This window comes from Hyalella azteca, unplaced genomic scaffold, assembly GCF_000764305.2.
Source record: "Hyalella azteca isolate HAZT.00-mixed unplaced genomic scaffold, Hazt_2.0.2 contig13523, whole genome shotgun sequence".
Taxonomy (NCBI): Eukaryota; Metazoa; Arthropoda; class Malacostraca; order Amphipoda; family Hyalellidae; genus Hyalella; species Hyalella azteca.
The window spans coordinates 1,229-73,317 of NW_025943441.1; the positions used below are offsets into that span (position 1 = coordinate 1,229).

Genomic DNA, 72,089 nt, shown 5'->3' on the forward strand with positions numbered 1-72,089 from the left:
TTTTTATTTATTAACAAATTAAAAGGGTTACTTAATTCTGAAACACCCTGTATTAATGAGCATAAAATGAAAAGAGGATTTGAGGGTATTAGCAAAAACGATAATTTGCATCTCTAAGTGAATCCATTGGAATGTAATTGAAGTAATTATTTAATTGAATTAATTAATTAATTAATTAAATTGAAGTAACTGAAAGCTGCGTGTTTTAATATATGTTTGATTTTACCCCGTAAATTTATTTTTGCACCTATTCACCCTGGCAACAGGCACGGGTGAGTGCGCTCTGTATTGTGCATAAGTTGCCGTGTGCTGGCCGGACCATGACAATTCATATGGCACAATTATTGTTCGACATCACGTTATTTTCTGTCAACTTAAATGCCTTATCAATTTTAAATGTTCATCATTCTGCATAGTCGATTGGATTTATTTGACATTATTACCGAGATAATTTGCTGTTAATGATCGAATTGAAATGCGAAGTTTTAAAGTTAACATGCTGTTTCCTTGTGTTATTTTAATACTAGCTTCTTGAGTGTATAAAGTATGTTCATGGGATAAATAGATTCTCGAAGCGTGTTACCGAAAAAAAAATTCGAAATAGTATCTCTCTTTTGTTTATATCACTCAAAGAATCGTAAGAACCAAAAGTTATTTGCAATAATGTTTATAACGTGTCATTAAAGTAAAAGGCAATAAAATAGGTTTCTATTTATCATCAGACTTCTAGTAAAGTTTTCATATCTTTTGGCTAGTCCAGCCGTGTTAATAAATTCCCCAGAAGTGCCCAAACTTATTGTATTCAGAAGTTTACGACAGAATATGCCCGGCACTTTTTCTATAGGATTCTGAAATTTTCTTTATAAAGAAAACTTTGCGAGCACAAACTACTTTATACCATCGTCGGGATACGGTATCATCATTATTAATATCGGTCTAATCTAATCTGCAGAGGTGGGCAGTAGCGCGCTACATTTTCAGTAGTGGTAGCGGTAGCGGCGCTACATATAAGGCAATGTAGCGGTAGTGGTAGCGCCCGCTACATATTTAAGTAGCGATACGAGATTTTGCCGCTACAGCGCTACCGCTACATTTATACATAAAGCCTTTAGATTTTACTTAATAGTATTAAATATTATTTAAAAACTAGCATTATACATACATAATATAAATTTCGGAATAAAACTGTACGAAAGATTTCGGTGTAATGTTGTCAACCTCAGCCTGTTACTAGGGTCAACATGTTAGTTGTTACTTGTTAAGTTGATACCAGTTACCACTTACAGGTATTTTTTCATGTTTCAGTTTGCTTACAGTTATTTTTACACAGTTATTTTTATGTTTCACCTTTCCTACATGGATGTCTACATTAATCTACCAATCTCAAAAATAATTCACATATATATACAAATAAAAGACTGATTTTTTATACGTATATGTTGATGATTTTTTAGATTGGTAGATTAAAGTACACATCCATGTAGGGAAGGTAAACATAAAAATAACTGTAACTTTTATTTACTCTATCTAACCCGTACAAGGCCGGTTAGGTTAATTGCAATAAAGTTGCATTGATATGTTTTGAAAATGTTTTATTATTATCATCATATGTTTATGAGTAAATCCTAATAGCAGAAAAATAAATATTTAGAGATTTCCAATAATTTTGGCCATTGTAGCGCCTAATGTAGCGGCGCTACATTTTACTGTAGCGGTAGCGGTAGTGCTCGCTGCAATCTAGTGGGTGTAGCGGTAGCGGTAGCGCCCGCTACATTTAGAGCATGTAGCGGTAGCGGTAGTGCTCGCTACAATCTAGTAGGTGTAGCGGTAGCGCCCGCTACATTTAGAGCATGTAGCGGTAGCGGTAGCGCCGCTACATTTCAAAGTAGCGCTGCCCAGCTCTGCTAATCTGATAACATCTTGCACTGTTCATTTATTTACTAACATAAACTTGAGGATATCTAAAATTCATATTTACCAACTGTTTCTTCGAGAACTTTTATGTTAACGTTGGCTTTGCGAAATTTCATATATAGAAAAATATCTCGATTCGCGTCATATTCCTGAACATGTCGTGCGCCCGCGCCCGCGTGCATTGAAACTATTTTCAATGTTTTCGCATTTTGTCTTATGTGAAGAACGGCCTCGTTGGAAAAACGAGAGACAGTTTATTGCCAACAATTTAAAAGCAAAGAAAACCGCCAAAAAATTCACCAACCAACAGTCAAATTAAAAAAATACTCATGGTGACATGCTCTCTGGTCGCCTGAAAGATTTATTTCACAAAATTCCTCGCAGATGCCAGACATATTTTGGTTTATCACGATTTCTTTTCATGAGGTGGAGTTACGTACGTCATTTGTTTAAATGATTGTTACGTCAGTGGTTTACACGATTGTCAACACATACCACTTATGTCATACTATTGGGATCAATCGATAAATTTAAAATTGATTTGTCGGTTTTAGTGGAAAGTCTGTCCTGACTATGAATTAAAGTGGACTGATTTTCCTCTGACGTTTAGTGGCTGATTGTACTTTCATTTTCTACGCCGCGGCGCACCTCCAAGCTTGGAACAGTAAGCGATGATTCTGCAATAAATATATCAATTAGTTGTCTCATTTTTAATCGAATTGGGACACACAATTGAATAATCTAAAGCATAAAAATGTGCATCTTTAAAAGAATGTTGATTTTAGTGGGAAGGAATGTGGTAGTTATTCAGGTTTGATAATTTATTAATTACTCTTGCCAGCCACTATTCCCGAGATTTCAATCGATTCGGTGGGGGTAACCTTCCACTCTTCGTCCAATCGGAATATGAATATTGAGGCTAACTTCAGCTCCTAGCACAGTCTCAAGACAGCCCACTAGTCTCATAATTTACGACTTTCACTTCTGTTTTTAATTCTTCGCCTGCATTTCAGAGTGAAGTATTCGGCGTGCGTGTCGTCTTGGATGGCAGCCTTGAGGTGTGAGATGTTCCGGGGACTATGGCAACAGCTCCTCCACTTACGACGTACTCGTCACGGCGAGAGCTCAGGCCGGAGAGGGCTGGATATTCTGCAGGTTATTTGTCCGTCGCTGAAGCTCAGGGTGTTGCGGCAATTTATAACTCCGGCCAATTTCCAAAGTGGATAACTGTTCCCACGTCACTATAGTCTCTCCCTAAATTTTAAATCCCTTCTTTCTCCAACTGCATTTAAATCCATTGAATTTACAAATTCTTTGTTTATGAGATGACCATATATTTTTTTTAGAATATAGCCGCTTGATGGTCAAATTTGGTTCGTGGAGAGTTTGTTAAAAGTTATACCTTAGAATTCGGCGTGTACTAATTTTTCTGAATTAATTTCAGTAAACATTTATTTCGATTAGTTGTCATTATTTAGCAAAATGAGTGGCACGGAACTTTTCCCAGTGCTACGCATCAGTTTCCCATGCAGTGCTACGTTGCGGAAATGGCTATACGACCATCCGTCTTTTTCTAACTATTTTTTCTTGCACAAATAAATACAGGATTCTAATTATACGAGTTAAACTACGTTTAAAAAAGATTCCAACGCTATACGTACAATATATTTTTTATATATATGACAAGAAATGATGGATATTAAAAAAAACTGTGGAAAGGGTTACAAGACCAAGATAGGTTTACCCGTTTGTGGATCCGTTTTTACACTCGATTACACGGACCTGCTATCGCCTTAATGACCTCAATGCATCTATTTCCCATTCTATTTGCCAAATGATCCAGAGTCTTTTAAGAAATTTTATCCTATGAACGAAGGATAGCCGTGCTCAGGTCACTTACAGATTGGTACTGACGCCCATTTTGATGAACATCCCTCGCCATATGATGCCTCATAGATTTTCAATGGGGTTAGGTCAAGACGGCAATACGGCAAAGGGTAATATTCTGCTCTACGAACCACTTGTTTGCTGAGTTCGAGGAATGAATCGAAGCCTTGTCTTGCTGGAAACCATAAGATCCCTCATTTTTCTCGTCGTCCTCATTTTAAGATGGTGAAATAGCGTGTGCGCGCTTGAATGCCTCGGAATCTCGCCTCCTATATACTTCTATTAAATTGGCCACTGGAGTTGATATCAGATATTGCATGACTCGGTGAAATTGTAATACATGAAGCAGAAAAATGCCTCTAGGCTCAAACGAAATCAGATTATCAACCGATGAAAATTTGCTGAAAAAAATGTGCTAGTTTGTGAGGGATGGGACAAAATTGTCTTCAGTGATGAAAAAAGTTCAATCCTGATGGTCCAGACGGATGGCAATGTTATTGGCACCACATGAACCGTGAGCCTGAATTCTTTTCAAAGCGGCAATCTGGTGGTGGTTCGGTCATAGTTTTTGGGTGCGTTTAGCTGAAAGGGAAACTCAACTCTATATCTATTTTTCGTATAGAGGCAGTTTTAGAAGCCTCTGAAAACAGTCGCCTATAAGATCCCTGTCGGTTAACTTTGGGCTTGGTCCTGGATGCTTTTTTGATCCGTAGCCGTTAAGATTAGCAAGAAATTTTTGTGCAACGGTTTTTGAGCGTTTTATTTCCTTTACGATGTCCCGTTGGGTTCTAGTGCATTTTGCAAAGGCCGAAATCTGCGCCTTTTCGGCCTCTGTGAGTCTTGTCCCCTTTGCCATCTTTTTTACTTTGAAAAATTGAAATCAGGACACTGAACTGCACCAGAGGTATACCAGAGTTACCCTAAATGGCGAAAATCAAGATATTATTCATGTTGCTGTACTTTTTAACGTAAACATACTGCAAAAAGATACTAAAAGGCCAAAAAACACCTCTTGGTCTAAGAACCTTTTCATCTTTTTAGCGCATTTTCTCATTTATGGAAAAAAATGCACTATTGTGCTCGCCATGTCCGTCTGTCTGTCTGTCCGTCCGTCCGTGACCTCAAGTTTTCGTCGACGAGAAAATGCACTCTCTGTCACTCATTGCAGTGAGTACTGAGTTATATTTTTGTTATTTTCATTATTATTTCAATATATTTAAAAAAATGTTTTTGTAGGTCTGGCGTTGGAACCGTTCTTAAACGTAGTTTAACCTCGTTTTATTAGAATCCAGTTTCCTGAGCGCCCCACAGCTGAGCTCGCGGTGTCTGACTGCAGGTCTCAATTGTGGGGTTAAGTTATTATGTACGTGGGATTTCTTACATTAAGTTATTATGTAGGTAGGATTCCTTACATTAAGTTATTATGTAGGTAGGATTTCTTACATTAAGTTATTATGTAGGCAGGATTCCTTACATTTCCCTTCACTATCTCTCTCGTGCGGGCGGCCGACGTCCCGTGTAAGCGACTTTTTGTTCGAGTGTCTTCGTTTCTGTTGCTTTTCACCTGTCCCTCCTTGTCACTTCGTCTCTTTGAGATGCTAACGCTGCTTCTTTCGAGCCAGCTTCAGCGGGCTGGACATCTGAGACCTTCCGCCCCTTGTGGGTGATGGTTAATTTGAAATTTTAAATAACTGAAACCTTCCATCTAGCTGGCGGTTGCATTTTGACCTCCGGTGCGAAATAGCTTGGTAGCTGAAGCGCTAGCAAAGCATATTATACTTCTTACTTACTTAGAATCCCGTATTTCTTTATGCAATAAAAGATAGTTGTAAAAAACATTATGGTCGTATAGAGGTTTCCATAAATGTATACATGTCTGGATTATCTTGGTGAGATAAAGTTCTTGCTCCCATTCAGAAGAGTTCCTCTAGGCCGAAATTCTGGCCTATTCATTTTCTGTCACAAGATTTTATGTGAACAATAGTTTTGAAGACTACAGTTCAGCTTAAATAAAATGAATTTTTGCCAGAAGTTTTCTCCTTATTTATGTTTAGTAAAAATTTAATGTTTTTCTTCCTCTGAAAAGTTAGGCTGCGTTCAGAATTTATTACATCAAGTATGAACGAACAGTTAAACCTTCTGCTCGTCATATTATTGACCAAATTATTTATTAGTTCTATTTGTCCCGGGATGCTTCACAAGCTGCAGATGCAATTCCAACACACATAGGAACATAAAAAATTTCACTAATTGTCTAACGCATCTTTATGCTCACGTACGGGCCCTGAGCCTGCAGGAACCAGCCAGTCTTGCAGTTAGCATGCAGTTTAATTTGACAAATGAAATTATCAATGATGCGCTGTTCTTCCTCAACAACATTCCTGAAACGAGGAGAGCTTAAATTCTCGTAGTGGCAGGCTGGGAAGGATGTCGTTTTCGATAGTCGTTCCGCCAGTCGAAGTGGAATGTAATTTGAATTTGGCATAGGATCGCTGTTAAGACTGGTGAACTGCATGTATGAAATTCCATTCGTAGGTAATTAGAGTATTTTGTACTGGTACATAATATGTAAAAAAAACATTCAGCATATTCACTATGGTGTCTCAGAACTCATTGTGGCTAGCTGTTCTCTATCACTGTTTAATAGTAAATAATAATCTTGTTAATGATTGTTGGTGCACTTTGTCTAGCGTACGAAAAAAAATGTTCACGTTAGTAGCGCCTATACAAGTGTTGTAAACATTCGTACAATAGGAAAATATTTGTTATTTCTTTCAGCTTGCAATTATTTTTTATAATTTCTTTGTCAATATTTTGAAAACTGTAACCGATACTGAATCTTCGGTGAAGGTCTAAGGACAATTAGTGACCTCGCTGGAACCCGGATATACATTTCAATTAATATTTAACAAAAGGTGACAATAGATTACGTTGAAGTATGTTAGTGCATGGTTGAACTAGTATAAGGTTGACCCATGAGAAGCTCATTTTTGCGGATCATGAAGTTTGTTGTTCGCCTGTGACGTCACTGATCGCAGTGACGTCACGGGTATTAACCAATCACCGAAATGCGATCAACAATCCGTCATGGGATTGTTTATGTTTCTCGATCTCAGTGACATAACAAGAAAGCTGAACTAAATGACTAAAATCCTCGTGGATCAACCTCATATAGTCCAACCATGGGTAGTGTACCTACCTACCTTGCACCATAAACAATCATTATCACTGTTGCCCCCATGCATATACATACATAAGCCCAGAAGAGGTGCGATAAAATTCTGAGAATTTTATCAGAAATACTCCTGACTGAAATTAAACCGAAATATGAAATTTATCATGAACATTTAGCTAATTTTCAATAAGAAACTGTTTTTTTTTGTACAATATTCAATTTCTGGGAACTGTCAATTAGAGCAGAATCGTATTAACATTGTGAAGTGTTCAACTTCGGCCAAGTTTCTCACATATGTGGGTGTCATCTTCTCAACTATTCGACCATTGGGCGTGTGCAAATCAGCCCAGGCCGGTACTATTTCGAGTGTAATAACTCGGCGCGCAAAGTTAATATTTTTTCTTCGTATTAATTCTTTTCAAGCCCACTAATAGCAGCACATCTTCGGAGGTATTGTGCTAAATTGGCTGAAAATTTTCTCAATCTGATTCTGAATTCTGACAAACATTTGTTTGATTTTCCCTCAAATGCATTGGATGAGGAGTAATGTGAATGTGGGCTTGAAGGTATTGAATGTTTCAGCAATGTTCAGCCAAAGTTTCAGCCATATAGGAAGATATACAATTTTAATTCTTCAATTTTTGTTTGCTGTTGTATGATTTCCGCGACATTTTTTTGTGAAAGAAAAAATAGAGTTAACGATTTCTCTTGAAATAATTTGTACGTTCTCACCAATGTTTCTCATCAAGCTACCTCTTTATAGTGAGACTTTTATCCGTACTTGAATTATAATATCGACCGCCACCTGTGAAGGTCTTTCGCGTTAAAGATTTGAAGATTTTTCTGGTCTCCAGTAAGTGAATGAACTCTACGTATGATAACCCTAAATTTGTTTACGATTTAACACATTTGGAGTGCGTGTACTTCTAGATAAAAGGAATCATTGAAGCGATAACATGGAGAATAGAAATGAATTTATTTCAGAATATCTCAATATAAACTTCAACACTATTATTTTATGAACAGGAAATTATCACCAATAGTTTGTTTGCTAGCAGATTTTATGTGTATGTGTTCATGTTTTCAACATGAATGCCAGATTTTGTTCCATAACCTCACCACGCCGAATTTAAACCTACACGGTAGTTAGCTCTATTCATTAACACTTCCTACTCATGAATAATCTTAATCATGACAGTTATATTCCTAAAGTTAACACCACAACCTTTTCATGCAAAATAAAAGTTGAGAGATCGTAAGTTCATCAGCCAATCACTGACGGCCTTTCAAGCAAAATTCAGCAATAGAGCGTAGGTTATACTTACGATCCATTTTCTTGTCCTTGATTGGTGGATTTTGCTTGAATGGCCATCAGTGATTGGCTGATGAACTTACGATCTCTTAACTTTTTCTGAAAGTATAAGCTGGACTGTTAGATTCGTCTATAATAACATAGTTCAGGATGACTAGTCATGACCATGCCTTGGTCTGTAGGAGGTCTCACTGTGCAGGGAGTCTGGGGGAGCCCTGAGTCATGAGGCTCCTCAGTCCTGCAGAGGTGGTCGAGAAGGAAGGATGTACAGAGCTTGGTGTCCGTGGAGCATCACTGGAGCCTTGCCGCCTAAGACTGATTGTTCAAACCTTGTTGTTTTTACAGAAAATATTTAATAAAAATCAGCTTATACCATTCTTTGGACGTAATACAGAAACGCAAACCATTTTTAAAGCGGATGCTTCTGCGTATTTTGAAAACAACACAAATTCTACAATTAGTTGTGTTCAACCTACCGAAAAGCAAACTAAGTAATTTCATACAGTAGCTAGCTTGTGATGCTGAATTATAGAAAATCACAACTGTAGTCGCAAGCTAGTGAATTTACAATAAAAATTTCAGAATTGAATAAAACATTTCTTAGGGAGTTCTGAGAAGCCGTTGATCCAATTGACCCAATAAACATTGTAATTTTCTTTGCAGGTTCTAATTAATGCTAAGAAAATAAGTTAAAAGTTTCGAAGAACTATATTTGTGATTAGTGTTTGAAACAGGCGGCGCAGGAAACGCAACGAAACTTGAGCAAGGGAAACACTGATCTCAAATTTACTGAGGTGAGTAAAGCATTCATTCACGTTCAGACATTCCATTTATTCGTTTATGGTCTTATTCTATTAAACTTGTCGCAATTGCGGGATGGCGTTATGAAATAATTACTTTTGTTACGTTCAGGTAGGCATGCCAGACATGTACGGAAGTACTGCATGGTGGTGTATGTAAATAAAAATGTTATGTCACATGTTCAATTATCCATACATCTTCACCAAATATTGTCAAGATTTTTTATTGTATATTATTAGAATGTTCGAAATCTGTATAGTATGTGTCAACGATTTGTAATTTCTAACATGGGACGATTCGAGCGTTTGTATCTTTTACGGTTGTTTGCAACCTCTTCCAGGGTTTCTGCAAAATCATATACTGCATTCCGTGTACTCCATACATCATAGTGATTCCGTGTACTCCATTTCACGCAGTATCCGTAAAAATATTAACAATTTTATTCCTGTTGATGAGGTTTGTGTTAGAATTATAATGGTTTAAATCTTAACATTCATGTGGTTTATACAAATATGTAGCCATTTAAACAAATTGACGCTCTTAAAAATCATCGAGGAAACGAAGGATGGTTGAAGCGAACATCCATGGAACCAAGCGAACATTCTGAAAAATGGAAGAGATCGCTTCAACAAATCCACAAATATCCGTAAAAAGATTAACAATTTTATTCCTGTTGATGAGGTTTGTTAGAAGTAATTCGACTGCGTCTCCAGCTGACGTTGGTCCAATGGGACGATTCCTGGTTTCGTGGCGCAGGCGAGGCACAAGCCATGTCCAGAAGACGCGAAATGAAACAAAAAAATCTGTTGTCTTTCATTTCATGTTAACTGGCCAATTGCTGAGTACATTGCACTGCTTCTTACTTCTTCAGTATTATTCAAACTGTAACGTGACGTTTTTATCGAAAATATGAATATACATTTGATCGTAGGTTCTGTTTGTTTATTGAAGATCGCATTTAGAAAATTCTGGTCTTCAATAATTTTAATAAGTATGTAACCGAAATTTAAAATTTCAATAGATTTAATCTTTTCTAACAATTTGCAATAACTCCTGTAAATTGGGGTACTTCTTTCATACATCATCAAGGAAATAAATCTAATTATTGTGTATATTCAATGCCATATATCATCGTGATCCCGAATTACCATTCATTTAACACGGAATCGCTTCACTGTCAGTTCGCACAGTCGTTCAAATGACTTGCATTAACATTTACCGTACAGCTGCGTCTGACTTGCCTCCCTGCCTTATCAGGAGATCTTGGCGAGTGCTTCAATGCTTACATGTTCTAACGCTAACTTAATTAGCAGTACAGCACCATCTACACGTGTAACTTTTCCTGCCTGAAATATTGTAATAGTTGGACAGCTCTGAAATAATGGCGTTAAGTCTCAATCTGGCTGGTAATTAACGGACGCCGTTACGTGGTGGTGAAGACTTTTATGTTTTTTACTTCCTATATAAAAAAGGTTCTATTTAATGTGACCTCCAGCCCTGAAATTAGTTATTCATTCGTTGCAAAATATCTTTAGGTTTAGCTGGTCGAATTTTTTTTCTGGGCTTAGGAGATAAAAGACTGACGTATGCTGGGTATTTAATCACTAGTGTATTATGTAAATAAATATTGTAATCTCTTACTGCCTCCGTAATGGCTGTGTAAGTTATCGTGTTATGAATGCCGTGAACTTATTAAACCATTAATAATTCAGTTTCTAGTAAAATATGATTAATCTGATTTTTTGATACATTTTTCATCAATGAATAGTGATTGAAAAAATCTTCTGTTTGCACTTTGTCACCTTCGGGTGAGATTGGTGGGCAGTTCTTTAACATAATGCATTCAGCTATTCAAGATTGTTAACTAATTTTTCTGGTCCTGGATAAAAAAAACCGTCAAGTTGTGAGCGTGTTAAAATAAATAAAATATGTTTCCCATCCTCATGATTTTCTTACTATCTCAAATCAAATTCTGTTTTTATTTACTGAAAGCCTTAAATAATTTGCAAATTGTATGCAATTTTTTTCATCAATAAATTCGTGTAGTCTCAGATACAAACTTATAATTTCCGATGTTTCTCAATTTTATTTGAAAAAACTTAAGACGTTGGTTACCTTTCGATACGCAATTTCTCCACTAATTGCTTACTTACGCCCAAGATGTTTGTGGCAATCTTGCATAAAAAACATCGTGTCACCAAATGTAGGATTTATTGCTGTTGCCAGGGCTGCGTAATTTGACTTGTGACAGCGTAAAATGAAGCTTAATATGAACATTAACTCTGCTGTACCTGTGAGTCTTCATTATCTACGCGTGTGCGTTAATAACCGCTGGTAGTATTGACTAAAAAGATTTTTTTTTCGGAATTTTCGCTACGATAATTTGGTTTTAAAGGTCTTAAAACCAAATTATTTATTGTTTGTGTTGTAGTAGATGGAATTTCATACATTTATTAATCGGTCATTTCTGTTCGTAACAAAACTTAATTGAGTGGTTTACAAAAAAATCCAAAATTCATGTTGATTATACACTCTTTCGGTAATCAAACCATTCATTTATGTCCCTTAGAATCAATGCCATCTATCGAAATCCAATACAGAACGGCCTGAAAAAATTTTTTAACACTGGATACGCGCGTATCATGTGTTTTAAATCGAAGATTTCGTTTATCCTATTCAGAGGCATTAATTATTTTGAGTGTTTCTAATTTTCACTTACGAGTTCAGGGAGAAGAGTTGAGAATTCTATTGGAGATGCGCTTATACCTTATGCTAAAGTTACCAAGAATAGGATACAAGTTGAATTTTTAGGCACCAAAAAGGGAGTGCAGAGGGTGACGCTACTCCAGTTCTCAAGAAAATCCATGTTATGAAGCAAGCAGGAAACTGTCCTCAAAACAGCACAGGGAGAAATCTCCTAATGTGTGCCAAATGCATGCTCTGCTACCTTGCGTTTCTATTTATACTACAATGTTATTTCCTAAATTTTGTGAGTTTCTTCACTCGCTGATTTTAGTTAGTGGACGCTAAACATAGCCTGAATGTCATAAAGTTGTTTTGCAGTTAAGATTGAGCAATAAAAACTATTTGGCCCGCTGCATTCGTGACGAATTGGTGAGCAGAGTTAATTTTAACTATTCATTCTAATGAAACAATAGCTTCTGATAATGTAAATGTGACAAATCCAATAATTAATGAACATATTAGTTGTTAAGTATAAAAATTTTGAACGTATTGTTCGCTATGTCAGGGCCCATTCGAACAATTACTCTGCAAACAATTCAATTATTGCAAGAAAAGACGCATTGTCGTGATAAAATAAAAATGACGATTATGAATAAAATTCATATACAAACATAAACCATATGTTCTCTTATCCCCAAATCACTTAATGCACTTGTCTTGACTGGGTTTTGGATTATTACTTTCAAGTTTTATTTCAAACAATAAATTCGGAGTGACACTTCGGATTATAACGTCGAAGCCTTTCTGCAAATATACAAATAAATACAAATGTAGGACTAGTAACAATCTGACGCTAATAAATCAAGATATAACTAAAAAACAAAACACTGACAAATAATAGATAGATATAACCTTCACGAGCACATATAATAATAAATAATAACATACACGATCACCAAGAGAAGCCGCCGCTGAATCGAAGATAATAAAAAAAAATAAACAGAGCAAATACCAACGTACATCTGTCATGGATCACAAGATGATGACAGCGTACATGGCGTGTTTAAATTAGGTAACCTATAAGAGTTGACTCATAACCTAAACCAGAAATACACGTAACTAACATTAAATAATATATCTATTGCATCGCGATCCATTACTATGACCGCTGCACGGTATTTTCTCGCAATAGAATTGTTCCATTTGCTGACCATCGAATAAGTGTATTAATCATCTTTCTTTTGGTTTAATATTGTTTCTACTTTCCCAGTTCATTTTGCTGCTAAGCAATTTTTGGTCGCCTAAAATGCTCCCTCGTAACCACCGCCATCGCACCTCATCTCCCAGCAGCATCAGCGATACCAGCCATTGCCTCTATATAGTACGGCTGCGTGGCCGAGAACCAATCTACCGCATGCAAATAAACTCTCAGCTAAACTTATTCGATCTTACAACCCTATGTGTAGTGAAGCGTACGTGTGGAAAAACATTTAGTTTGCAGGCGTGTTTTCTCGAAGCATCCTTGCTATATGCGAACGACTATATTATACTATATAATATGCAAGTTTATTGTGACTAAATTCGTAAAACAACGATTTTCGCTTTTCACGACGCATGTTTTCATACATTGCTCAGATCATAGACCCTTTGCTGTGTCTATAGCTAGCTACGTTTAGACTCTAGAATGTGTTTGACGTGTAACATCAACTTCTCTGATCTGCTGCTCTACATATATTATTCATCTTACTGGCTTCAATATGTCATTTGGCAGAGTTACGCAGCATCAACCACAATGTGGTTGTTTTGTTTGATGAATTCAATAAGGCTGATTCTATGTATGGTAACGGCTTAATTTAAGAATCTCGTAATGCGCTGGAATGAGGATAAGTGGTCTGACTGCATTTCGGAACTTGCTGAAGACTCTTTAGCACTTAAATAAGCTGATTTTAAGAGATCATCTATGTAGTCTCTTCGGCCTGCCGTTAGCTGTGCCTAATTTCTTCAGAGGAGTCTGAGTATAATTTTTATCGTTATGAATGTCTGCATGTTCGCAGTGGCAACGAATTAAAATATACAGTGGGAATATAATATGAAATTGATTCAACCATTAATCGAACCGAGCACAAGGTGGCGTAAATTTTCTGGTGGTCTTTCTTTTTTAAAGAAAAGTACATATTTTCTTCAGATGAAACTTTCCTACGCATTTTAATGATTTCATCACATTATGNGCAATGTTCAAAAAATATATTTCTAGAAAGTTATTAATCCTGATTTTGAATAGAACTCTTGTATGCATACATAAATACGTACATATACTCGTAAACTGTTTACGATCAAGTGCCATTTTAAAGTCTAAATTTGTTGCTGGAAAACATTGACCTAAAACTCAGTAATGCTGCCAGTGTTCACAGTTGCTAGAACGATCCTGTTGCTCTGCTAGCGGCAGAAATTATTGTTTGCATCTGGAGCGCGGCTGAACGAAGAAGTGTTCCATGCAGCATGTAGCCGCGCAACCTGAGTAAAAACTACAGGACGGCTTCCTTTCCAATGTGACTGCCGCAGCTTCCAAATGAAATACTTTTACTTGCACCAATGTAAGACCTGTGCTGACGAATAATGTTATTATTGCAGAACAATTCAAGGTTATTTTAATATTGCTTTATTTATATCTCTACTGAATTCTACTGGCATAAGGAAAACAACCGAATTCTTACTATACGCTTCGTTGTCCGAAAAATTTCCAAATCTCAAAAATTTTGAACTTTTAATATTTTTAATTTCTTCGGGTGGAATGTCCCATTTAATCTCATGTGCAAAATCGGAGTGCGAATTTCTTTTTACAATTTTCAAATGAATTTAATTAAAAATCTAAAGTCTTCATCCATGCTTTGCTATTATTGTCAAATGAATTTAATAAAAATCTATAGTATTCATCGAAGCTATGACCTGAATTTCACTCTTATTCACTGATTGAAGATAAAATAAGCATTTTTCAAGTTTTTATAAGAATATCATGTGTATCCTTGGCTGAAAGAGTGAAGGTTTGAGCCCTTCACCCAGTGCATCTCCTCGACTTGGGCCCGTCACGAGGGTAATTAAAGGTGTCAGCTAGGAGGCAGTTTAGTCCAATTAGCTCAACTGATGCTATCCATGCCACTTGAACTTGTGCCCCTTCAGTGCAACGGTTGTTCTCGTCAGAGTTATTGCACCCACTTCTGGGACGACGTGTGACATGTAATTTTCATAAGGAAATAATAAATGACATACAAAATCATACCCTGATATATCGTTCGTCAGTTTCTTTCCGACCGAATCAAAAGTTAGCTTATACAGCATAGATAGTCTACAGCGTGAATTATTAAGTAAATTGCAGCATTCTAAATTTGTGAACTGTTGAATGAATCATTTCCGAATGATGTTATACTGTACAGTGTATATGAATATCCATGCGCATTTCCATGAAGGAAGTCCCTAATGAAACATCACTTCCCACTCAATAAAAGTTACTTCTAGTTCATTTGATTAATTTTCATGCACGATGCCTGTACATTTAGTAACGCCAAATCTAACATTGTGGTAGGATTTAATTTTCTGAATGATCGCTACATTATTCTTCTATTTAATTTCAGTTTTGCCGGAAATTAAAACAGAATTAAATAAAGAATTACATTGAAAGTATTCTGATCCGACGCTCTTATAAACTTAATCACCAAAATTACGTGGTTAAAATAGTGATTTTTTTATTCACTGACATTTGAACGGGTGGTTCAATTCAGTTAGCTGGTAATAGACAATTGTAGTCAGTCCGTACGTGACTCCGACGCCTCAGCAAACCGTCGCACTTTAACACGTATTCTATGTTATTCGGGGATCTCTGCATGCCGTTCTAATTTATCACTAATTAGTTCAACTTGAGGGGCTCAAGCAAGCTTTATCTCTGAAATCTCAATCTCTAACTTGGCTCAGGGTCAAGATCTGCTCTCAAGACCTTGCTGCTTCTCTCTGCTGCCACGTGCCACGAAATAGACGAAATTCTGATCATTCTTGCTCACGACTTTTCGTGCTATCGATGGCTGACGTTGAAAGAAAGGCAGCGAAAGTTTTAAGTGCTGCATATTTTGATGAATTTCCAGCGCTAAAAGGTTTTGGCACTTTATTCATCTCTTATTCCTCAAATTTACAGTTTATTCTAGCGAGATTCTCGATGGGAATTGTTCAACTGCAAGACAAATTAAACCTTTGGCGAGGTTAGAAGAAATTTCGATGGAAACAATTTATTTCTTCTATCCGTTGACCGATAAGCAAAAGATATTTACCTGTCGCATTTTCACTTATCGTAAAAATATTTGCGAGTTAAAAAAATGCATATTTTGTTTCTCAATTTCAGGAGCAACATACTCGGCCGATGAAACGTTACTATATAATTAATGGAGTTAAATGTTTCGATCCAAATAATTTCCTATTAACTGATCTTTCCCAAAGTATTGAAAAATTAACTTTAAATAATATAAATTTTTCATGCTAAAAAATCTCGTAGTGTCAGTTGAAATTATTTTTTTTCCTATTCTAATTTTCGGAAATAACGATAATGTTGACTGTTCATCTTTATTGTCATACATATGAAAATTTTCCATTATGAAATTTATGGAATGAACTAAATATTCTCATTTAATGCGATTCATTGAGCATATAAGCTTGTCTGATTCGTTCAATTAGTGGTTACTAGGGCGGAAATGTTTCACCCTTTAGAGTTTTAACGTCTAGTTTCTTGTCGCCCAGACTCAGATTTGTTGCCCATGAAATCCGAAGCTCTAATTAAATGCTCACCATTAATCGGAAATAAGAGACTTGAGGCAGATTGCCTGGTCCCATCGACAGGTCCCAGAATTTATGCTGCCAGGCTACAAATTGAACGTTAGGGATTTGTGAATTAATTTCGAATTGTCCACGCAAAATGCCTAGCATTTCTCTTCAAGATATAATAGAAAACGAAAAGACAATTTATATATAATAATTATACTTTGCATAGTGAATTAGGTTAAATATGATATTTTTCCGTTTCGAACAATTCGAAATGGCACCATCTAACTTTTATTTTAATGATACAATTTCCGTTAAAAATCTTGAACTACACTCATTTTCAACAAAACTCTACTCTTGAATTGGAAATTTCAAATATTTTCATCACTCATATTCTGTGCAACGAAAAATAAGGTAAACGCGCATCATACTATTGCATCGTATTCTGTACATATCTGCTAATTGAAGAGGATTTTGGGACCAAGTCTACACGACGATATTCCGTGCAGCAAGGATCGTGTTTTTTAGAACTTCGCAATAACAGGCGCCCGTCTACGCAATTTAAGCGTAATGCTATGCAGACCCCGCGCGATGTCTTCTTTATGGCGCGGCAAATCTCGCGTAGGTGCCACAAACTTGGATGTAATTGCCTTACAGCCGTGACACACTTAAGGAAAGATATTAAAACTTACTATATTCTGCATTATATATTTTTCGTGTCTCAAGCTCTAAACTTTGCCGAGTTATACATACAGGTAGCATACAATGAGTTCTGTACATGTTGCCCGTTCGATTGTTTCACTAGCGTTCGTTAGTTTTAAATTAGTTTTAATTTTTGCCTTTAGAGTGTCACTAATATTTCTGTTCATCGAGCTTGTTCATTGTTCTTGTTGTATTCCCAAATTAAATTATTTTATTTGTGATAGAAGTACTGTGCGTAATTCTGGCACAGGCCTATATTTTTAAGTTGCTGTTGAAGGATATTTAATTTTTCACTGCTATATTTCTTAGTACGGATTATTATCTGAATTTTAAGCTAAATCAGCTGACGATTACCTTCTGGGAATTCAAAATAGTAATTTTTGCAAAACTTGTGTTCTGCTAAATCTAACATTTTTCAATTTTTTCAAAGAATTGTATTTCTATTACTAAAATATCTTAATGAAGTTATTCTAATTCACTATGATTTCGGTGCCAGTCTTTCATTAAAAATTTCACGCATAAAACAAATACATTTCAAATGGCTCCGAGAATCCGCCAATTGGCTATTTTTATTCACATTTAAAGTGTAAAGCAGTGCACGAAGCAAGCGGTTGCCCCAGCACCGGCGCATATGCCGCGGCCGTCTCGATCAGAGCGCTTGTCATCAGACCAGCGAATTAACACGCGTTCCTCAAGCACGGTAATTGAATATCACTCCTATCTGGCACCGGCAGGCCCTTATTCTTCTTCTCTTTGTCTCATTCATAGATGCCTTTCAAAATTTTCTTTGCAAAGCTCATTTTTTATAAGCTCGACATCATTACGTTAATGTTAAGAGCCGCCTACAAAGTAATTTAACTGTTCTTTGACTGCAAATTGCTTAATCGAATACGTATTTTTTATTTAACTTATAAGTTCCCAAGCTGTTAAGCGACGCACCAAACTCGTCAATAACAATTTGTGGAGAACAGCAGCAGGACGGCCGCATAAGAAATATAATAGTCCAAAAAAGAAATGCCATCATTCTTTGGGAAAATTTTCCAACCAATTTTCGTGAAAGATGACTTTTATATGAAGCAATGCTAGCTCGTCTACATAAAACCGAGCCGTAACTATCGTCAGACATTAATTGAACTCTTGTATATACACTATCCAGCATTCGCTGAAATTCGTAACTGTCGCCTATACGTTCCAGTGCTACACTTATTTTTGCGCCATAGTTACCATATTATTTTTACGTATGTAACTTCGGTATTATTATTTCTTATGCGCAACCATTACTATATTAACCTGTATCTTTGGGTGCTTGCGTTTTTCACCTTCTTTTTGATGGCTTTGGCTCGCCCTCCAAACTTGAAAGTTAGTTTCCCGTAATGGATCACAAATTTAGGTATATTCTCTTAGAGAAGATAAATTTCAAAAAGCGCCTCATGCATAAACTGCATATTAATCACTGATATAATATCATTTGTAAACATATTCCGGTTGGCGAGTCACGCTTTAACCTTTAACTTTAGCTCCTTCCCTTAAGTTGATCGCCAAAGCGCTCAGCCTGTAACCAAGGTGCCAGTTACATTCCGGACTTGTAGCGACATTTAAATCCAACATCTATCACGGTTCTCAAATGATTGAAGCACGGCCGCAATGAAATAATGTGCTTATAAGGCCCTTCACTGAGGATGAGAGCTTATTTTGCGTTAACTATAATGTGAGCTGCATTTTCGAGCTTACTTTGTGAAATTGAAAGTATTTAATACTTGATTAGTCTGCTTGTCGCTGCTTTAATTACAGAAATTATTTCTCACACAGTATCCCTCCATCTAATCTCCAATCACATTGCGGAATTGTAGGGACATTTAAATTCATGATCTATCACGGTTCTCAAATGATTGATGCGTGGTCGCAATGAAATAATGTGCTTATAAAGCGCTTCACTGAGGATGTGAGCTTATTTTACGGTAACTATAATGTGATCTGCATTCTCGAGCTTACTTTGTAAAATTTAATGTATTTAATACTTGATTATTTTGCTCGTCGCTGCTTTATTTACAGAAACTATTTCCCACACAGTATCCCTCCATCTAATCTCCAATCTGCCTCCATCATACCGCCTTCGTGCTTGAACCTTTATTCGTTCTACATTTGGATTAAACTTCGGTGAAACCTGTGACCAGCAAGGTTAAATGACTCCATGTAACAATGAAATCTGATTAAATTACTTAAATCATCCACATATTGTTTTGATCCTTTCGAACGATTATTATTTGTTAATTTCTTAAAGAGGTTTATCTCCAGCGTTGGGAATAATTCTCCTACACATTTCCCTCAGTGAAAAATATATTTTCTTGTATTAACCTTGAACTCTTATCTTGGAAATTTATTCGTGATTATCTGAGCAAAAATTAAGCTAAATTCGAGTGAATTAAGAATAAATGCTCTTCGTTACAGAAAATTAACTCTTCCAATGTTTAATTGATTTAACATACGACATAAAATTTTTATAAAGTGATAGTGCTAAATTGTGATTGAAAATTACACTGACTAAAATGTTAAATTTCAATCACTAAAAGAGTATTTATGTATCATTTGTCACGATAATGCTGCCTACTCACGAGACTCACTCAGGGTTTCTATACCCTCTCTCACTCGCGTTCATCAGCCTGTACAAACAAGAGGGCTGACACTCTGGTTTTGGCAGCAAATAAAGACCTGCTAATGGAACATGTTCCCTAGAACTCCATAATCCCGTCCTTACTTTCTCACTCATTGCACGCGATTATTTCAAATGCGAGAACAAGCGATACTTTCACTCTGATGGTGCCGAGAACAAGCATTGCATTTCCACTAGAGGTGTAGCTAGGAAGGTGAGAAGAAAATACGTCATTTATATGGCCGGTCTTTTCTTTATATGCGTGCTTCTGAATGAGTTCAGTTATTAAACCGTTCGGAACCCTATTTATGTTGTATAAACCTACTTCTGATGTTGTTCAGAAGGATGTGCCTGATTTCAGGAATGTGAAATGATTATGTATGTAGAATAATTCAATTTCCTTTTCAAAATAACATCAAGGAATGAAACTGGCACCGACAGACTATAATTGAATTTGACCAGAGGCAGTTGAGATCAACTCTGTAACCAGGTTATTACATGCTATTTTTCAAGATGTTATTTAACCTTGACTGAGTGCAGTAATAAATTTTCGCCAAAAGAACAATCGGCTATCGTGCTTACAGCGCTGCTTACATTTTATTTGAACACCTGAGGAGTGTTGTGAGCAGTGATCAGAGTCTCATAAAATAGCTGAAATGCATGTTCTTTCCAAATGCGCAATGCTTGCAAATGGCACAATGTTAGATATATATTCGTTTTTTTTAAATTTGCATTGTATTGGATTGCCTGTCTATGTTTTAAATATTTTCTTCAAGATATCAGCGGAGGAGCTATCTAGTAATGGTAATATATCCATGAAGGCGACCATATAAATGATCTATTTTAGAAAAATTTGATTCTAAATTTCGTGCAGTGCTTCTACACATTTGTTTCTAACGGGTTCTAAATCGTTGTGAAGCAAGCGAAATACATTCCGGCCGGCTACAGAAGCGAAGACTGTGTTTCTAGATGGTTGGATGTCTACTTTTTTCAGAATATCAGAGCAGACAAGGCAACTGTGACCAATAATCAAAAAACTCTACAGACGACAAACTTTTTCTTCATAGCCTAACTAGGCTTAATCAGCTCGAACGTTTTTTCTATTATTTTTACATCGATTAGCAACTCGCTTCTCAATTTACCAAAAAAAATATAATCTATACTTTTTCTAAATTGTAGTTAACACGTATCGAATGCGTACATATAATTGCATTCATATTTGAATTTGAGAATGCCGGATGAGATTTAGAGATGGTTCGGATTCTAGAATTGAGACAGCAAAGAATTTTGCGTGTGAGGGTGCGTGATGCCAAAAAATTCAAACATGAATTACACTGTTATTACTATTCACTGCACCTGTCCCACGACAGAGATATATAAGGGAATGAACATTCCGCCATCCTGTATGGTCGCAGATGAATGCGGCTAGCCAATTGCTGTCCAGTTATTCAAATATGTCACTGAATATACTTCTATGTAAGCATTAAAGTCAGGCCATTGAACATCGTGAACTTCTGTTACATGCTTTTTTTGACGCCTCAGTTATAAGTTAATAACATAATTAATTAACATAATTATTTAATTAACATAATAACAGCTAGACTCCGAAACGTTTTCTCTTATAAGAAATGGTGAACTTTTTGACCATTTTCTTCACTTTTAAATTCCTGATAAATTTGCGATTTAGTCAACCAAAGAATCTTAATGCTAATAAGATAATTATGTTATGGTGCTTTCCAAATAACCTCTTAAATTCCTCTACACTGCACGACTTGGTAGGTGAGTTTGTCAACAAGCTCATTGCTGAATATTAATTAGTGAACGCAATTAGTTCAAGAAAAGAACAATAATAATAATAAAATTTATTGCACTAATGCCAGGAATTCCAAGAAAATTTTCTCCAAATGATCTCAAAAATGTGCCCATGTATCATTTAATATCCTTGAAGGTTGCAGAATTTTTTTTACGTATTTCAGACAAAAATCGCAAACCCGCAAGCTTTAAACTTGGATGTTTTTCTCGTCGGCACTTCAATTCAGTGAACGTTAACATTTCTACGTTCAATTAATCGGATGGTTACACGCACTATATATACATATATATAGGTCGCTAATTCCAACTATGCCTCATCGTATTTCTACATAAGTAAACTTTGCCGGGACTTTATTTGAAGTAATTGCTGAGTATGTAGATGAACTTGATAGCTATACACTTATCTTTTTTTATTGTCATGTTAATATTTTATGGGATTTTTCTTCTGATTGATCGCTCTCGGATACGTGCGACCATTATTGTCGTATATATAGCTATAGGCATCTTTGCATCAATTTTTCCCATATAAATCAGTAAATCTATTTAAAATATTTTTTTGGAGTCTGAACTTCTTTCATTGCAATTCAACTCACAAAAATACACGAACAATAACAAATTTATTGCACAGGAGTGGCCCCTCATTTCCAACTGAGTTATGAGAAGTTAAGCAGCGCGACGAACTGCGGTCGGAAGTTGCTCTGTTCCGTTGACGCCATTGCGATGAAAGCAATTTCCGAGTATCACTCGCTTCGTCGCTTATGATCGATGATTGCTGTTCCATCAATTTGTGCTATGAACAAAATGTCGCTTGTTGATTTTTTTCTTTGTGATCAGTCATAAATGATTATTAAATGATGGGGTATGGACAACGATGTATGTTTTATAGATTCACTTTTTAAGCGAAAGATCTCATATAATTAACTAGTTGTATCATTGAATGTTATCTTATATAACTTTATCACCTAAAGTGTAAGCACATCAGTTCAATGCAACCACAACTCAAATAATGCACCCAGCAATTAATCCAAAATTTATTCTAAACCTACGTTTCTTTCTTTTAATTAAGTGATCTCTAGTAGTAAATGCAAAATATTTCAGCTATCAGTTTTATGATCCATATGACCAAAAATAAGCTTTGCATTTGGTTGGCTCCAAAAGTAGCGTCAGTCTTTTGATAAACTTTCCATTGCCTTTTTTGACGAATTATTTTCATTACCTGCACTGTGCCGGTAGAAATAGCATTACGAAAGAGCTGACGAATTTTTTTCTCATTAGCATTAAATGGCCATCGATCCCTCGAAGAGTTGAGGCGATGGCTTATGGTTCTCCATATTTGAAGGTTCGAGTGTCGCCGCAGCGGAAGAAAAACTTCCTAAAACTGCTTCTTGCTTCATGGGTTTCAGCTTCAGCGAATACCCATGAAGAAACTCATCAAAGGTGCCTATTCGTCTCATCATGAGTCATGGTAGAATCATGGATGTTCGATCGTCTGACGTTGAAAGGCCGCTTATGGAGCGCATATGATTTTCGGTAGGGGCACAACACCTTTAAAGACAAATTGACGATATTTCAAGCTGATCGAATATTAAATAAGGCAGCGGATTGGCTATAAAGAGAAAATTCGATGAAAAATCGTTTCAGAGAATTAATATATTGAATATAATATAAGGAAGTAGCGAGAGAGCAGCAGAGATATGAAGCACATCGGTTATTCAGCTAATATATATGCGCTGACTTAATAAATTCCCTTCACAAATTTGATATTTTGGTAAAAAATTTATTTCTCTCCAAGATATAATTACTATTTTTGCAAAAATGGACCGTTTGCTTTAGCTCAGAATATTTATTTTAAAACAACTTCATCAAAACGCACCTTCAACTATTTTACTAGATCAGGGAAATTTTCAAAATAACCTGTCTAAAATATGACTTCATTAGGAGCAAAATATTATAAAGACATCCAAAATTTTGTGTATACGAGTTCTGCCAAAACTTATCTCCATAAACATAGCGTTGGAATCCCGCGTAATGGCGCACCATTGCAGAACCTCCCAGTTCTTCCAGAAAGCCTGGGCATAGCAGTCCCGTGTTGTACAGAAGCCAATGCATCGAAATTAAGCGGGGCTTTTAATTCCTCGCATCAAGTAGGGGAATCAACATTGCGATATTTGTCTTCGAAAATAATGAAAAATTACCAAGAATATTATTTGTTTACACTTTTAATGTATACGTCGCGTTTTGGGAAATGATGACGACAATTTCTTGCATGCAATGTATGCTGTAATACAATGTAATGGATTGCTTAAATGAACAGTGTTTCTCCCAATTACTGATACAAGTTTTACTACACACCTCTTCCTGTACTTCACAGATTCATACATTAATAATATCGATATGACATTCGGCAGAATTTTTCGAAAATGTTGGTGTTTCAGAAAATCCTTGCCACGATTATCCTCGGAAGAATTGAATCACTTTCTTAGTGCGGGAGACATTTCACTAGAGCAAAGTTTTTGCAGATTATCAAAATACAAACATGATGTGAAACATCTTTGTTCAAAGAAATTCTGTTTAAATGAACTACATGAAGCTCCAGTCTATTTGAACTCGACAATGAACTATTCTAATGAACTCAACATGTCATATATAAGTCACTTTCTTTGTGACATGCAGATTCATACTATATTCACTCCAAATTAGAATTATTTTCAAGTAATTGCCTAAAATATGCATATTCAACATTCGTTTTCCGAAATATAATTAATAATTAAAACGTTCAAATGATTTTAAATGAGTCTATACAGTTAAAAGTATCAGTCCAGACTGAAACATGTGCAATGGACACTTCATACACTGTTAGAAAAAAAGGTGAAAAAACGGTCACACTGGCGTTCTAGTGGCCGGTCGCCCCGTGAAAATAAACTGTTTCACCGTTTTTATCAGATGTTTTACGGATTTCTAGTGTTAAATTAGAGTAAAAACGGCGAAACGGTGTTTTTTCACGTGCCGACCGGCCACTGAAACGCCGGTATAATACCGTTAACGGTAATTTTTCTAACAGTGTAGCAGCCTTTTCATGCTGAGAGAATTCGGCATTATCATAAGCGATTACTTTATCAAAATTGCTATCATAGAATACATTTAATAAATATTTTATTAACTATTTCCTCACCCGAAAAACACAGCTGCTCGAGGGATAGTTTAGTGAGTAACGCCCTCGAAGAGAAGCATGTGTGCTTTGTTGGCTTTCATATTAAAGCAAATGTTCCATTTGCAGTTCATTTCAGCAGAACACGTTTCTCTCATCTGTCTGGCCTATCTTTTCAATTATCTTGGGCATTGTTTAATTACCGCAGTCGTGTCAGCGGTGCGTACAATCAACCCTCATTGCAAGACTTTCCAGGCTGACTGTACTTGGGCAATAGTTTGGTGTGCATTTATCGCACTATAAATACTAGGAAAATCATATATAAAGTGTGTTACGTTCATAGACTTTGTAAACATAAAGCACATTTAATATCCACTGAGGTCACCTAATACTCGCCAATGCCACCGAATTTTTATGTCTAAAAAAGAAACCTCATAATAATGTAAACTAAACCGTAATTGATCATGCCCGTAAACACGCACAGAAAGGACAAGGGATTAAAATGTATATGCGGTGCCGTGAGACAGTGAAATTCATTTCATTTCCCGATGCAATTCATTTCACTCCAGCGATATTTGGCTGGCAATCAAAGTATAAATTACTTTGTTTAATTTAACTGAGTTTGACATATCTATTATTTTATAGGGAAAACAACATGAAGTCTACTTGCAATTATAGAAATAAACCTTTCCAAGCAAAATTCAAGTAACTTTCATTATTGGTAAATTACATGAAATATCTGACCCTGTGATACCAGGATATAAAATTAATTTAAATTAGATACTAAAATAGTAAAAATTCCACTGCCGGAATCAAAAATTAATAGTGTCTTTTCTACAGTGCTTATGTGAAAAATTAAAATGAAAACACTTTTCTCATTGGGCTTAGTATCGGTTTAAATTATCATTTAATAACTTATATTATAATTATATTTATATCGTCATCTCTGAAATAATATGATTCAGAAATGAGTATAATAAAATAAATGAGTATAAAAATAACTAGTCATTTTTGAATTAGTTAAATGAGTTTTATGTGGCTCTGCTTATCGATGGCAAGAAAAAAATCTATAAATATCGACCGTTATCAAATCTCTTGAAATTCTCCCCTTAAGCTAAATAATTATCAACGTCAATCATAAAACTTTTTCAGTTTCCACTGATGGTATTTCATACCATTTACGTTCCTAAAATTATTCTAAGTATTGGTCACTTTTGAAGCCTCAAAAGTTCACATGCTTAAAAAAAACGCCTTGGCAAGAGAAGCGAGACTTTTTCTCCAATTTTTTACTCTTTAATGCTTCAAACTTTTGTTGGCAGAGCACGAACCTGTTCTAAATTTTGTGATGCCCTGCAGCATGACAACAATTTCAAGGAATATTCAAGAGAAAACAACATTTATTTGTATGAAGAATTATTGGTTAAATCTGTCTCGATTTTCATTCATTGACAAACCTTCTGGTAATGAACCTAAACTTTGAAATAAGTCCAAAAATTACATTCTAAATTCGTTTTTATTCGTCATACTTAATGTTCTGAACCTCTGTTATTGATTCAAGGAACATTTTTACTTGTTTAATTTCATATTTTGCTAATATTCAAAATTTTCTGAATCAAGTTCACAGTTTTCATTTAAACGTCGAATGCAAGAACTATAAAGAAGGCGATCCGTCTCAGGAATAACAGACAATCTTAGCAGTCAGCGCCTCTAGCGCGACTTAACTTTCTATTCAAACTACACGCCTGCACACACTCGTCAAAACTTCACGACTCAAATTGTAGCTCCTGCACTCAAATTTTAGTTTTGAATGATGTTCCGTGAAACTTTCAGTGCAAAATGATGTTTTTTTCCGCGAGAGAAGTGTTTCGGATTGCTAAATATGTTCTAAAAATTTTACTAAGGAAATAAAAATATTATTTCTTAAATGAACAATAAATGTTGTTTTTCATTCTTTCTTTCTTGATTTGTTTTATGGACTAAATGACTTTTTCTGAGAATGAACTTTTTCTCCTGTTTAAGAAGATTTTATAATTATTTACGGAAATGTAATCCTCCATTAGAAATCGACAGCAGCGAAAATATCTTCTAAAGATTTTTTCGCATTAGTAGAGGAGAAATATGAAATGGTGACTTCAATAATCATCATAGTTTTTTAAAATTTCGTACAATATTGTGAGTTATTCATAAAAAATGACAAAGGCTGGTAATTTCAAGTAAAAAATTTCTGCCTGTGTAATTTAAAACGTGTAATTTATAACTAAATGTAATTTAAATTTAATTTAAATTTATTTATAAATTTAATTTTTAATTTACTACCAGTTTAATTTGAAACTAAATTTGTTTTTGACGCGTCATTCTTCAACATATCTAATGTTATCTTAATATTGCGATAAACAATTCATTTTCCCCTTTCTGAGATTTTTATTCATTCCAAATTTTACATTTATACCTATTCTGCAATTTTTTCGAGCTGCTGATGCAGGTCTCGAATTCATGAATCTTTTATTAAATTCAATCACGAATTTGCGGAACCGCACTTAAATGAGTTATGCATGTCTTGCGAGAGTAAAACAGGTTCGCTAGTCTCCTCTCAATCTCTTCATTCATCAGCAATCCATATCAAGTTAGTGTCGGTCACGATCATGAAAAAGTTTTAAGTTATTCCATTTTGTTTCTGCTTGCCGCTTTCACTTTGTTATGCCGCTTTAGAATTGTGAATTTCGCTTCAATGGTTTTTAATTTAAAAAAAAAATTTATATCAAAATCTTTTAAATTATTTTTTCGTACGTAGCAGAAGTTAGTTTCCTGCATGCGAAAAATGTTGGTTGGTAAGCTCAAATTCCAGTCAAAGTTGCCTCCAGCCTATAATAAATTCATCGCATATTTGTGTAAATCTGCGTTTACAAGCGAATCTCTAGCTATAAAATAGTTTCGAATTTGAAATTGTTTCACTATAATCGTCAATATCTGAAGGCATGACTACATTTTAGCGGGACATGAAATCGGGATCTATTAGATATATTTTAATTTATTGCGCCTATTATACCCAATTGAAAGAAATTTGACATTTTATTTAGCTAAAAACGATTGGCTAGCAAATGCCAAATCAATAATTGTTTTGTCATTAAAAATAATGACTACAAGTCAAAATTTGACAGTGAGCAGAAAACTTCCTCGGTCATTTGTAAGAATCTTTTATTTCAGCAGTGCTCAGTTATCACGAATAATTCCTACCTAAAATGGAATACAAAAGTAGGGCAGGATGTAACAGTAAGACAGGATATAACAGTAAGACAGGATGTAACAGTAAGACAGGATATAACAGTAAGACAGGATAATGTAACAGTAAGACAAGATGTAACAGTAAGACAGAATGTAACAGGAATACAGGATGTAACAGTAAGACGGGATTTAACAGTAAAACAGGATGTAACAGTAAGACAGGATGTAACAGTAAGACAAGATGTAACAGTAAGACAGGATGTAACAGTAAGACAGGATGTAACAGTAAGACAGAATGTAACAGGAATACAGGATGTAACAGTAAGACGGGATTTAACAGGATGACAGGATGTAACAGTAAGACAGGATGTAACATTATCCTCTTATTATTTGAACAACAGCAAACGAGGACACTATAATGCAGGGTCATAAAGTTTGTCAACCTTCTGGCTGATTCTTTTTGTCGTAGGCTGAATTCATTCTGTGTATTAAAAATTTTCTTACTGTGCATATCTTGAACGGCTTAAACACAAATGTTCGGTCATCATGTCAATATACGCAACATTTCATTTCCCTGCAATATTTCATTTCATTTCACATCTGTTTCCACATGCGTCATATAATGTGGGATTTTCCATCTTCAAGATGAAGGCAGCGCAATATCAACTTGCCACCAACAATGCGCTTTTTGCATAACGAGAGGTCTGATGTCCATGATTTCAATGACAGTATTTTCGGCAAATTGGTCCAAGGCTATTGCGAGGCACTGGTATTGCACCCTCCACTTGCGCAAACCTCCAATTTTAAGACAGCAGATCATTACTATTCTTAAATAAGCAATGTTTTGCTGGTAACGAATGATGCTGATGGTAGTTTGATAGCGCCAGCAATGCACGTGGTGGTCTTAAAAGTCAACGTCTGAGGGGCATTAGCATTCAAGCAAATTGTTTTCTAAAATGCGAGGAGAAATAATGGAGTTAATTTGTATTTTCAAATGCAACTGATTAATAGTACTAAATTTCAGTGAAATGCCCTCCGGATTGATGTACGTTGCTCGTAGAACGCTAGGTTCGAATGGTACTCGTGATAAACTATGAAATATGTAGGTTGGCTGTGAAAAACCACGATATTAATTTGTTCGTAATAAATTCGGATTATTTGGGCCAATAGAGAATGAAAATGGTGTACTTTTTTCTTTGAGGGGAAGAACGCTAATTTTAACATTTTCATTCGGAATACGAGTCTGAGTGGAGGCCAAATAATAAAGGTATTAATAACAATAAATAAAGAATTCGCGTGTTAGTTTCGTACACCAGAAATCCCGTCTCGAAAAAAGGTCTATATATATAGTGCAACCGGTGAATAGCTTTGCTGCTAATTTAGAGAAAATTACTCTAATACTAATTTTACTAGTCTAATCTTTACTAATCTTTTGCTAATCTAATTACTCCAATACTCTAAAATTACTAACTAATTACGAATTATGTTTATTCTAATATATGTAGGTGCCACTGGTTGTTCTATTGCAGGCTGTTACTTCAAACCTGCTTCGGAATGGTTCGACATAAAAATCACTGTCATCATTTGATGTAGAAATATCTACCATAATTTTTTATTAACTTCAATTAATTTGAAAATAGGCCAATTATTTACTGCGAATGAATTTCATCAATTTTTCTTCAACATATTTATTCAATTTTTAAATGTCTTTTGGTTATTTGATGATTATTATTTATTAACTAACTGAATCAAATTTTTACTAACAAATGTGAATTATTTCTCATGAATACATTCATTTTTTCGTTTAGTTTAGTTTCGAAAAAATCATGTTATTTTTCCGCAAAGCCCTTGACTTGCATGACCCACGCTTTTCCTTCAACTCAGAAAATTCAGCGAAGTGTGGTCGGGAATTTACTGCACGGCAGATATTTACTGCAGCAGATACTATCAGCGCTGACATCACCTACGCAAGGCGTTGGCAGTCTTCACACTTTTCTGGCAATTACAAAACGAACGAAGTGCATACAAATCGGATAAGAGTGGAGTGGTACGCGAAATGTGTGGTCAGTTCTTGAAGGTTAAAGTCATTTGAGAGAAGGAATTTTCGTTTGCTTTACCAAGTTTATTCTTTGAAGCTGTTTGCACGAGCTGTTGGTTGGTGTCAGGCGTGGTTGATGTCGAACCTTCAATTTCACCGATCTTGTCGTACGTTTTCGTTGGCTTCGTACACTCGAGACACCTCAAGAGTCTCAATAAAAACGCACGGGAATTGTGTATTCGTCCGTGCTGGATTCAATGGACAAATTCGTTTGGTGGCTCCAGACTTCAATTACCGGACACCGCTTGCCGATCCATCAATCTCTTGTCCGCGCCGGTGCGAAGCGCCGCCTAATTTTAATGTTGCACGAATTACAGACATCGGTCAGGGAAGCGACATAGAGTTTCGAGATCTTATAAATAATCTCATCCTTATTAAATTACTGCGTTCAAACAATTCGAATGCTACGATATGAAATTTTTTGGGGTAAAAATAACTGCTTATCATTACGTCTGAATTTAAAATGTTTTTTTTTTTCAATGTTTTTTATTTTGGGCAAATTTCACTGATTTTTCTCGCAATTTTCTTAAGTAAATTATGTTCTTTTTCTTCTTTCAATTTATTTGCAGTTTTAATGCATCTTTTCATTGTTAATTGTAATTTAACAACCTCAAATCTTTCCTAAGCTTCTGTCAGTTGAGCCTAGTCTTAATAGAAACGTAATTTGCAAACATTGTAATCCCTATCATTCTAGTTTGACATGACTGACAATTAAGGCTAAATTGTTATGTTTTATAGAATAATTACTGGCCACGTAATGAATACGCGATGATCGAAGGCCAGAAATCCGTGGTTAACCCATGAATTTTATTAAAATGCCAATCATTTTAATGACTTTCATCAATCACCAATGACTACGGGCAGTTTATAGAGTAATCATTTTTACATAATTGCTCAAAATAAGTCAGGGCATGTAGCTCCAGTTCCTGCAGTTCACTAACCATTAATTGATCAATTGATCAACGATTATCCATTCAAGCCTATACTGAGTTATATTAATAAAGCCAAGTTTTAGTTCCAATTACTCAATTCTTGCATATTCTTACTAAACCTCGTATAATGTAAGACTTTCGTGAGACTCCGTAAGGAAAGTTTTATATGAAAGTTTTATATGAAATTTATTGAAGAAAGCCTTTTTGTTAGTTAGTTCTTTTGATGAGACGTGGCAGTTAATGAAGTGTAAGAAGACTTTTAGATAATAATTACAGTGGAAAGTGGTATAATAATAAATAATGAATATTTTATGAAAATTATTGCCAAGGATGTGTGGATGACGACAAGGGAGATGACGTTATACAAACAAGGCTTTATCACGAGGCTCCACAGTCTGCCGCCCTCACCGCAGCCCGATGAATGGCTTCATGGGTTAGTTTGTACAAGAGCAGCGGAGCCTGACTTAATTACCGGCCACGAGCCTTGCCTTCATTTGTCCTGAAATTTGCTCGCGCCGGCGCCCGGTGATCGCGCGCTTTTTTCGGGCTCATGCAAATGAAGCGATCTATCCTGATGGTGGCGGGCGATAGTTGGCCTGCTTTGATTATCCCGTCGAGCTGAGCCAAACCAAGACTACCTCTCGTAATTATTATTATGGCTTGCGGAAGACTATGACTTTCCTGGCTCTCTCGTGCCTGCCCATGTGTTGAAGCATCGCCATTAATATTGAAGCGCATAGGAAACGATTGTTGGGCCTGCACAAAGAGCAATATTGATCTTCTGATAGTCTCATAGCTTCAATGTTCATAGCAATAATCAGTTTACGAATAGTTACATCAAAGTAAGTCTGTTCCGAAGTGTTTAACTTGCAAAATAAATTCAAATGTTTTATTTAGTGACACAAGGTTTTACTGGACTTTAACATTAAATCTGTTTTCTTTTATACTCACAAACGTTGAAATCCGATTTCACATTTATTCTATTATAGCTTCCTATTCACGATAACGGCACGCAATATATGGTTCGTAAAGACATATTATTTCTTAAATATTTTTACCACATTTATCTCATTAACTTTCTGCAATATTAGGCACACCAAGAAATTTTCTTACACGAAATCTATGTTGATTCTCTGAATTATAAAAGCCATTCTCATCTTTCACAAATTTATTGATGTTTCGTCAGTATTTTAATATTGTTCTCGGACGTTCTAAGCAGTAACGTGCATAGTTCTCCGAGAACAGGCACATAAATCCAGCATTTCCGTTCCTCTTTCTCATGTACACTGGAGCCTGGCCGTGAGAATAATCGTGCATTCTTCACATTATCCACACAAGGCTCGGTCTTGACCACCGAGCCCTTATACTTACATGATTTATCATGCAGTGTCTCGGACGATCCAGCCAAATATGATGCCGAGGCCCGCCGAGAAACAAGATCAGCGTCGATCCTAGCACGATATTGATTGCACATAACTGCGTTCGATAGTCTACGACTCAGCTTTCTTTTACCTAAGAAGGTTCTCTAATAGAAAACATTTAAAAAGTTAGCGGGAGATAGCGATACATGAGCTTAAATGCAAAATGGGTGACCAGCTATTAACGAGAAAAGAGTACAAACAATGAACAAATTAGAATAAATAATGTCGATGATATCTAAGCTCGATGATGTAATTCCCATTCTTTGCATATTATATCCAAAAATTTCAAGAGCTTTGAATTATAGCTCGATATACTGTAATTAAAATTCGTGTGAAATTTTAATTTTTATCTGCAGTGGCGCATGAATGGAAAAAGATAGTTGCAGAATACTCTCGAAAGATCGAATATATATAAATTTTGATTTTTCTCAAAGGTCATACAGCATTGCCACTTTATCAAAGTGCGTAACCAAATATTTAATTGTGTGGGTAAAACCTGCATGACAGCGTTCCCCCCTTACAACTCTGCGAAAGCGACTCAGGAAAATAATTTGAATTCAAAGTTCGGGAACTCGAGGGAGTTGTAAAACATTAAGTGTCTTGACAAACCTTCGTGACGCTAAAGTCAAAATATCATCATTTGGATGAAGTTTTGAACCCTTGTCAACATTATAAATGATTGTTGTTACTTTCCTCAACTATTTATGATGGTTTCCCGAGAATGTTAACATCACGAGGTTTTGTTTCGCTAAAAATAGATTATGGGCCACGTGGAATTGAAAATTCTGCATAGGTTATATCAGCTTAGAAATAGGAGTGAGTCATGTCTGGTGAAGTGGTATTGACCATTTGCTGCTGACAGTGTTACTTGTACCAGACCAGATGAAGTATCGTTTTATGGTATTGTCCTGGTGGCCATAATACAAATATTAATTATTTATTAAGTGTGAGTAGTTTATTAAACTTGTTTGCTCTGAATTTCTTTTGCTTCCATCTGTAGAATACGGATGCCAGTACCTATATTTTATGGCTTCGAATACTTCCCACGTTACTTCTTCTCCGCAGCGATGCCTTACAGAGGTAATATTTGCCCCACAATAATTGCTCTATAACGGTAAACGCTTCTGTGTTACGGAAAGTACTAAATTTCTATTCTATTAGTAAGCTTAGCCGTGTTTTATCGAGGAAGAGAAGAAAGGCGTTAATCGGACAGCACTGCAGCTGTCTCTTATACACATCTAGATGTGTATAAGAGACAGAGTTAGTGTCGGTCACGATCATGAAAAAGTTTCAAGTTATTCCATTTTGTTTCTGCTNGAGGGAGGTTGTCTGTCAGGAGGAGGGGAGGGAGGGTGTCTGTCAGGAGGAGGGGAGGGAGGGTGTCTGTCAGGAGGAGGCGAGGGAGGGGTGTAGGGTGACTGTGAACTTCATCTGGCGCCCAGCGTGTGGTCCGCGCCTGCTCTGCCTGGCAGCGTGACCGCAGCTTGTGAGTTCTTTGCTCGGACTGCTGTCGTTGTGCTACTTCCAGCACATTATTATGCTGTTTACATTAAGCTACAATCATACTGCTTACATTGTACTACTATCATTTTACTGCTTACATTGTACTACTCATATCGCCCTGCTTATATAGTGCGACTAATATCATCCTGTTTACACTGTCCTACTAACATCATACAGCTTACATTGTGCTACTATCATCATGCTTAAATTGTACAACAATCATCAATGCAATGCAATGCGGAAGCAATGCCACTGGCAATTCTTTATAGTTATTCCCGATTAAAACCACTTAACAATTTTTTAAAACTTCAGCAATTTTGGAGGGCTCAAGAGGTTATTTTCACTAATGCATTTGCCTTTTATTTTGTCACGTCCGACCAAGCAATCTTGGCCTCCTGAACTTGCGATGCCACTTTTTATGGCAACGTGCCCGCTACTTATTAGAATTATTTATTTCAAGATCAAAGTCCTCATATATACAGCAGCAATTTCCTATAAAGCTGAACCAGCACCGTGTAAGTATTTTTTCGTAATAAATTCAAATTTAATTCTGAAAATTATTTTCATCAGATTCATTCCGGAAAAATATTTTTTCAAATTTTTATATTCATCGCCGTTCTAGAAATATTTGTTTGTATTAATTAAGGATTGGGTAATTTTCACTATATGCCAGTTGCTGGCGCAATAACTCCCTTCTCCCAGTGATATTAATCTATTGCCGCTCATAGTATATAATGTATAATTATATAAAATATTTATAATATTGTATAATGTTGGATAACACTTTCCATTTTCGTACATTTATCGTCAGTTCAATACAACTTTCGCCTACAGTTTGGTGCTTACGTTGATTGCCGTTTAATTGTAAAACACTTAATTTCACAGCTATACTATACGGCAAGACTTCTGTGCATACGGAGCGTATTACGCAAGTGAAACAGAATGAGTTATTTTCACTAATGCATTTGCCTTTTATTTTGTCACGTTCGACCTAGCCATCTTATATAGCCTCCTGAACTTGCGGTGCCAGTTTTTTATGGCGACGTGCCCGCTACTTATTAAAATTATTTATTTCAAGATCAAAGTCCTCTCATATATTCAGCAGCAATTTCCTATAAAGCTGAACCAGCACCGTGTAAGTATTTTTTCGAAATAAATTCAAATTTAATTTTGAAAATTAATTTCATCGGATTCATCTTCCGAAGAAAATTTTTTCAAATTTATATATTCATCACCGTTTTAAAATAATTTTTTAATATTAATTAATGACTTGGCAAGTTTCATAATATGTTAGTTACTGGCGCAATAACTCTCTTCTCCCAGTCATATAGTATCATTTATAATTATATAAAATTCCTTCATTTTCGCTTTGTACCAGCATCGGCGTTAGGTGTTGTTTGAAAATCAATTCATGATTCTAATCTAGAAACGAATTAAATTAATCCAGGACATAAAAATTAAGACATAAATTTGCTATTCTTTTTCAACTACTGTATTCAGCTTAAGCAATATTCTATTATTTTCATTCAACATCGACAGTCCGTGATAATATAACAAAAAATTTACTTCAATTTAAGAAACTCGGTGAATACAAGTCTGTTTTAACCAAGTTCCACATTATCTCCGTGCCAAGCTTCACCGATATTCTCTTCAATAGATGATAATCCTTTACGCTTAATAGTCATTATTGGCTTAACGTGTGATCTTTATCTGTATATCCATCAGTCGTACAGATCAATATCTCACTAATAGTATCATGACAAATTAGATCAAAAAGATCTAATCAAGATCAAGATCAGTAAGTTATTCGAATAAATAGAGGCAGTATTATACGATCTAAGACTTATTACAATGCCGAAAATATGTATAGTTGCCTATATTGACTAAATTTTACTAATACCAGATGAAACCGATGTCTGAATGTGACTATAAGCACATAAATATCAATTAACTTTGTGGAAAACTGACGACATCATGCCAACTAATTACAACCGCAAGCAATTTGAATCAATACTGGGTAAAATAAAATCACGAAGTTCGATTTTGAACGTGAGTTTAGAATGATTGATTGACTGGAACATTGCCGTTGATTATTAATTGTATCTTTAAACTATTGCGAGTTATGAATTTTAATGGCAAAGTTTATATGTCCTAGTGTTTCCAGTTTGAATGAGTTTCGGAGTATAACATTCCAACCTGAATTTCGCGTATATACATCAGAAAATTCCGACATAGAAGTGTCATCTGACACCGGAACGCTTTGTGTGGTTCTATCCTCGATAAAACCCTCTATGATTTCCTCTTCTGCAGAATGTCTCGAAACAATGTCTGTGCTCTTCACCATTGTTTATTAGCGAAAAACGCATCAATAACCATTTTAGACTGACTTTCATTCTATACACATTTCATTTACACATTTTTATACTCATTTTTACTCTCTCCATATGATATGTAAAATGCATCCTATCGGTACATCTTTCACACATAATTGCTACGTATTTAATTGTTTGGAAAATTAACCGCGGTTTGCATTAAGCGCTACTGACAATATTTAGTTCGCCGCACGTGCGCACGATATCTTCCCCCACGCATGAACAATACCGCGCGTCTCTGATGTCAAAAATCGATACCACTTTATGGTTCGTCAAGCGCGAGGGTATATGGAGCTACATATATCGATGACTCCATGGCGTGGTCATAAATAGGGAGTCAAGAATAACAAAATGATGCGTGTTTTTGGGTCTATAAATAAGCCTGATTTCATCCGCTTAATAGCAAGATATTCGGATGTTTATTGGACTCCTGAAAATATTTTTCTGGTTGTTAACCCTCCCAACGAGTCTCTCGACCAGCGGAATATTCTTGGTATTAGTGCGAGAATTAAACTGCGATCGCAATGACTTTGTTGAAGTTTATTCGAGCCTTGTTTATATTAGAGTGTTGTGCGAATTGTTTGCGTGTTACACACATCGCTAAATTTTCCCGGAATAATAAAACATATTGAATTCGCTTGTCTGTTACTGATATTGTAAGGTTAGACCTATTCATCTATTCTATATTGACAGTATTTTTATGTTAATTTGTTCTTATATTGAGGCTGATTACAAAATTACAGTAAATTAAGACATCACAGTAGTTGTATTGGATCCACTTTATTGTACGATTTCCTCCTGTGACTCTTGCATCTGTTATGCAACGACATTCAGACTGGAATTGCGAATTTAACTCGGGGTATCAAGGGTAGTCGAGCACCAACTCCCCTTTGATCGTTCCGCAAAAAAAGTTGTAATACCAAACTGAAAGCAGGTAAAATGTTACACAACTGCGTCGCGACCGACGTACGTAGTTGCATGTTTTTTTTTGCCGTTTAATGCGACAAACGCTGGCAGCGAGACATTAATGCAAACACGGACATGTTCGTTGCAACAGCATCGCTTCAAAGGATAAAATATCCATGTCGGACTTTGACAGATGTCCTTGCGTGCCTTTGATCTCGCCCGAACTTCCCCCAATGCAGCGAGAAAAGAAAGCGTGTTCTCTATTTGCTTTGCATCAGTCAATTAACGATTCATTTGTGCGCTTCACTGAGCCACTGCTGGCAGGGGAAGTTTTTTATGCTTGAGCAATACAAACCGCAATGGAAGCCGTGAGAACGTCGCGTAAAGGGATTAATTTGTGTTGTGTTACACTATTTGGTCTGATAAACATTTTTATATTCGTCAGCCACTTGTCTGTCCTAGGGTAACTATGCTTTTTCAGGTGACATTGGAAGTTTTAAGACAGGCTTAGGATAACTATGCTTTTTAGGTGGAAGTTTAAAGTTTTTTAAAGTTTTAGGTGGAAGTTGGAAGTCTTATGACAGGCTAAAGATGTTGAGTATTCATATTCGAGTCTTATTTATTGTGCAGCCATACATTGAACAATGCTACAATTATGCCCTCAAAGCAAGTGAAAAATGTTTACAATCGAAATGAACTAACTTTGATTAGATCATATGTAGCTAACTGGTCAACTCCTTATACTGAACTAATTTTTACTTTTATTTCAACTAACTCTGAAATGACTTTAGTGAACACAATTAAATTCTTACAAGTTTCTTATATGTCTCACAAAATCACGATTGGCCATTTATCATCAAAAATTGAACAAACCAATTTCCACATGTAAACATTATTTACATGTAAACATTGGTCAATAGAGAATTGACCAACAATCGTCGTGTGAACTTTTAATAGCTACAGGTAATTACAAATATTTTTATTTTTGCTTGATCGGGCGGGTTCAGTCAGTCAATTTATGGTCGAGTTATCGTTGATTGGCCGCGGCCATCGATATGACGACAAAGATTTTCCTAAGCAATGTTACCATAAAGGCTCACTGCGGCTGACGCTGATGGCCAAAGCCGTAAGTTGGCCGCCACTTTTTATGCCGCATAAAATACCAAGAAATTCTGAGAAACTGTCGATTAATAATGAATCTTTTCGACGGTCTTCACCTGGACGGACATTTGTTTTCGTTAAACGTTATCCGTTTTCTAAGTTTTGGGTTTTGGAAAAAACGTTCACTTGCGTAAATTTGCAATATGGAAGTGACAAAGGCGAATTTTAAGAGCGCGAAAACGTTCACTTGCGTAAATTTGCAATGGAGGTGACGAAGGCGAATTTTAAGAGCGCGGTGTTTCGAATAGCCGAATAATTAACATTGGAGATTAATATATCAGAAAAGGTCATTTCCATGTTGAATTTCAGATAATGTTTTTTGTTAATTACTGTTACATGTTACTCAGTTTTTTTATACCTTATAGTCATGTTGCACTTTTTTCGAGCCCCCATACTATGATTTCGTTTCCATTATTTTCAAACTTACCGAAGGATATCATAAAAATTAAAGAATCTTTAAATATTGTTTTATAGAGAAAAAACATTATTATGTCAAAAATATTTTACTAACCGTGTTAAAATAATTCATAAGGAAGCAAAAGTTTTTTTAATAGATATATACCCTCATTATTATTTAGCCATCCCAAAGATGGTTTGCCTATTCTTTTTCATGATAGTTGGCACCCTAATTGAGAAGCATGAGGATAACAGGAAAATATAGGAGAGCATAAGAATGCATCATACATGTACAAAATTTTCATATTTTGCACTGAGCTTCGAACTGAATTTCTCATAAGTTCACACGGAGCGCTCGTGCGCGCCATATTGTCTCGATGAGGCAATTCAGAAAAATCTTTGTGTCGGTGTCATGGCGGCAGCCCGACGCCATCCATCACGGGCTGTCGTGGTTTCTTCTCTAAGCTTTTATTGACCGGACCTGAGAACCCAATTCCGTTCCTGTAAAAACTCCATCAAAATCCAGTCTCTGCAACCCGACGAAATCGGCCGTCCAGAAGATATGCAGGCCGTACGCTTATTTTCATTATAAATAATAAGTGTGACAAATCTGTTCAATTATGGCCCACTTATCTCACACGCAGAATTTGGATCTCTTATGATATGGTATGTCCAAGTATTAACAAGCACAATTTTATTATTATCTCAAAATTAAAATTCAACACTGACAGTTAAATTCAATGTTAAGTTTTTTACGATGATAGATGGGAGATTGAATCATAAATTGGCCTGCACATCAATCAAACACAGTTCGTGTGTGGCCCTGTGCTCGCGTCACACAACTCGAATGCGTCGCCTATGAATGGCATCGTTTTTATGACACTTCAAGTTGTGTTTTTCTGTGAGTTTTAAAGTATGTTTTCCGAAGTAGCCTCACCCCAAGTAAGTGCTTATTGCAGCCTACACACGCACCTGCTCAGGGGCGTCTAGCGACCAACCCCATCTCAGTGCGACACTCGTAAGCAGTTAACCACACCCCGCCATTACGATCCTTGTCGTAGGGGATCCAACTCTATTGTTATACACACATAAAACACTGTGATGCCTGCCCTCGAGCCTGCAAGGAGCTTCATCTTGCGGTTATTGGCTCTAGGTTTATGACATAGAAATAACGCAATAACCGAATAAATAACTACCGAGGTAATCGGCAAAGCTCTTTCAATCTGCAACTATTCAATCAATATAAAGTAGGTTATGCTATTAAAAATCCTAAAAGTTCATCTGTTGATTCAGTCTGTATCTTTGAATTTGTGTCAGTACAGTGCATGCGATATCAACTTACGTAAGTCAAAAATACGAATGGTTTCATCGTATAGTAAAAAATTTTAAAGTCATGAAATTTCGCAAAATTCAAGCAAGTGTTGCTACCATGAAAGCAATTTCTCGTTTTTTTCGTCGGTGTAATCGTGAAATATAAGAACAGGATTCTCTATTTGAATCAAGCTGAAAAGTTCTAACTTGTTCTAGCAATCAAATAACTATAATTTCTACTAGCTTCTTAGTGTACTTGGGTTATTCACTTTTCAATTGAATCAACTCAACTCAATTTAAACGTGAGTTGGTTTACGTGCGGTTTTACAATCGGACTGACTACTTGAGATTTCACTCCGTGTATTGAAATATTTAGCCGTTACTTTTCTAAAATGTACTTCAGCTTTCCACTTACTTCTTTTTCAGTCATTTTAATATGCTCAATAATTTTTACGAAACGCTTTCGTCATAATTATCACTCAGCTAAGAACTTTATGATTCGTGTGAACACTTGTTCGCGACTAAACATCTTGTTTTTAGGCGCGACGTGTTACCACGTTGTGAGTAAATTGTACTAGCATTTTTTGCGTTTTAGAAGGTATTTGCTTGGAAGTTTGTTTTCATTTCTACCCCACAAAACGGTATTACTTTTTCATCAGTTTCCACTTTATATATGAGTTTACTGTCTTTTTAATTGTATCGTGTAATTCTTAGATCAAATTTACTCAGTGGGTTGTTTTAGAATTCCGATAAATTCCATAATTACTCAAGCATTCTTCCCAGTCTTTTAACTGCAAATATATTTCTTTACGCGTTTTAATTCCAAATGATTTTACTTTTTCGAACGTAATACTTTCAAAATAATACATTAGTTTTTATATATTGCTGTGTGGCACCGTGTGATCATCCAGTCAACTTTGGGTCTCACTATACTAGTGGATCTTGTACTCGACAAGAGTCTTCGTAGTTGTAATTAAATTCCGACTGAACATTTTAATAAATTTCGGATCGCTACGCATAAAAATTTGATCATTCTGATTCATATTGAATTAATGCACACGTGACTGTAAACCTTCCCATTCATTTTTAATCTATATGCACAAGACTACAAGCATTCTTAATCATAGATTACCTGCGTGCAAGACTGTAGACATCCTGATCCATCTTGAGTCACATCATCCCTGCGTGCAAGACTGTAGACATCCNTCTCTTATACACATCTAGATGTGTATAAGAGACAGGTGCAAGACTGTAGACATCCTGATCCATCTTAAGTCACATCATCCCTGCGTGCAAGACTGGCTCAGCTGTCGCCGGTTTTCTTGCTCATCATCAGCGCCGCTACGAACGCTCAAGCCGTGCCATCTTGAGGCATCATTTAATTTTAATTGCCATGGGAAGCGCTGGTATTTTTTGTTAATACCCTGGCACTATAAGCGCACCACCAGAGCCGATGTGCCACGCTGTCAGTTATAATTTTTATGTTTCATTTCTTCTTGGTTGTGCAAGAAAAGCTTGGCGTTGAGGCGCGTGTCTGACAAGCCTTGGGGTTCGCTTCTCTGGTTTTGTCGAGACTCGAATGACGGTGGAGTCGACGTACTGCGCTTCATAGAATTTGTGCAAATTGACCAATTCTTTGGTTTTATAATAATGTTCATAATAGTTTTTGAAGGGTATCTTAAAGTGAAATTATCAGTTATTCAGACTTCTTAGAAAAGTTTAAAAATTTCCTACAACCTGTATTTATTGGTGTTATTCCCTGGCTGGTTGGGGAACGATTAATTAATTAAATGTGTTTTGGTTTCGAGTACATTAGGTGTCCGTCCAAAGAATTTTAAATTTTTACGAATCTTTTATAAGTTTAAACTTCACAATTTTAAGTTAAAAGGAAATATTGATTTGAAATAACATACAATTAATATTACTATGCTGAAACATGGCAATGAATTCCAAATCGACAACATATCGCCTGTCTTCATCTCCATATGCCATGACGATGTCCACATGTTTCCGGAAATCGACCTGCCGGTTTAGTCGTCAAAATTATTGGTTTATGAAATATCCATGTAATTAATTAGTGTTTTACCATGAACTCCATTGGTATAACCACATGTTCAAATAAGATCCAGTATAACATAGTTGACAATGGGTTGTGGATTAGGCGGAGATTTGTTGAGGAGAAATCAAAAGCAAGCCATGCAGTTCACAGTTCCACCAGCGAGAGGAAGAGTCCAGCCCAGCCTTGTACTATTCCTTGGAATGTCATTCACAATTGGGCGTCTGTTCAGAGAGTTGAAAGCCTTTTATGAAACCTCGCAATGATGCAGGACCTAAATCATCTCTCTGGAGTATCATGTCGATCAGAAAATCCTTAACAAACTCGCATCACTGAATGCAACTAAAGTGCCACGTGCTCTGCCTTCTTACATGCCACCTACTGACAGTTTTTTCTGTTGACTATCTTCATCACACTTCTTTTATGTAACGCCCAATTTCCTTGTGTCATTCACCAATTTTCATGAACTTTACACGATTTTACATCTTAGTCTGTTACGAACTTATTCCGGGTAGTGTCTAGCCTTATTGTTTCAAATTCTCTGCTTCACTTCCCCAAGTGTTATTCATCTCGGCATTCCCGCCTTATATTCCTCACTCTGGCCATCATAAGGAAAGGTCGGCGAGTGTCCGCCTGCATTCCTGCATCATTCCTCACAGTAGCCATCACAAGAAAGGGCCCGCAAGTGTCCGCCTGCACTCCTGCCTCATTCCTCACAGTGGCCATCATGAGGAACGATCGGCAAGTGTCCGCCTGCACTCCTGCCTCATTCCTCACAGTGGCCATCACAAGGAAGGGCCCGCAAGTGTCCGCCTGCACTCCTGCCTCATTCCTCACAGTGGCCATCACAAGGAAGGGCCCGCAAGTGTCCGCCTCAAGAAGATCTTTTCAGCGCCGCGTTTGTGCTGTAGGGCCCTCGCCTGCGCACACACAATGGCCAAGTCCTCGCCGGCCGTTACGCAAAGACTTTGTTCATTTCAGTGAGCATCTCGTTTGTTTAGGGACGCTGACCTCTTCTGAAAAGCGGAGTAAGTTCATAGGTCAGCTTGGGTTTTTAATTTATGGAGGCATTCTTCACTTCTATGATATACTGGGAAGATTATTATATTTTTGGGAGGATTAGCACTTTTTTTCGCGTGGATTATTAATTTTTAGAATATGGCCGTCATTGTGACATTATTCTCTATTCTCAAATATAATAAAAAATTAAAATTTCTGATCTGTGCAATAAGAATTTGCATTGAATTTTTTTATCATAAGCGAATTTCGATCATCATACGACATTTTTTACTACTCATATTTTCGGTCACCTCGCGCAAAAAGTTGAGTCGTCGCGAATTGCAGCGTAGGAAATTTAAATTTATCCTATGTATAGAGAATTTATGCATTCTTTTCTATCAATATGTCATGATTTTTAATTTGCCCAATAGTTTAGCGGGTCTTGGGTTTCGAGGTTTAAAATTAGAAGCGCATATAAGGAATCGCTATGTATAGATTCAATTACATTCTTTATTACTTTAATACTTATTTATGGACTAACAGAAACGTGCACTTAACGAAAAATGTCATGACTACTAAACTATTTAATGGCTCCTCGACTGTTTGTGATCCTTTAAGAATTTTTATTTCGTATAAAAGGCATAAATGGCTCAAGGTCCTGCGATGCCTCGTAAATTTTTGTTCCATTCAGTGCAGCGACCTGCGCAATTTGTGGGAAGCCATGGCAGGATTGTTCCCGCATGATTTAATGCAATGTGAACTGAATATTTCAATGACGTCATCTTACATAAAATTTGGCTATCCTTCAACTTTTTTATTATTTTTATGCGTTATTTCATTTCAGTTTCTTGTATGAAGGCTTTTCCTGAAACTAATTTCAAATTCTAAATCAGCATTTGAATCCACTAATAAAATGAAGATTGAGCTTTCTGCAAACTTGAGCCTCATAATATTTGGTTCTCGCCATATATAACGTACTCGAGGAAGACGAACGTATTTCTCGCGTCCAATTTAAGAACAGAGTCTGCTTTTGATTTTTCTGCCAAGGAATTGGTGTTAGCAAAATCTCCATATGTTTCGCAATTTGCACAGCCTCTATTGGTTATAACAACTATTCAAAATCACTGGCGATACTTCAACGGCCGACTCTTGTCCTATCTGCGGCCACTTCAAACCAAAAATATTCAATAGTGAAGAAAATAACATTTCTGGTTTTAATGGCTGATGCACGTAAAGTTGGGTGAAGTATAAGACCCTAGCGCGCCGTCGCTGGGAAGGTTGTTGTGGCAAGACGAGCACTTGAATGTATTGTGCATGTCAGACACGCATGCCAAGAACTGCTGTGTGAATGACACGTCTGTCTCAGTCGAGCTCGTACTCGGGTCCTTCAATAGGACCGTTTTGGAACAGCTAACTGGCTATACAAATGCATTCCAGGCACTTACATTGAGGTTCAATTGTCGTTCTAATACGGTGGAATTTAGGTGCAATAAATTCACGACGTTCTAGTTGTCTAAAATCAATGTTTTAAATTCGCTTATAAACACATTTGTCTGTATGCTGTTTACCTAATCTAAGCATCGCATCTTAACTTCAATAGTCCAGAAAACTTAATCAGAATTTTTTCAAATCTGAACCGTATTTGCACAATCCCAATTGAAATCATAGTGATGCCGGGGACAGTGCACGATAAGTCATTGAATTATTTATTATTTCCAATAGCTGCTGGGTGTTGTGATGGCTCGCGGGGGCAGAGGCTTGGGTGTCAAAGTGACCCATTTTTTATACGCGATACACTGTGCGATTAACTCCATATCTCAGGTAGGAATAGCATTACGGATGAGAAGACGAATTTGTCTGTTGGAGCAGCAGTGAGGCAGACCTCCTGCCGGGCCTGCCTATCATAACGGGACATCTGAAACTCGGCTGGCCCTTCCAATCTCAGGTCAGGCCTAAGCATTTCTTGGTCAAGGCTGTCTGACCGGAGCGGCATGCAACAATGAAGTACATTTTTTCCAACTAGATGCTCTAGTATTCAAGAGCAAATATATTTTTGCACACAAGTTTACATTTCTCCTCGCGATTCTGTCATTGATTGCATTTCTTAAATTCTGGAAAAATTTTTCTCGTCATAATAACCGTGCCTTTGCCTGGAGTAGCGCCCGGATTTTCATTGAACCCTTTTCTTTTATATCGACATTTCACCGTACAAATTTCAGTGTAGTTTTGTAGTATCATGTAGTATCAATTTGTAGTATCATAGCATTCAATAAATGAATGATATATGATACTACGTTGTGGCTTCAACCATTTCCTTCGTGAACAGTTTATTCAGTCGATCAATCAAAACAATTTACTTGCAATCATTTATGCGGGATTTTTATTTCATTTTAGTAATACCTTTCGCACTATATTACGAGTTATTAAATTTTGTAACCTTTTAAAAAAATTAATTATGACGTTAAAACTTTAATAAAATTTCACTCATGCAAACAAAGTTGCTTGCTCCATGATTATTGATATATGCGAGAAAAACTTCAATATTTTAGCCGAATGTGTCGCGGTGAGAACTTCTCATCTTCGTTCCCATGGCAAGTGCTGGTCCGTTGATGTTATCTTGATCACCGGCTGTACACGGACGTCTAAACGAGCTCTCTTGGGCCGTTCACCTGTCCTGAAGACGATTTTATATTTGCGCTCTAATGTTATTCCTACCATATACCAGATATATCTTTTAATCGGCCGGTGAAAACTTAATGACCGAGAACAGAGCACCGGAATCCTGTATGCCACATCCTTATCAGTCCACAGATTTTGGCCGACATAACGGTCGGCTGTGTAATGAAAGTTGGTAGACCGAAGATAATTTATTTATTTATTTATTGGTAGGCCGAAGACAATAAATTTTTTTCATTTATTTATATTTACATTTATTTTGTCCCTTCGTCTCCAGCAAATCATCGTTTGCTTGTTAATCTTAATTGCACGGTATTCGGTTGGCAGGCGACGATTTAATGGATTGCGACTCTAATTAGAAATTTAGTCTCGAAATTTAGTAAGGTATACAAATTGTTGTACGAGTTACATTGAATAGATTCGCTTGTGTAAACTAGTTACAGTAAATGCATTTGCACAACATGATCACTAACGTGTACCAGCCATCTTGCTCAGACATAATTACTAACACTAATATAATTGGCGTAAATACATAGTCGAATGTACGCGCTTCCATCTCATCGCTCCTTCAAATACGTTCATCTCGCACCCTCGACAACTCGGTTCACAGTTCCGGTACGAATAGCATTATGGGCAGAACTGAACTCGGCCGCTCGGGCACTAAAGGATTAAAGCTTATCGCTGCAGATCAAATGATTGATCTTTTAGCCCAGATCTCTTAAGATCTCTGTCATAATCTCTTGGAAGGATCTCATTTGACGCGATGCGGTCGCTACATTTTGATGACTCTTCTTCATATATGGCTTTACATAAGTGATTTCCTCTCAGAATTTCGTTACATATCCTGAAATTTCCCGGCTGTTGGCGACACAGAAATGCCGGTTCGTAGCGCCATGTTTCGACTGAGCATTTATTTATCAATTACTGTAATTGTTATCGACCGTTGAATTTGGCATTCAATTTATTATTCAGCAGATACATTCATTTACAGTGCACTTTGAATATACCTTGAATTTGATAAGTCAGCTCATTAATAGATATATATAAATCAATATAATTTCTAATTTCTTATCTGCACTTATTCAGTATACTGAATCCTTAATTCTAATTAAGATGTCCATCTTCTTTTAGAATTAATTTTAACCTTGTTGCTGATCTAATGACCTAACTTTAAGTTGATTTACACAATTAAATAAGATCAGTTCTCCCATAAAAGGTTGATTTAAAGGCTGATCTGATAATTTTACGCGGAATATCTGCGGTCTGTAATGGCCGGCGTCCGTCCTTCCATGCTCAGCCTCTATTCCTTCCTCGTCGGCAGCAATTGACTCTTCGCAGCGCAGGAATTAAGGCGTCACGACGTCGTTCCGTTGGTGCAGGTGCCGACAGTAATGGCCTTCATTAGTACCAGTTTAGTATCAATAAAAAAGATTGTTTTTCTACGCTCTTGCATTGATAAGTGCCGGGCTTGTGTAGAATACTTCTCTATGAGGCTCCCTTTAATGCTGACAAGTGTATGTATGTAAATTGATTAATCCACGGCTTAATATTCATATGAATAGACTGTAAAAATTTTTTTTTGTGGCTGTAAATAACACAGATTGTCTGAACAAAGATCGCTTTTTTCGACTGCATGACATTCAACAGCGACAGTTATTGTAATTCACGCCGGGCTAATAAAAAATTAGTTGTGGCCCTTTACCTGGACGTAGAACACACATGTTAATTCTCATTAAATTTTATTTAATTATCTTGTTGAAAGGCTGAGTCACTTCAGGCATTCTTCCTCTCGTTAATTGTTACTCTTCACGAGATGAACGCGCCACTGCAGTCACGATTTCGCGTTCCTGCTCTGCTGCCGGGCCATTTTTTTTAATTATACGGAGAATGAACTTCAATTTGAGTTTAATACATTTAAATTCATACAAAATTATAATTCAATACTTTCAAAATTTCCGTGTGATTTGCGTGCTTACATTACAAGCAATGAAATTGGAGCGTATCTCGTCCTTGTATATAACTCTCAACTCTTTTCAAGTTTATTCTACTGAATAAAAGCTTTGTGCACCAAATAAAGGCCTGCCTACAGAACTCGCCTAATGTCATACAACAACAATGAAATTCTGCAATCAATATGTGATGAAGTTAAAAAAATTTTAAACTAAAGCATAGACAAAATTAGCTAGCGTTTGAACGAAAACTATCTGAAAGAGAGAATTCATCAACAACTATACACGGCATTTTATTCAGGGGGCGCCTCTTTATACATTTGCTATCAAATTTTATTTGATAGAGTTAGAATATCTTGGAAACAGTATTGCTACAGTAATATGATTTGTCCAAATAGTATTTCTTTTCCCGTACGATAATTGGAGCATGCATGTCCTTGAAATTTTTTGAAAAATCGTGGGAAGAATATGAACTTTTAATGAGTTTTATGCCTGCGGTGACAAACTCGTTATCGTGTAAAATAATTGTTTTAAAGGACACTCATTTAATCTACCGTTTAGTTCAGCCTCGCCTACGCTCAATACTGGATTGAAACGCAGAAAAACGACGCGTATATGGAAAATTGCTCGTTGGGTTGCTCAGCATCAAGGTTTCCTTTCATACCATCGCCATGCAGTAAATGGCAGGCTTCCAAGCCCTAAACCCTGGGTGTGCAGACAGTCCGTCCGTCTTGTCGGCGACACTTTAGCGTAATGAAGTCGAAAAGTCCACATACGGGGGATACATTTAAAAAGAACATATACCAAAAGATAAGGGAAGTCTAATGATTTGCCATCAATGGTTCTCATGAAGTAAATCATGGGCCAAATTTAAAAAATATATATCCATGTCAACTTAGGCTCAGCATTAAACTTCTGACGCCAAAGTTGCTGACGCATCGGATCTTCCTCGGATGATTTCTGATATATTTACGTATTATTCGTGATTTACCGAGAAATGTGATTAGGATTGAAATAAGTTGAACAGTCATGCAAGAATTACTCAACATTCAGAAAACACTGCAAGAGCGTTTTGAGTTCACGAGGGTTTCGGGAATTTGCCAGTGGTTCTTTTGATTCATAAGCATCCATGAACTGATTGAAATTTTTAGCCATACTGGAACTTATAGCAATTTAATAAAAACAAATAAAAACAAGGGCCGCATTACGAACTAAATTCAGAGCATCATGCAATTTATGGAAGTGTGCTAGCCTGATTTACTGAACGCATATTATCCCATGAAAATCATCGTCCACGTTTGCCGGATAATCGACGGCGGATGGTCGATGACGGCGAATCCTTATAGCAAGTGCAAATTATATGTTTCTGGGACTTTACACAGTAGAGATTAATAGGATTTACGTCAGATTCGCAATGAAAATAAGCACACAGAACGTTGTTCCCAATTTTAGCGCATTTTCTCATTTATGGAAAAAAGGCGCTATTAATTGTGCTCGCCATGTCTGTCAGTCCGTCTGTCCGTCTGTCTGTCTGTCCGCCCGTGACTTCACGTTTTCGTCGACCAGAAAATGCGCTCTCTGTCACTCACTGCAGTGAGTACTGAGTTATATTTTTAAGACTTATTTGCACATAAATGTTCCTGCTTATACCCGAGTGTCATACCTCTCCGATGTTTATATTTATGATTCATTCGTAAGAAATGTTGCTCTTCTCTAACACGCATTTAAATTTTTCCTCTTCTGCACGAAGTTGCTACAGAAACATGTAGGATGTGTTGAACATCCGCGCTCACATTTCGCTCATTGCCGCGGCACCGAATCTGAAGTCAGTCACGGCAATAGGTACAAATTGAGCCTGATTTACTGCTCCGATGTTTTAGAGCCTCTCTGAGGATGTCCATCCATCGTTTGCCACCCAAGAGGACGAATTCGCCAGCCAGTAGTAACGTTATTCCTTCAATTGGTAGGGCTGTGAAAGGGTTCAATAATACGATGAATGAGCTCTGCTACTTCAGGCGGCTTGGGCAATTACATTTACGATGTCTCAACCGACCTTCGTGCTATTCGTGCCTATGTATTTTAATCAATCGCCTCGGGGATATTCACACTGCTACAGTCTGTGAGTGTGATGCTGGAAATGATGCTCCGAAAAAGTGGTATCATTGTAGTTTTACTTATCGAAAGTCATTTTTTCCTATAAATTATGATCTCGTTTTAAAGCAATAAATTTATTATTATATTTATCTCATATTTATATATGTGCATCTGCAGGCCTGCTTTACTCAAGCTGCAATGATTTTGATGGATTTTTCTGCGCTTGCTGAAATTATTCAAACTTTTGAGCATAAGCATATGTATATTAATAAATATACTTTAAATGTTTTAAGTAAGAGGCTTTCCACATTTTTTCGTATGAATCATTTATCCTCTCATTACTTGAGGGATGGCAGTCTTTCCATTGTTGCGAAGCTTCTTCATGGTTTTGAAAATTCGAACATTAAATCATTGTCTTATACTATTATTCATCTTAAACAAAATTTATCGAAACAAATTTTTCTATAAATTGCATCAATGATTTCGATTAATTTCTACTTTGCATTTAAGTTCAATCTCACCAGTTAAGCGTTGCCAGTCAATGATACATATTTTTGAATAGCCTGTCAAATCTATGCTTAACACGCCATAAGCAGAAATCTTCGGATAAATATAACAATTGTCAATTGTCACTATAATTTTTTTGTGAAATCTGTTCAATCAATTTCAGCCATTTTTCTAAACAACAATCTAATGAAACAGGATCCGTTTCAAATAGTTCTTCGACAGAAGTAGGCCAACGTCGTCACTGTTTTAGCGTCACAAGCCACTCACTTGGATAGTGTCCAAGTGTATTTAAGGTATCCGGAGTTTTGGTCGAACGGCTTCTTCTTGACTGGACCCTTTAACGCTTTTGTGTCGGACTCGAAAGTCGGGCCTTTGTCTCGGGTGCGCTCAAGTGCCTCCAAGTCCCAAAAATATGGCGGAAAAGAACCGACGAGGTCCGCTTGATTGACGATTTTTTAACCCCACCAAGATAAAATTGCATTATAACTCCAATAAATTAAGTTCAATCTTCATTGGGCCCATTTACGTTAGATAGAAGATTCAATTTTTTAGATAATTTGAATGATAAGTAGATAAGAAATACATAATTGTTTGATTGAAAATACTTTTCCCCTTATACGTTGAAATTATGAAATAAGAAGAATCACCAATGAGACTTACTATCCCTCATCATGGGCATTTAGTATTCCCGCTGTTACATGACTTCTAATTAGCTGAGCTATCGATCATTGCCTTATTGTGATACTCTTTCATCTTTCCTTGTTTGTAAAATACGTTCGCGCCTTTTGACGAAAGCTATTCCGTATCAACGCGCAAACATGTACTTTTAATGTTGCTCTACAGAATATTTGCTCCGATAAAAAATTACGAGTCGATGGTTTCGAAATGATGCAATACGGTTTTCGATTGTTAAAACTATCCTACCAATTATTTTCACTCACCAACCAGTCTCGCGCATCCACCGACCATTTTCGCGCATCCATACTGTGCAATGCATCCATATACAAACTTTTCTTACACAAAAAGAAACCAATCTTGTTCATACTCCAATCGCAATTATGTATCCACCAATCGTTCTCTTACAACCACCACCAAATCCGTCCAACCACCAACCATACTCGTGCATCCAACGATCCTTTTCGTACGTCCCCATGTGCACCTACCGATCTACTCCAAGTTTCAGAGTTCTCACTCTAATCTCGAACGCCCCAGTTTATTATACAGTCTTGTTATTCGTAGATTTATGATCATGTTCGGCCATCGTAATCATGTTGAGTATACGTAGCTCGCTGGGGCGCACTTTATTGCTTATCTCTGATCTCTGCAGCATTTGTTATAATGCGGCCGCTTAGATAATTGCAGTCCATCAATGCAAATGGGGCGCGTGATGGAAGAATTTCTCATATTAAACGGGTATATATTTATTATTGTTGCCTCATTTGCGAGGTTCCTTATTAATTGTAATCACTAAAAGAAGGAATTGTCAACAGCAGATGAGTAAAGCACACATACTTACGGCGCATCAAATGGAGTCGTAACATCAGTAATCATTTAAGGTTCAGTTTAGTTATGAAGTCATTTTCTACTATTAATTGCGCCTAACATCAGGGTAACTTCGGAACCGTTTTGTCCGCGCGCAACCGCAAGACTTGCTGATGCCCAAATACGGATGCGGCTGCATGCATATTATGCCATTCACTCGGTGTGAATTTACGACCGAAGTTCGTGGCCAAGTTCATGATTGAGGTCGGGACGGCGCGGTAGCCTTCGCGTGCCGCATCGCCTACAAGCGACCGCGGAAATGTCGGGCGGCAGGGACGAGGGTTCAGTATTTTATTTGTTATCATGTGTGAAAAATCATGAATAAGTGGAAGAATAAGATGGTATTTTAGACTTGGATTGAGAACAATTGATATTTTCTGAAGATATTCTCGAAATTTTGATACATATTTATCAAAATTGAAGATTGATTTTGTACAGCTTTAAAAAATATTGTTGAAGAAAATAAATTCATAAATAATCGTAAATCTTGGTTATAAATTTTACTTAATCTATGTATCGTTCTTTTTGTCAAAGATTTAATTTCCACCTCATCTGACGAATGATTCGACGACGAAGTGAAACAATACGTTCTGTCTGCTGCCTCCTGTGCTATGATGGACTATTTTTTAATAAAGCAATTTCTTAATGATACCAAAATTACAGCATTATTCTCCCACTCCTGCGCAACTTAGTTTTTCGTAATCCCATACCTTTTACAGGGATGCATTTTATTAACATAGGATTTGCGTATTAATGCTTCAATCGTCGGAGAATAAGTGAATGTACATGTATGGGAAAGTAATTCTTTCGTTTCCAACGCTAGGTAAATCGTTTCTTCTTTTATCCACACTGCGCTATCACTATAAAAGTACACATCTTAAATGTTTCAACTTGTACAGCTCGCGCTTAAAGGTGATATGCTATTCACGAAACAATCAAGCGCAATCTGTTCGTCAAGCCTGAGACTTAGCTTATAGCTTGACTTGGCCTAACCATTGAACTATACTGTTATCGAAAATTTCATGTTACGACATGAATTTTGATTGTATTTATCCACTGATAAGATCACTTCATTAGAACCCATCAACAGATGGCGTCCCAAGCTTCCTGTTACCATATTCTAAATTTTTGGTGTGCACAGCATGTATCTTTTCTTTATTTGTTAAACTTTCTTTAAATATTTTTATGTAGCTCACTCGTGGTTAGGACAATTATTTTGATCGTGAGGCTGATGGTCAAATTTTGCACGTGAATAATTCTGCTGTTAACTGGATTCATTCTTATAACGAATTTCTTGGCTTTCACCATTTACATTGCTTGAACATATTATATATAGCATGCTCCACTTAAAATTCAAATGACACGCACAAATGTGCGTGTGCCCATTACGGCCAGCGTGTTGCTGGCGGTTCCCTTGGCACCGCTAGTCGTTTATTTGAAAGGTCGACAAAGGCGACACGTCGGCCAGTTATTGAATGATTTTCGAGCTGTTTGGTCGATTTGGGACAAAAGAAGAATCCTTTTGTGGGCATTCGGCGCGCAGAAAAAGCTTCCGGCTTTCCTTTAGGCCCACTTTTGTTTGCGATGTTCCGGATTAGGCTGCAGTTCGCATTGAGCTCGAAACGGGACGGATTCGTTCGTTAATGATACATTTCAGCTTTTCATTCATGTGCTTTTCATGTATTGCAGCTGTATTTAGGAAAATTGTCTTCACAATTTTCTGACTGATATGAAAGGCGGTTAGAGAAATAAAAGCCACTTCTTTTAGTTTGTTACTTCTTCGAAAACTTGAAACGGACAAATTTATTAGGTTGTCATCTTCGTTTAACATATGTTGCAATTTGCAGCAGAATTAATCTCTCAGTTAAATTTTTGAATATTTGTATTAATTATAATTCACAGATTACCCTTAAATCTCGATTTGCAAGTCAATAAACTTCGTTATTACAGTGATGGGCAGACGGATGCTTTCATACCTATAATTTTCACAAGTTCACTATAGCAGTGACGACTCGGTCCTTTTAATATTATACAAAACTAATAGATTCCATATTTTCTCTGTGCAGATGGTGCAGAAGAGGACGACTGAAGCGACACTGTGCGGGGTGATGCTGTTGTTGCTGCTGGTCGCCTCCCCCGTGCACGGCTACGGCAGTTGCCCGACACTTTGCTCCTGTGCTCTGGACTCCCGAGGACGTCGGGAAGTCACTTGCGATACAGGAGGCCTAAAAGACCCCTTACCTGTCATGGAGATGCCCTTGGACACGGAGGTTCTCATCGTTGATGCCCCCGACGGCATGCACAATTCACTGACCCTTGGACCAATTTTCAAAGGATTAAAGAAGCTCGAGATTGTGACTGTCGCCAAGTCCCGAGTTCCCGCTATTGGGGAGCACTCGTTTTGGGGTCTGCGATATTTGCACACACTTAATATCTCAAGGAATGAGATAACCTCGTTGGTAGCAGCAAACTTCCGTGGACCCGAGGAACTGAAACATCTGGATTTAAGCCGCAACAAAATCGAGTCGATGCCATCAGCAGTTTTTCGTTACGCCAGGCAACTGAGAAGCTTGAATCTTGCACACAACAGACTGCCAGAGCTTGTGCCTCGAGTTTTTTTCGGGTTATCCACACTTACTTCGTTGGATTTAAGTCACAATCCTCTTGGAGTGCTACCAGGCATGGTGTTTACTGATGTTTTAAACCTGAAGGAACTTAAATGTTTGTCATGCAATCTCATGGTTGTAGAAGACGATCTGCTCGACAATCTACTCTTTTTGGAGCATCTTGACTTCAGTGATAATCGATTAACATCAATCCCTGCTGTCTCAAAATGCAAAAATTTGAAAACGCTGATCCTGTCGGGAAATTTGCTGTCGCACGTACCAGCCGATGCCTTATCTGGCTTACCTCTTTTCGGCTTATCTCTTGCCTTTAATCGAATAAAATCTATTCATCCTCAAGCCTTTTCTAATAACACATTGCTCACGCATGTGGACATATCATACAACAGACTCGGTCTTATGCAAGTGGGAAACGTTTCGCCTGTCAAGTCTCAAGCTTTGTTGAACTCCGACGCTGAAGTGCTGAACTCCATATCTCAGACTGAATTCGAAATTGTGAACACACACTCTAGTGCTCTGCAAGCCTTAATTCCTGTGGCCGCAAATTTGAAAAGGTTAATTATATCTGGAAATTTCCTGCAACTCCTTGATATTTTCCCAGTCATGAGACAAATCCGCCAATTACGATTCCTTGGCCTCGGTGATCTTGGACTCTCTAAGTTACCCCAAGATTTCTTACAACACTCCCGGCATCTCAAGGTCCTGAACGTATCAGGGAACGCGTTGTCAGAATTCCAACACCATCTGTTGTACTCTGTACCTCATCTACATAGCTTGTATTTAGACCACAACAACTTACGCGGTTTGTCTGAAGATCTAGTGACCGCTTTCATCGCCATGCGATCGTTGCTCACTATCAGGCTAGAAGGGAATCCTTGGCACTGCGACACTTGTCAGGTTTCGGCCATGATTGCATGGCTCGAGACTGCGTCCCATCAGCCCCATAGCACGGCTCAATGTCGCAGTCCTGAAGGCACTCATCTCTGTCTCAAATGTACTAGTCCGTCGCCCATGGCTGGGCTTGAGCTTGTCTTGCTACGTCAAGAAGAGCTGCTCGAGTGCGGCTCAACAGAACCTTCCTCATGGCCAGCATGGCTTGGTCATGATTCTCGTTCGCATTCACAACATCCACGAGTTATGGGGGTTGGCAGCGACAGCCAGCTGTCCAAGAAGGATTTGCGCAAATCACAAAACTCGGTTGTGGCTTTCTTTAAGGACCATCTTGCGTTGCTGGTTGGCGTTGGATGCGGGTTGGTCTTGGCTCTTCTTGTTGTTGTCGTCGCCTCTGTGATAATTGTGCGAAGACAATCGGCCCTGTATTACACTACAGAAGAAGAAATTGAACGGCAAGAGAAGTTAGTTGGGCGCAACAATAATGACAGTCCAGTGTCTCGCACCACCCAAACTACGCCGTCCCCAACCCCTACTAAAGTCCCATCATCCTCCTACCAACCCATGGCCATCAGTCGAGTTCATGCAAGGGTCCCTATCACAAACACAAGAACCCCTCCCATCACCAGCACCAGCACCTTCAGGGCCCCTCCTAGGAAAATTTCATCTAATATTGCAACCATTGACGAGGTTGCTGCTTTGGATTCCAGCAACACGATCGCCGCGTAACAAACTTCCTACCAGTAAAAATTTCGCCGTATGTTGTCAATATTGATCTCATCATAGTTTTCATACATGACGCTCACTCTGTTGCCGAAAGTTGTGTGATAAATTAAAAATTTAAATATATTAAATTCCTGGACAACATGCTGCTTGTAGTTCTGCAGCTGTTCGTAAATTTAATTTCGTTTCCACAACAATTAGGTGAAGGAAAAAAATCAATTCTATGATATTCTGAGAATAGAGAGGATGCGAACCGAGAATCAAAGCGAATCTATTGATTAAGGTGTGATAGTGTTTGAATTTACTGTACATTAATGAATTGTTTGTATATTTTGAAATAAGAATAAGCTAAGCTTATAATGAAGATCTTAATTTTAACATTATCTTTAAGATAATTCTAAATTGATTGCCGACATGAATCAATTGACAGCCAAATATATCATTAAAACGTGCGAAAACATAAGAATTCTATTATAACTAAATTACCTAGATGACCAATAGAGTGTAAAAAATATATGATTAAAATATCTTCATCAAAATTTATGTATCTAGTAAAAGCTTTAAAGGGACAATTTATTCAATCTTTGACTGCGCTCGGAGCAGAGTTTACCTCCTGAGGGATAGAGCGCGTGGTGTACAAATTAAATACTAACAAATAGTTTAAAATCAAAATAAATGCGCTGAAAATTGTCCCAACTTGCTAAGAAAAGCAAAGGGTTGTAAATATAAAATTGATCTGGCATCTCGGGAAAAAATTTGTGTGCAAATTTTAATGAACAAGGCAAGGCCGGTGCACTGTTCCCAACAAACTCACCGTTTTCTGAGGAATTGTTTCACTTGATTAACAGGCATTTGGGTGACTTATATTCCGTTCTCTAGGCCCTTTTCTATCTTCAACGTTTATTCTTCGTCAGAAAATTTTTCAAGATAAAAATGGATACCTTGTTGTCACTGTTGACGCGCATGCAGACTGCACAACACAAAGCGTCACTTAAATTCCTATTTAAAAAAATTCAGATCCAATAGTTGACAAATTCTGTAGAAATTTTGTAAAAAGTCTCTGTTATGGTCAAATCCAGAGTTTAACTCTTCGCAGGTCATGAGAATAATATTCATTCAATGATTATATAATTAATCCATTATTTTCTCATCTATATTGTTATGAAATATTTTTATTTGAAAATCCAATGTGAAAATCTATTTATTCCAGAGAAATTCGTCGTAAATTTCAATGAATGCAACGCAAAAAATTAACTAAGCAAAACGCCCGCTAAAACCGCAATCAAAATACGCGTATTGCTAAATCATTATCAGATAATTTACGGCTTAAAATTCAAAGCCGCACGTCGGTGTGGCTTATTAGAATAGATGAAAACTTACGAAAATGTTTTCTATTGCGTGGGAGAATTTGTACTATACTTATTGTTGAACAAGTTGAATAATGATTAGTTTATACTATTAATCGGAATTGCCGTGTCAAATAAACGTTTATTTAAGTGACCTATAGTTAAGCAACTAACAAGATATTATTGAACCTTTGAGTACATGTAAGTTGGCAGCTATACATCACTGCCGTGTTTATTATGAAAAGCCATCTTGTGTAAAAACGTTGTCAGTAAAATATCATCATATGAGTACATGTAAGTTGGCAGCTATACGTCACTGCCGTGTATATTATGAAAAGCCATCTTGTGTAAAAACGTTGTCAGTAAAATATCATCATAATGAGTATTTTCATTCCTCTTTATAATATGACGATCCGTACTATGCAGAGCTTTCAGGAGCCACCGTGTATAAAAATTGAAAATGAATTGCACGGCGCACTACTCCATATCAGCTAACGAATGAATGATATATACTAATTAACTGCAGCGTTTAATGCCTACGTATTGAGTGGTCGGCCACCTGTGAATTTATTCACTAAGTAAAGTAAATCATTTCTAGATAATATTATCTGCATTATTTTTTCAAACAAATTTATGGTTAATATATTTTGAAGAATTTCCGACAAATGTTCCGCGTAAGCACTTTTGGATTGAGCTCTTTCGGGCAGGCAACGAAGTTTGGGCAAAGGAAACCAAGAAATTCATTTCCTTACTTGCAACTTGTAAACTGAAAGAACAACAAAGACGTACTTGATACATATACAGGCACAAAATTACACGTCTAACACGTCCAAGGATCCAAGTATAAATTTCACGCCAAGATTATTTTAGGTTTACAATGGACGACATCTTAGCCTCCTATATCTTTACTTACAAGGTTCTAATAGCGGTCGATGGAATGGAGTATTATGGACTTCATGTGCAATGCTAACTTTCTGCCGACACAATAAACTAATCCGTTCACGCGTCTCAAGAAAACTTTCCTCAGTGCGTTCTAAGTCTCCATATGGCGGAGACAATAGTTCGGGACTATGGAACCCGCCAAAACATATGTTTCGTAACATAACTAATTAATACTTCTTATTGTTATAGTTAAATGAAGAAAGTTACTAGGAATATTTTAAATATGACGTTGTTTTCTCCTCAAAATATTTTTATATGCTAATCACTTTCACAAATTTGTAAAACTATCGATAAAAATTGTATTCGATTTGGTATGTTTCATGTCTTTGATAACTATCTCTATCATGGGAAAATTCATTCCAATAAAACTTAAATTGCCGGAACTCCCTCTCAAAGAAGAAAAGGAGGGCACTTTAGGATCAATTAGGTTATGCTAATAGTGTGGTTAAATTGATGAAGAATATAGAACTAGAAAAATTTGGTCTCAGTCAAGGGAACGTTGCGTCAATTTCATAAGATGTCAAGAGGCACGTAATAATTGCTAAATTTAATGAGTAAGTTGTTTGAGTAGAGAAAACAATTATCCAATTTAATTAATATTATCAAGTAAAATAACTCATAGTTGACTATTACTCTCACCCGTTCTCTTCCGAGCTGCAAACTTGCTTGTTTGGCTGGTGTCACAAATCCGTAAACATAACGACGAGGATAAATATTGCGAGAATCTAACGGACTAAGAAAGCTTTAGCAGCTCAAAAGCTGACCAAATTCCGCGCCAAGTGTTAACTTCCTTACAAACAAAGAGTTCAGTAATCGTAAAGTCGCCATCCTCTTTTGAGCGCATCCGGGCCGGCAACCGTAACGGCTTCGAAAATTTACGGCCATGCCTTGCTTTTTTGCTGTAGCTTGTTAAGCTCATGAAGGTTGCTGCAAATTACTGTATTTCGAACAGATACAGACACATTTAGTGGCGCTGGTAATGCTGTTTAATGTTAACTTGGTAAAACTAATATCTCCTTTAGCTGTATGCGTATAATATTCGACGGAGGATTTTGTCGAAATGAGGATATAATCCATGAGAAAAGTTATTGTGGAACTTCAGAATATGTACGTGTTGTACATCATTGTTCTGCAAACTAAGATTGCAAGACTTGTTCGAGACGAATAAAATGGCAACTTTAACGATAATTTACGTAGTAGAATTCAGATACCTTTTCATTTCCGGATTCTTCACACAGCAAATAACTTACAAAGTGTCTTTGAGGTTTATATTCAGTGTCTTATTTTTTTTATTTCAGTGTCTATAGCTATATTTTTGTTATTCGGTGTTATTTTTCAGTGTCGTTGAGGTTTATATCGTCACCGACAGTCCTTGTATTCTGTACATAAATCAAAAGCATAATAAATGTAGGCCTCTGAACCCAACATTATCGTTATAGATGTACAGGCAGCCGAGCAACACTTGTGTTCGAACCTTTATGTCGCAAGCCGCCGCTCCCAGCAGTAGTGGTAATAGAGCCATAAAAATGATCTCTGAAAAAGAGGATGTGGTCGTTCAGCTCCATTGTAACAAATGGTTGCGTCACCGAGCTTTGCATTTCACGACCCTCTAACGCCATGAACTTTTAAACGAAAGAATCAGTGACGATACGGGATGCGTCGAGCTACACATGGTCCAATGGGGGCTGGGGATTTAGGTCTAGATTTTTTATTTGTTGTTGCCATGGGCATTGGGCACTCGTGATGACGTGTGGCATTGATGATCAGAATTTTAAAGGAAATCTCGATCGGAATTTCGCTTAGGTTTCTAAAACAAACCTTGCCCATCGATAATATGGAACTTTGTTTTACAAGCGTGTAAGAATATTGACGAACAATTTTCTGCATTATATAATTTAGCATCCTGAGTCAGAAATAAGAGAACTGCGTGCCAAGATCAGCGTTCAAGTCCTGATTATACATGTTTACCCTTAATAACTCCCGTAACAAAAATTATGCCGCGATTGCAAAATGGTTAATGGATTTTCCGTAATTTTCTTTAGGCCGCTTAACTGGGGGATCATCAACCACTAATTAATAAATTGAATGATTAAAATAAAACAATCATGTGTGTCTGATCTTATGTTCCTGTGGAGACTCATATTACCGCAAAATTAGAGTAGCGAGTCGTGAAAACCTTTGACTTCAGTGAGTCTATTTTATGCAGCACCCAAGAATAATGCTTGCTACACTTTCATCGAACAAGTTACATTAGTTTTGCTTTCATGCAGTTTATGAAACGCAAATGATCATTAACGCTCATGTCTCCAGCTCTTCTTAGCAATAATATTATTTATATTCATCGAAATTATTAGTCCAAGTATTGGTAATAATATAAGGGAATAATAATTTGGTTGGTGATCCAAAAAGAATGGGTTCAATTGGAAAAATTCCTGAGTTGTAAATAATTGAATCGTTGAAGAACATCGGTTCACCATTAATTTATGCTATTATAGATTTGAGAGTAAATTTTGGAAGATAACGCATTTTGGCCAAGATGTCATTGTATAAATTTTGTCAATATTATTTACGCAAATATATTATTTCATGCTGAATTATCTTTTTTCTACAAAATTAGCATGAAATTATTCGCTTACGTTTTGAGCGTACATGGCTTTCATTTCATTATTTCTCTACATGCAATTGCTGTATTCATAGAATCAGCCTCATGCATTACGATTCATTGGAGCTGTTTCATTTATTACGATTAATTTAGCCTGCTTCATTGATCACCATTGATGAATGCAGCTTCACTGTAATAATTCTTTGGATCTGCTTCGATTATTACGATTCATTTAGAAAGCTCCACGTGTCTTCATTCAAGGAAGCTGCTTCATTATTAAGATTCATTGAAGCTGCAGCATTAATCATGTGTGTTTTGAATTGAAGCTGTTTTCTTCATGACGGTTTATACGGTTGCTTCATTAATTACGATTCGATATAGCTGTTTTATTTATACTTTGAGCAGATTTCTTCATCACGATTCATTGTGTCTTCTTCATTAAGTTTCTTTTTAATAATTCTTTGGAGCTGCTTCATTTATTACGATTCATTAGGAAAGCATCACTTTTTTCATTAATGGAAGCAGTTTCATTATTACGATTCATTGAAGCTGCATCATTAATTAGTGTTCATTGAAGCCGTTTTCTTCATGACGGTTTTTTATGGTTGCTTCATTTATTACGATTCAATATAGCTGCTTCATTTATACTTGGAACAGGTTTCTTCATCACGATTCATTGTGTCTTCTTCATTTATTAGGATTCATTGAAGCTGCTTTATTTATTACGATTCAAAATAGCTGCTTCATTTATACTTGGAGAGTCAAGTCGCAAGTCTGCTTGTTGCAGGTGAGCGGTTAGTGATCTTTTTCTTCCCCGGACAAAAATTCGTTGTTGCTATTAATTGATATAATCATGTTTCATGATCATTTCTTGGTAGTAAGCGAGAGAGCGGCTCATTTTAGTCGTGATTTACCGTGCAAGAGTCGCTCCTTGTCGCGGTCTTTGTAGGAACTTCCTTCGTCATTTGGTTGCATGCAATGAGAAAAAAATCGAGTTCTTTGTTACACTGAGGTTAGGCGAAATATTTCATGATTTTTTTGGGCAGTTCCTGTCAAGTTGCATTATGAAGAGAAACTAGGAATGTTTTAATCTCTCATCCTATTATTTCACTTTTAATTACAGAAAAAATAATCATTGAAAAATAACATAGAATTGGTCACGCCCCAAATTCACTATAACTGCAGAAGTAACTCCTGCACAAACGGCATAAAAGAATAGATCCCTTGTTTGTATTGTATCATTTATTTCGAATCAATTTTTTATTCTCTGACAATGCATGAGGGAGATGTATGTAAACTTTACTTCGAAAATTCATTCTAACTTATTTCCTCTACGGGTTATTACTCCAAATTAGTTTTACAAGTTTAATACATGTCACGGTTGCTGATACTCATCGATTTGGTGTCGGGCTCTTAATTCCTTAATGCACAAATCAACATCAAGACCAACTCTTCGTAAACAATAACAGAATCAAATTATAAATGCAGAGAATAATTGTTGAATTTTGCGGATTTTAAAATTAGAATATCCATGCCCCAATAAATTCTACCTGCATTTCGTAAAAAGCATAATATAAATCTACATTTTAATTCTTTTCACCACTGAACAAAATATTTTATAGAAATGCAAGTCGAAATTTATCTACATATTTAATCACGGATAATTTTATATAATAATGTATTAATAAATTCCCTGGAACTTTCAAATGATTAATTTTATATCTGGCAGAATTTTCCAAGCAACACGGCAGAATTTTCCAAGCAATCACAACATAATTCGCGTCAAAATTGGCAAGCACGGCGGAGTGCGCAACACGGCAGCCAGGCACGGTAGAGTGCGCAACACGGCAGCCAGGCACGGTGCAGTGCGCAACACGACAGCCAGGCACGGTGGAGCGCGCAACACGACAGCCAGGCACGGTGGAGCGCGCAACACGACAGCCAGGCACGGTGGAGCGCGCAACACGACAGCCAGGCACGGTGGAGTGCGCAACCTTATGACCTTACCTTACCTTACCGCAACACGGCAGTCAGGCACGGTGCGCGCAACACAGCAGCCAGGCACGGTGGAGCGCGCAACACGACAGTCAGGCACGGTGGAGCGCGCAACACGACAGCCAGGCACGGTGGAGTGCGCAATACGGCAGTCAGGCACGGTGGAGTGCGCAACACGGCAGTCAGGCACGGTGCGCGCAACACGGCAGCCAGGCACGGTGGAGTGCGCAACACGGCAGCCAGGCACGGTGCGCGCAACACGGCAGCCAGGCACGGTGCGCGCAACACGACAGCGCAGGCACAGTGGAGCGCGCAACACGGAAGCCAGGCACGGTGCGCGCAACACGGCAGCCAGGCACGGTGCGCGCAACACGGCAGCCAGGCACGGTGCGCGCAACACGGCAGCCAGGCACGGTGCGCGTAACACGGCAGCCAGGCACGGTGCGCGCAACACGGCATGACGTTGCATGCCACAATGTTATGATCGGCGAGATGTGCGCTGCGCAGGAAGGCGGGTCCGTGTTAAGGAGACCTTCACAATGCCGTGGCATTCCCAGGTGACATGACGGGATAATCAGTCACCTAATGATATTCCTGCACCACACGCTTCCAGTTCGCAAACTTTGGTCCCATAACCCCAGACTTAGGTAATAACTTTAAACGAATTTAATGTTTCATAGGAAAAAGTGAATTGTCGATACACATTTGTCGATTTCAAGAATTTGATTGGCAAGCAACGCCGATTAAGTAGAATATTATTGCTTTTTAAGCATCAATTTAACCTAACAATGGAGTGAAGATTTGAGATAAAAATTTTTCTTTAATTCTAGCATGTGTCTCGGGCCTGTGAACAAATAATGCGCGATTATGGGTAAAAGGTAGAACACATTCAATAGAATTTATTCCTTTGGTGTTCGGAGAACTAATTCTACCTATTGTACATTAATTAATTGCAGAGATGATCTCTCAATGTTCAGATAAAGTTTATCGAAGTTTGATGCATAAATGCTGGGTAACTTGTACAACACGATTGGTGGTCTTGCGATATGTATAACATGCATAAATAAAAGCGTAATGCATTAAATGAAAGTTTCTTGGCACCAAAGCATCTCTGGTTTCACAAAGAGAGAGTGACGAGGCAGAACCTGAGAGCGACAAGCAAGAGACAATCGTCTTACAATCGTGGACGATCGTCGACGATCCGTCATCGAAAAGACAGACTTCGCAGTGATCTACCTCGATCGTGTGCAGGATCGATCTTTGTGATCGCGGTAACGTGCATGGCAGTGATGGCGATCCATCTTGGTCGCGAGGGTAACGCATTTATTTTTAGGAAATGCGATCAAAGATGGGCTGAGAATTCAACACAGACTCCAAATTGAGAAGCTGGGAGAGTATAAACTTGTGAGCTGGGAACGGAACACTAATAAACGCTTTAAAAAATATAATTCGGTACTCACTGCGGTGAGTGACAGAGAGCGCATTTTCTCGTCGACAAAAACCTGAAGCCACGGACTGACAGACAGACAGACAGACGGACGGACAGACGGACATGGCGAGCACAATAGTGCATTTTTCAATAAATGTGAAAATGCGCTGAAAATCTGCTACAGTATTTTGAGACGATCAATCATATTTTAACCAAATTAATTAATATACTTGATATAAACTCGTCTAAAAATGTTCACGTATCTACAAAATGCGCTGATACGGACAAAAGCTAGTTGCATTTGAATTTAATCTGACTCTTTGGATCGAGAGCAACGCAACGAAGAATTTACTCCCGCTCACTGACAGTAGAACATTTCCTCAAAACGTTAAGCAGCTCGTCACGTCTTCTGATGATAATTTCATTAACAAGTTTCCTTCATTCATCTCGTTTTTCGCAGAAGACAAGGACCGTGGAAACCACAATGCTGATTTTTTTCCTTCTCCACAAACAATTGTATCAATCGTGATCAAGAAAGCTTTTTTGCATCACCCCTACCCTATTCGGGTTCATCGATAATTGTTCTGGTGTGATGCATTTGAGAGTAAATTATTATCTTGCTTTTAACATCGTTTAATGCTTTGCAACAAAACCCATGCAACCAAATATAAGGCAGATGAGACGTCAGCTGCTCAAGTGAAAGTATTTCTAAGTCAGAATTCGCAAAGCGTTCAATTAAATTGGTTGCATCATACGCCAAAGGAAACCACAATGATGATTTTCCTTACTCTCTCCACGAACAATTGTATCAATCGTGATCAAGAAGGCTCTTTTTTCATTACCCCTACCTTCTTCGGGTCCATCGATAATTGTTCTGGCGTGATGCATTTGTGAGTAAATTATTATCTTGTTTTTAACATCGTTTAATGCTCAGCAACAAAACCCAAGCCAACTATATATATATAAGGCAGATGAGACGTCAGCTGCTCAAGTGAAAGTATTTCTAAGTCAGAATTCGCAAAGCGTTCAATTAAATTGGTTGCATCATACGCCAATAATGTATTAGGCATTATTTTGTGATGCTCTATTTAATGTAATTATTTTTTCATCGGTTTTTACGCTTGTTTCTAAAAAATTTGTCAATGAAATTTCATTTATTGAACGATAACCAAACGCTGTGTCAAATTGTTTGACCGAGTCAATCCTAAAATATGTCGGAGGTCTGCAAAGAGGTCGATATATCTAATGCATTCCACACTTTCACAAATGTGGAACATTATTATTAAACACTAGATAAGTAATGTTGACTTTTACGGGTTTTATGGTCCAACGTATGAAGAAAGTTAGGGAAACTCTTGTAGAATTTCAAATTCATTTCTTATTTAGTAAATTCCTATTTTCTACCCTTAGGATGAAAGTAGGCAGATTTATATAGTTCTTCCTGTGTAAGGAATTTTGTTTTATTTTAAGTCCCCAAATAAAAAAAAACAATCCACTTACTAAAACAAATCCAATCACTGTCAATAGACCCTCGTACAGGTCATATTTACGCATGTTATTAAAAATAATTGTTCGTGGGCGGCCCATGAGATTTATTTCATGAATTTTTGTTTCCCCTCTTCCAGTTTTATATTTTTCTTTTCCAGAAATTTCAGTGTCCTTCAAAAAATGCTTTTATTTTCTCTCCCATATTTCAGGGGAAGGAGTAAGGGGATAGCTGGTGGTCGGCGACCGGTGTCCATCAGTCCATCTATCTTGCGCTGCAAATGACCGCGTGGTCGAGCGCTCCAAAAGTTTCCATGACGGAATCTCTACGGGAAAAAACGAAGTTGGCAGTAATCGTTGCTACGCAGAGCTACACATGAATCAAATGTTTGCGACGAGGAAGATGCAAGGCCCGGAGGATGCAAAAACTCAGTAATATTGCATAGTTTTGTGAAATTTTTCTTACGTATTTCAGGGAAAAATTAATGAAAGCTGGAAGCTGTTTCAGAGTTGAATTTAAGGATACCTGAGAAGTGTTGTAGCTCGCATGTTTCTATTGGACGCTGCTAAACAATTGATGTGAATGTAACACCCTTCATATTAATGAGTAAGAGTAAATATACTCGTGAAAAAAGCTTCTGTTTTGCGCCATCAAACAAACTTCACATGAGGACCCTTCATATAATTAATCGCGAGTTTTTCACTTGGTCCTTTCCTAACATTTGTTCCTGCTATTGGGCGTACTTCGTTCAGTAATTACTTCATCTTGGCTTAGGTCTTGCCCTGGGACTAATAAAGCAGACACCACCTGATAAGGCTGTCCACTTTACACAGTCTTCTTCAATCTTCTTTTGTTAAAATGACCAAGTGTACTTAGAATGGAAAAGCGGGGAAATTCTATGCTACTGTTACTTTCTATATTTTTAAATTACCTTGAAAAAATTGCGATTCGTGAATTTTCGTTTCATTATCAATTCTCTTATCAGCCTTCTACTTCATCTCAGCTCATTTTTCCAACCAAGAAGAATGCAACTCCGTGCTTGTAGTCTTTATTGACTGCGATTTTAATTACTTATTCACGTATCCACAAGCAGTTTTCATCTTATTTAACTTTCTTGTTTATCAGCTGTCAACTCAAACAACTACAGATCCACTTTGTCGTAGAGGCATCGCATCGTCCTCGACTCGTCTTTTTCGCAACCCTGAGCACGAAGCCACCGCTTGAAAGATATTGCAGAAGTCGCTTGCAATTTATGAAGTCAACTCTTGTTGTGGTAATTTTTCACGCCTAAGTCTTGTAGCTTCTACGCCAGTTTTGTGCTCGCCAAATGTCCAATGCGACACAGTAACTGCCTGGTTTGATACCCAAACTGTTGTTGAGGCTTCACTGTAGAGGTCTTCAGATCCTGAACAAGCCGTTAAACTTTGGGGAATGACTGCACAAAAAGCAGGGAATTTGAGACCACAATTCTGCTGCAAATGAACCGTTAATCAAATTATATTTTCTAACTTAAATCGCAGGAGTCAAAAGGCGACAAAATGCACAGTAAGCGCAGCGATATTTTTTTAATAAAGTCAGTGTATGTTGAGAGTAGACAACAGAGATGAAGAATGAGAGATAAAATTTTGCTTATAATTCGGAGCGTCTGAATTCTGTTGGTTGGCAAAGTGTTATTATTTACGTCGTCTTGAATTAACCACGCCTTGAAATTGTGTTGAATTTTAAGGCACTTTTTCAACTCGAACATAAAATCTTGAACACTTATAAATCTGTTTTAGTAATTATTGATTGTTCATAAAAGTTTAATTTGCATAAAAGTGTTATAATTGCTGAAGAAGGAGTAATTTTTCACAATAAGCGGGCGGTATTCTCCTTTTTCCATCTCTGCATGCCATCGGTATAAAAAAATATTTTTCAATACATTGTTTGATCTCTGACTGGCTTAGTGATGAGTAGCTCCCGCTTTGCGGGAACCTAGCTGTTAGCCGCGAGCAACGATGGTTTTAAACAAAAGCTTAACGAAAGAAAATTTTACCGTAAATATTTGATGACAAGTGATGGAACATTCAAAGCACACAAATAAAATCATATTTCTCAAATATCACTCAAAAAATCTCGATCGGTTGAAAACCATTTCTCACGTGTTTTTAGTAGTGACGCTGACACAGCTTAACAAGCAACTGCAGAAGCTAATTAGAGTTCACTGCTCCCACAGGACGAGTGGAAACAGCAAGCGCTTGTATTACCCAAACTAGACCTGATGTTGACAGCCATGTGGCCTTCGTCTGGGATGATGCTCGCTTCTCAGGGCTCGTCCTGCTGCTCACAGCACACACTTACGGGAGTCGTCTTCATTTGGATCAGTGGAGACATTAGAGGGAGAAAAATATTGATTTTAAATCCTGATTTAGAGAATGATTGTAATTATTATTCAATATTATTTTTATTTTAGTATTGCGAACCATAATGTCCTTAGAATTTCATCTGGCTATTCTGGTTTCCCAGCAGTAGCGATTTGCCGCTCCACTTGGTCGCCATGCCGGGTGTCCATCGGTGACAGCAGGATTTTATTTGCCAGAGAAACATATCTTTTATCGATCACCATCATTAGATATCGGATACATTTTCACGTTCCTTTAAATGCTCATTCATATCTTATTTACACCTCACAACGCACCTGAACTGATAAATGTTTCTGTTTGCCTCTGTCTGGTTGGAAAACAAGGTTGCTCAATGCACATTCCTCGACATCTTTTAGAGCAAATTCCAAGACCTATTTTTCTCAGCGAAAACCTGCGATATTCTTTTTAGGCCTGAGTCGGCTGGCGCGAACGATCATTTGAGCTGATTTATCAGCAACACTGATCATCAGCAGCGCAACAACAAACAAGGGTGCCGGCTGCCCGCCACTGCTCTGCTATAGTGCTGACTACAGCCAGGCTAAATCTTGGTCAATGCTTGCTTCGAAGTGAGGCTTGAGAACGCAGCGTTCTGTAGAGAAATGCTGGCCAATACAAGCTAAAGCTTCTTGCAATGTCGAACTGGATAGTGGAAACGAAATAGTATCCCTGCTTGAAATTGGGAAACGTTTCTTTGCACATGGAATACTTATTAAAATGGGGACACTTCTAAAGGAAACAGATGAATGCGATCCACCTTTACAATGCTTCTATATGTGATGCAGAAATGAAATCAATATGATTTTCAGCGGATGCTGTTTTGATCTTTATTGCTAATGCGTTGTTTCAGACATGTTTTTACTGACTGTTCGTACAATTCCTGTGAACCTTCTTCATTCTTTGCCGCATTTTTATCCTTTCCGCGTTTGCTATCAATTTGCTTTTTTCCCTTAAGCGACTCGTTTTGCTCATTTAATCCCTTTATTCAATTCATATATAGTATCGTTATTTCATTGCGTCACATGATGCATTGAAACAACCTAAATTTAAGCATAGATATGAAGAAATGTGACACGGTATCGTTCGCGCTGGTATTCTGATCAGGATTATTGCCAAATCTCAGCATCATTCCGGCAAGAAACCTCTGAGTTGTTGAAGGTAACAATTGAATGCGAAAATCAAAATACGCAGTGCCGAATATCGTATTTTTCTTAAATTTTGACGAAATACTAACATTTAGTTTACAGGACTGCACTTATATTTGTGTTAGTAAATTTTTTTATCAAATTCCAGGATATTCTTCAACATATTGTGAAAAAAATTAAAATCCTTTTAATAAGCCAGTCTTTTAGACAAAAAATACTTTTTATTCTTTACATTTTTTAAATTGCTTCGTTTCATTATGCATGGTTCGCATCATTTTATTTCTTAGCTTTTCTTATATGATAATTTTCCTTGCTGATTTTATTCATTAATTGAGCATGACTAACTATGTCATTTGAATAAATACTAATGAATTGCAATGATACATGATTAACTTCCAATGTTGATATAGAAGCCATAAGAAAACATTACTGTTACCAACAACAACGATATTCGATCGTCTACAACGAGAAAGTTATTTTCCTCTCAAAATCGTTTCTGGATCAAGCAGCACCCGTCGGTTCCCACACGGCGAAGGACTGTCAGCTCGTAAAATTGTATGTTTACACACTCTGTTTGTAGGCGGATCTCATTAAAACATCGTCAAGGTTTTCTGCTTTATGGCTGCCGACGTCCACACAGTTTGAAAACAAAAATTCTATTAAAATGCGCTGTTCAGAGAATGTAAACTAAAATCACAAGGCAAAAATTTCCTTTCTTCTTATTCAATCTTTTACACATTTCATGCTCATGCATGGAGCTGAAAAAAAACACCCGTCAGCATTTAAAAACCATATCATATTTTTCTGAGTAATAATAATTATTCCAAAAGAATGTTGATGATCCAAATTATCTTGATGTAAACGTGATAAAAATAATATAAAGAAACATTCATCGTTATTGAAGAAACATTCTTCTCCTCAGCAACAAAAATTTTAGAAAATAACTTGCATTATTTTTAGCACTGAAATTTATTTGAGGAATGATCGGTTTTAATTAGTCTGGCATATATTATGAAGTTTTCCTCAAAAAAATAATCGCAAGAAAATTAAGTCAATATTCACGGGATTTAAGTTAAACGTGATTTAAATTCGTTAAAAACTCCTCGAAAGTATCCGCAAGAATCTTACTGCGTTTTTTATATCTAGATTTTTGTAGGTAGAGACTAAAAAACTATGATAATTAACTATTAGACACTGAGTAGTTCAGTTGTATCAGCTGGCACGTGAGAGCAAGTGGACGATGGAGCTGGAGGTGGTAGCAGGCTATCTAACTTATCTCCATTACACGCAATGACAAGAAGCCAACGGACGACTGCGATGAACAGCGCGAGATCGCGCCACAGATTTGCTTGCAAGACACGGGAACGATTTTATCCCAGCCTAGCAGTAAACTTTACACGCAGGGGGTGTTTACAGAGCGGGGGATAAAAGAGAAGTGAAAAGTGGATAAAAATGAAGAATATGAAAGGTGAGCAAAAGAGGCTGTATATGAATTCATGTAAAAGGTTATAAAAATTAAATCAGTACTCACTGCAGTGAGAGACAGAGAACGCATTTTCTCGATGAAACGANGAAGTGAAAAGTGGATATAAATGAAGAATATAAAAGGTGAGCAAAAGAGGCTATATATGAATTCATGTAAAAGGTTATACAAATTAAATCAGCACTCACTGCAGTGAGCGACAGAGAGCGCATTTACTCGACGAAACGAAACGTGAAAATTGACGAAAACGTGAAGTCACGGACGGACGGACGGACGGACGGACGGACATGTCGAGCACATAAATGAGAAAATGCGCTAAAAATAGTTATAAATGATACGAAGTTTTAACGAAGAACCGTCGAAGAATGGGCATGAGGAAATGAGTATAAAAGGAATTTGGAGGAGAAGAATAAAATTGTATAGAAAAAAAAAAAAGAATTGTCAGATGAAAAAACGAGGTTAACAAATGAAGAATAAGCGTGTTAGAGAAGTTGACGTGCGACGCGTCTATAAAAAAAAAAGTCCAGCTGCAGAGAGAGCTTCCAGGGAGACCAAATCCAAAATTATGGAGCTGTTCAAAAAAAAAGGAACGGACTCAATTCAGTTGTATATTTTGGGTAAATGTGTCGAAGTTTGACGCTGATAGGAAGGAATTTTTAGTGTTTCTAGTGCTGAGCTCGCTAAACAGGCTCATATTTCAAATTTATAGAGATCTCTACAGTATAGTGGCTCCAGTTGTTATTTGCACGTTGATTTATGAAATCTCATGAGAAATTATTTCTTCTCTGCAAATTCGTATACAAAATGGGCTCGACGTGAATAAGCGAAAAAAATTGATATCATTTTCAATCATCTCACCTACTAGGCAGGGTCGATATACTTAGACAGATTTTAATTATTAAAATAGATTTAGAAAAGTTTAGTGAACGTTGCGTGCATCTAGTGCATCACTCTTTGCCGTGAAGAAAATCGGTCTTTATCCTAGACTTTACC

General features: G+C 37.0%; 1 protein-coding gene across 1 annotated transcript; it reads left to right on the plus strand.

The window, feature by feature from the left end:
- The first annotated feature begins 8,541 nt into the window (after positions 1–8,541).
- Positions 8,542–57,406, plus strand: LOC108681645 (platelet glycoprotein V-like). The gene is made up of 2 exons (XM_018170699.2): positions 8,542–9,082; positions 54,098–57,406. Exon 2 carries the CDS (start codon positions 54,098–54,100, stop codon positions 56,273–56,275), a length of 2,178 nt encoding a protein of 725 aa, XP_018026188.1. The 5' UTR covers positions 8,542–9,082; the 3' UTR covers positions 56,276–57,406.
- The last annotated feature ends 14,683 nt before the right edge of the window (positions 57,407–72,089 follow it).

Bases quoted from the DNA above. Each gene is read 5' to 3' on its own strand.
- LOC108681645 (XM_018170699.2), top strand. From the start codon at position 54,098: ATGGTGCAGAAGAGGACGACTGAAGCGACACTGTGCGGGGTGATGCTG.